The sequence below is a fragment of the Mycetomoellerius zeteki genome, unplaced genomic scaffold, assembly GCF_001594055.1.
Source record: "Mycetomoellerius zeteki isolate Tzet28-1 unplaced genomic scaffold, Tzet1.0 scaffold324, whole genome shotgun sequence".
NCBI lineage: Eukaryota > Metazoa > Arthropoda > Insecta > Hymenoptera > Formicidae > Mycetomoellerius > Mycetomoellerius zeteki.
This window is the reverse complement of record NW_017257310.1, coordinates 95,828-167,916: the sequence shown is the minus strand read 5'-3', so window position 1 is coordinate 167,916 and position 72,089 is coordinate 95,828. Positions and strand designations below refer to the sequence as shown.

Sequence of the window (72,089 nt, the reverse complement as noted above, 5' to 3'; positions counted from 1 at the left end):
AGGAAGCTTGTGATTATGAGGTAACTGAAAAGTAATGAATAATTTAACTGAAAACTAAGTTATAGTAGTCTTAACCGTAATGAATGTGTGCATAAATTTCATGCAAATCCACATAAAATTTTATACAAAATACATTAAATTTCATGTACAGAAATATACTTTTCAGTTACAAGTACATAAAATTTAATGTAATATAATTAAATTTAACATAATGTTATGAAATTAAATTCAACTTATGTAACTTATATTAAATTTCATGATACTTTGTGTACTGTTCACGGAATGCAGTTGCCTAATTGATTTATATTAAGAGTAACTGTTTTTTAAAATATGGATTTATTATTAAATGTTATTTTTCATGCATTTAATCAATTTAATTAATACGCTATTAAAAAAAAGAAATTTGTTTCCATTATATGCAATAGAATTAAATTTCAAGCCGATACATTAAGATTAAATTTAATGTTCACATGCATTAAATTTCATAAAATTTTATGAAAAATACATTAATTCCATGTACACGAACATACTTTTTAATTTATATAGATACATTAAATTTAATTTAATGTCGTGAATTTAATTTGTGTAACTAAATGTCATGACGTTTTTAACCCTTCATAGTCACACTGGATCAAAATGACCCGAGCATCGTCTTTCACCCTAAATTCTAATATATGTTTACGATTTTTTTTGTTAAAATTAAATTTTTCACAAAAACGCTACTGTTTCACTTTCTTAAAGGATGAACTTATATACTGTATTTTTTTCTAATCATTGCAACTAATACTGTCGATTTGGTAACACTTTAAAGATGAGTCATTTTAACCCTGAGTAACCATCGTGTGGCTTTTTAGAAGTGTGACCATGAAGGATTAACAGTGATGTAATATAATCATTATTAATCTATGAGCTCACACAATTGAATGAAATGTAAACCATCTTTAATAAATTATGGTAAATCTTAAGTACCGTAAATGTGGGTGCAGACTTGGGACGAGTATAGGTGATTTGGGACAGCATGTATTTTTGTTAAATTCTATCACGGAATCCATCCATGAGTCTCTAAAGAAAGTTTAAAACTTAAACTTAACTTAACTTCCTTTAAAGACTCATGGATAGATTCCATGATTGAATTTAACAAAAATACATGCTGTCCCAAGTCACCCACATTTACGATACTAATTGTAAGTAATATTCAGTAAGTGCTAATTGAGGAACATTTGCCATAAATTCTAAGAAAAGTATATGTCGCAGACCTAAAGCTCCAAAAGATAAAAGTTATTTAATCAATAAATCAACTTTCACAAATTAAGAGGAACAATAATTGAAGAGACAGTAAATTTTTTAAATAATTTTCATAATAATCGTGTTGAAGTAAACACATTTACTTATTCTCCATAAAATTTAATACAGACATTTTCTTTTAACTCATAAATGTTAACCAGCTGCTCTGTACTTTTGAAAAAGACTGTACGATATAAAACGAAACAACAGCATCGAGAGGAATGTCGAAGGACTAATCACATGTCGTGAAAAAAAAAAGTGAACAGAAAAGAGGCGAGAAAAGTCGTCTGACTGGGATTGCCCATTTGACTTTACAAAGAGCCGATCTCGGTTTGCGAGAGAGGCGCGTGCTCGGCATGAAGATTTTTCCAGGCATTTATTCTGCGCCTGGTGACCCTCCCCCTTCCCCAGTGCGTGAGTCCCGACAATTGCGAACGCAATTCGTCTGCGTTTATTTCTGTCACTTTGCTACCGCGTACATACTCCTAGATACCCGTGATTATTGAGAGAAATCTATGTCCTCTTTTCGAGATTATACCATAGCGCAGTTTTTACAACACATTCAAACCTGCTCTGTACGATCATTGAGTTCGCTGTTATATAAATTTCGTCCAAATAGTACTTTCGCGTTACGCCATCGGTCGAAAAATTTTTCTTTATCGTTAGATTTTGGAATAAAAGAGTGCCAAAATATTTCTTTAAGGAGACGGCTATTTCGCCAAATTAAAATGATTTTCCAATTGTGCTAACGAGCGAATAAATATGGCACCCATCTTCTACCGGTTAACGTATCGAATCTAATTTTCTCGACAATTCGTCTTGCCGCAAACGTTGTCTGTGATCAAATCAGAGTATTGCGACACTCAATTTTAACTATTTACGGCACAATGATCACGCGGTTAAAGGATGTCTTCAAATGTGTTTTTAGATTTCACATGTCACACTTTAAGAGTATCTTGACATAACGAAAACGTAATAATAATTTCATTGCATTGCATTGCTTTATACATATGGACGTTTACTGTTAAGTGTTCATAAACGCTTCAGCGTGAAAATTTGACATTCAGTAATCAGTTCTGTTGCGTCAATGGAGTCGTAAATATCCGAATAACACAATAGTCCGAGTATCCAAAATTGTCCTATTATTCAAATCCAGATATTTTGTAACTAAACGTTCGCAGTTAGAAGACACGGAGATCAATAATGTATGCATATTCCTTTTCATAATATCGTCCATGACCACCGGTTAGTGGAACGAGAAAGGGGCCGTCTCGGTGAGCGCAAGGCCGTCATAGGTAGTTGCTGCGATTTTTCTGTATAATAATATTGCTCTTTTTCCATGTATCCACCGCGTTCGCATTTTTGCTCTCGCGACCTGGGTGACGAGCGGACGTTTTATTTATACGCTCCAACGGTACATATTATGCTACCACATTCATTATAATGCATTGTTCGTGCATGACACAAGCGATTGTCTGAAAATTTACAAAGTATTTTAACGCGCAACGAGAGATAAGAACGCACGGCCTTCTTTTCAGCGAAATAGTTTCTCTATCATTGCACAAAACTAAACATTAATAGTTATATCTGTATTGGATCACAAATTGCTATTGCAAATTGCAAAGTTGGGTAGTGCTAAGTTAAAAAGATAAAAGTTAAGTTAAAAAGTTAATTAATTTTAACTTAACTTAGTTACATTTTAGAATCTTAACTTTTTTACTTAATTTAGTTACATTTTATCGGTAACTATTAACTTTTAATTTGATTTTTTTTAAGTCAATCCTCAGTCACAATGCGAGAGGATAATGAGTATATAATTTAGTAATTTTTTTTATATTGTATAATCGTTATTTGTGAACAAAAATAACCAGATTTTTTAATAAATATGCTGAGAAAGGAAAAATACGTAAAATTTTGTAAAATGGTCAAACTTTTTCTTTTTCTTTTTTTTTCTAGTTGTTCGTTCGAACCAAATTTAACTTTTAACTTTTCAATTATTTTTTTTATTAACTTAATTTTTAATTCAATTAATTTTATTATGGATTAACTTGTATTTTAATTAAATTAAATTTTCAAGGCTGTTAACTTTAACTTAACTTAGTTAAAAAAAAGTTAACTTACCCAACTCTAGCAAATTGGAATCTGTATCGAAATCGCGTGGCTCCAAACTTCCGTTTTATGTGAAAGGGATCGCAATTGTTTTTAATGCTTACGCGGAAGTTTAAAATCGCGTGCTCGCGTTCATACTTCGCCGCGATAAGATCATGTAAAAGAATTAATTGCAATCAATTAAGTATTATACGATGCCGAGTTCAGATATGAAACTAAAAACTAGCTATAATTTATCAATAAGAGTTAAAAGTATTTAATTGTAAATAATATAAATCCCAACCACAAAAATTAATTGATTACTTTTTTTCAGACGCGTAAATATAGTTATACGTATGAAAAAGAAAATTACTTTTTTTTAGACGCACAAATACGTGTGGAAAAGAAAATAATACGTGACTCGAATCCACCGTGAACTTATACGCCGTTTAAGTGCAATTACTGTCCTGCAATAAAAGAGATTTCAATGCTCGGCGAAAACGGATAAGTGGTGACTTCAACGGCAGGTTCATTACGGTACGCTCACGCTAAAATGCTTATTTAAGAATTCATTTTATTCTATATCGCGCAGATTGTTCTTTACGCTTCATATATATTTTACGACGGCGTATTATTCTCCCAATAACGCAAAAGATACGTCTATCGCAACATATGAATACTCAGACCTTCTTATAAATACCTCTAATTCTTAGAGCAATGATTTTTTTACCTATCTGTTTGCACCTTAATTTTTCCATTCGATTTTTATCGTATAATTATAACGAACTGGTATAATACGAAAAAGTAAATCGATCTGTTATACAAGTAATGCAATGAAAGCTCCATATGTTCCGTGCATTCTTATCATTTTATAAATTTTTACACGCATTATAAGCTGATTGTGAGATCATCTGTTTTAATGACTACTGTATAAAAAATGAATAAAATAATATGACTTTTTTCTATTGTTTGCCGAGATTGCAATTTCTCCAGTCAGCTCGGTCTTCATTTTAATGAATATCAACGAGAGAACGTTTTCTTCCTGGTGAGAAATAATTTCACTAAAGATTTCGATATAAATACAGTAATTATCTGGTAATGTGTTACGGGCAGTCGCCAACCTTATCATATAATAATTTCAGGTGTACGAGCTATAATTGTGCACATTTGAAGAATTACAGAAATTAAACGTTGCAATCAAAATCATTGTTATGATCGTTTTAATTGTAATTTCTCTCGCTAATAAGCACCGAGACCATTTTCCCGCATCTGCAGCATCGAGATCTAACAATAAGTTCACTTAAACTCTACCAATTATAATGACTGTATTCAATCAAATAATTCAATCCAAAGTAGTATATCGCGCGCTCTTTTAAGCTTTTAATAACAACATCTTTCTTTTATATGGAGACTCTATCTTATGAAGAATTATGAAGATTATTAATTGAGAGTCGCTTAGCTAAAGAACGTAACGAGCGATTTAATTACTCCCTACTCCCTTATTACCAGTTTTTACGCTACCTGACATTACCGCAACTCTTTGCTCATCTTCTGGATTAATTCGTGATCTCCTGCAATTATCGGCTCCGGTTACGATCCGAGCGAACGCACTGCAAGATGGTAAATTAATCGGATAACGAGCACAAGAGCAGAAAAAAAAGGACGTTAAATCAATCATAATATAATAAATCCTGTTCAGCACAATCGGATGACCTTGCAATGTCGTCTATGGGTGATCGTCGGAGAAAATGAAGCCCTGAAATGACGCGTTGATTCGACGAAATAGACGAGGATCTAAATATCTGCCTCGTGCCGAATCAATTAGACCATTCAGGTTCGCCACTGCTATATGCTAATTCTTCTGGTTTAACTGGAATTCGGTTAGATTCAACGTTTACGTAACCGTCGATGAGCTCGACCGTGTGCAAAACTTGTCAATGTTTCGTGTCAATATTTATTAAAATCGGAATATCAATTAAACCATGCTCGCTTCAACGACGCCTTCTCTTTCACGTCACTCTCATCACTTTCGTCGATTGAATATTCGAAGTGCAATTCTATTATTAGATAATTTTAAACGTTATTTGGATCAATAAAACAAAATCTAAATGATAAAATATTTCCAAAATTATCTCTTAAGTACAATCTTTGGGTGATACCGAAGTAAAATCAAGCTAAATAAATCTGGTAACGTGTTTGCAATGGCGTTTGCAACTGCAATTGCAACGGCAAATTTAAACTCAATTACGCCCGAGTTTTGAGCTTAGAGACTTGTCGTAATTGTCGTTTGCGGGCCAGACCGGTCTGAATAACCACGTCTTACCTGCACAGACAGGTACATGAACGAACGGTTACGTGGGTGTACGTATTGTCTCGCAAGGAATGTAGAAAGTAAAGTATCTTGAATAACATAGCCCCGACGGGAGCAAGAGTATAGGTTGCTCAGCAGCGAGGATGTGCCTCAGAGATTCCCAACACTATCATCATCATCTTCATCGTCATCATCACCATCCTGCTGCCGGCTACCTTCGTACTACAGAAAGGTCATTACAGACGACTGACTGCAACGCTATGAACTATTCGAGACAAAACGATATTTATTAATCGAATTTGAAAATTTTAGGCTGCCTATCCGCGGAAACTTTCACACTTTTCGTTCGTGCCAGTCGGTGAAGCATTTCATGAATTAATTAGATATATTTTTCACCTTGTTAGTCTTAAATTCCAAATCTCTACTTACTTAGTAAGTAGAAAGTTGTATCGAGTCGAAGAACAACGATGCGACTATGATATTTAATATCTGTAGGTAGATACCATATAGATGTAACCTCTGAAGTAAGGGAAGCACCTCAACGACATAAGGAGGCGATCGACGCGTATCCGCATCCAAACGTGCAGCAAACCTTTGACATTTCGAAGATTCCAGACATCGCGCGATTGCACAATGCCCGCATCCTCGCACAAATATATACACACATACACACACACAAATGGAGGTAGAATGGCACTTTATATCCCAAAGAGAGTGTAATCGATGCATTCGTTGGCATACTTTTTCGATATCGGATATTCGCTTTCGGAACGAGAGAGGAAACGATCTTTTAAAAGACTCCGGCACAATGGAACCGGACCATCATCCGTCGCTGCGGCGCGCACCGTGAAATTGACCAGTTACACTTGTAATTAAGCATACAATAGCCCGCAACTATACGTTCGCCGGCGTTCGGACGGTCGGCTTATCTTAGTTCGGCACTCGACCGATAAGCGTAATAACACGTTTACGGAAATTTTACACCTGCTGATATCCGCGAATAATCGGCGATATACGACGCTCACGCTCGCACACGGAGATGCACTCCATGATCTCTTTCTCTCTCTCTTTTTCTTTCTCTCGATGAAAGACTTCGTCACTTTCACCCTGCATTGCGAGCAATTTTATATAATCCTCTGGTAGCATTAAATCCCAACATTCCTTAATCATGGACACATTTTTCCTTAAATATCAGATCAAAGTATTGGTGTTATATTAATGTTTTCAAGATAATTTCCAATGAAACATACGTGATTGAAACGAAAAAAAAATTCGAGATATTAAATTTTATATTAAAAATCTATATATTTCTTTGTGCGTTAATATAAATCTTTCATGTGTATATAATAAATAAATATAGTATGTAATATGAAAACAAAACGTTATGAATACAACTTTCACATGTATCTAATTTGTTTAAAACGTAAATATTAACATATGTGTGTTTTTTGACTGGAGAATCTTTTTAAAGACTTTATCGTGAATATCGTGATACATATATATAAATATACAATATATATTTGCTTAATGTTCTAGTTAACAAGGACATTTAATTGCTCTACATTCCCTTTGCGTAATCACTCAATAAATCTGTTTCGAATATCTAAGACTGTAGATATCTCTCTTTGCTGGCCTAAGGACATTGGTAACATTCAACCGTTTCCGAAGGTCCGAGAGGCTACGAAGCGTGGGGAAAACAAGCAGAACTGGTCTCGCGTGCGTTGTATTAAACTACGCAGGATCCTTCGATCGGCTTGACTCGCAGTAATAATTCTCTGTTCTGGCGTGAACGATCTTTGCTTCGTTCATCGCAGGGGTTAAAGTTCTCGATAGGCTACCGACGTAAATTACTAACAGTCAAACTCCACGAAGAAAGAAATAGAGATTGCACGTAGAATCACTCTTGTCTCTCAGGTTGAATATTAAATTTAAAATGCTAAGATAAAATACGAAAGTACGACGTATAATAATGGATTGGTATACACTTTGAAAACAGACGCAGGAAAAGGTGGACATCTTCCTGTCGTGCTGCCCTCCTGTCGTGATTCCTACGGTCATTTTGCACCGTAATCCCTTTGTCCATTAATGTTAATACACAGGTTACCTTGGGTAATGCAATGCATTCAAGTAGTTTAGTTGCATTGAATACCCATGACGCAGAAGATTTTTTTTATTAGAAGAAAATAGAGATTTTAAATAGAATTTTATTTTCATAAGGGAGCTACTTCAATTTCCTATCGTATTCGATGTGTTATAAGTATATATGTTCGATGTAGTTTCCGATCTTGTGTAATTAGTACACATTTATACTTAAACGGATTGTGTTCTACAGTTTCATAGCAAGTACACGTTGCGTCATAGAGTAATTTGATTTTGACCGAATCGCGGGTGAGCATAGATAATGCTGAAAAGTTACGCAAGATTCCGTCGCGATTGCGATCAAGGTGAAAGTCTTCGGGCTCGGTAGAGCGAGACTTAGTGGTATCAGCAGGCGAGTCTCGTAAATTACAGGCAATGTCGTTGGAGAATGTCCTTTAACGACGAGCATCAAGGAGCCTTTTCTGCCTCGGGGATAATCGCGTGCTTCTCGGTGGACTCGCACGTTTTTCATTGTTTTTCATGGCACGGACCAGCAGCGATACGGATTCGTTCCTGGCGATTTCCTCGCCACGGTGTGTAGTTGTCTATCCCGCGAGCCTCCAGGACTTTTAATGTATGTACAATTATCTCGCGTTTATATCTGCGAGCGCAAATCGAGTCGCCTCGCATATGCACGCCTTCTAGACAGATTAAGTCTAGTGCGTCACGCTGAATTTCACGGCGAGCCAGAAATTTTTATCCTAACCGGAGAATATCACTTTTCATGCATGTATAAAGGATACTTTTACAAAGTGAGTGGTTGTCTATAACAAGTTCTATTTTAAGATACCATTACTTTAAATGCGTTTTAAAAAGTGTTGTTAAGAATTTGTAAAGATCTATAAATAACCCTCAACTATAACTATAAAAACTACACTTAAATTCTAAGTTCTGTTTGAATCACGCAAGAAAATATTTTACTGTTCCAACTAAAATTATAGCTGTTTTTTGTATCCGATAGAAAATTATGTATCATACGCATAGAATTTATAGCACAAATCTAAATTCTATCTCTGTCATCTATGTCAGATTAGGTGCAATATATATCCAATATCGCAGTATTTGTTAGAAATTTATCTATTTTAGCTATTTTTCGTACTTACAATTACATAATTTTCGCTATAACGGCAAAATTACTTTTTTGAGTGATTACAGAATGCAAGTGAATTTCCGCTTTGCAACGATCAATAAAGAGAGATTCAAATTTTTTTTTACCAATTTAGAACCTCATAACACACCAATCTTACAGATTATACAACCTAAAATTTTCAGTTCGAGTCCAAATCATTGCTGTAGTCGAAGATTAATCTAATATGAAACAATTTATAATTCGCGCTAAATTGTAAAATGAAATTTTGTTTTAAAAAAATGAGTAGAGGTATATTTTATTACGTTAAATCGCATGTCAGTGACATGATGTCACTTTGTCACTACTTCCTATATTTAATTATAAGTCTTCTCCTGAGAAACCAGAAATACTGAACGGCACTTCTGCGTCGTTCTGGCTGCACTTTTTTCGCGAACATAAGACGCTTTCACTGAAATGCGTAAGATTCGTTGAATACTTTTGTAGCAAAAACTTACGCGTATTATGAAATGAGAATGACAAATAGCGTGACAAAATGAATAGTTAACATTGTTCAAATGAAGAAGGAATTAATTCAACGAGAATTTAATTCATCATTTTCGAGATAATTGTATATACGTTGGGAATATTTTATGATGAGAGGAAGTTGATGGTAGAGATTGTGAATTTCGCTTGATTGTCACATTAAAAACGTCAATGTACTGACATTGAAATTTATTTATTTCAACACGTTTCTTAGTAAGAATTTGTTTTTTAAAATATATATTTGTAAAATTATAAAAAATAAAAATTTCCTGTTATATGACTTCAATGTTATTTTTTTCCTAATAAATACATAAGATAAAAAAATAAAATACAAAATGAATAAAAAAAGATTCTGCAGCAGTCAAGTTAATATTTATTGCTCGTTCAATAGCAGTATGACGCAAGGCGTCTTCTAAAGCGAGTTTTTATTAAGAGGAAGTTTCACGCTTGAAGTATTCGAGAGTGAATCTTCGCGGTTATACGGTTTCTCAGGTTAAAAAATGTTAATATGCCACTGTCTCCGTGGATTATGTCAGAAGAAGATCCTGCACAGAATCGACCCGGGTGAGCGCCGAGCTCCTTCCTCGGAAGGACTCCCCGCATTGGCTCCGGGGTGAATCAGTCCTTTGTGCCGGGCACTCTCAGGGTCAACCACTTTCGGTGCAGTATATACCTCCGACGGTTTGTATGTACACTCGCAAACACACTCGCCCGTCCCAAGCGTGCCTATAGGGTATCCTGAAAGTCGCCGCGTAGCCAACAGTCAAGTACCACTGAGCTAGCTAGGTATTTTCAGACTGATTCACTGCCTCTTTCGACTTGCTACATCCTCTCGAAAGTGTGAGATAAGATTTAATCCGTGCGACTAGAAATCATACTTTGTGCGGAATTAACTTTGAATACGTATACATTTTCGGAATATTTATTGCTATAACTACGAAAACGCAAAAGAATAAATCCAATATTATTTCTTTAGAAAAACATATCTAATGAATCATGCAAAATAAAACTAAGTGACTTTCAATATTTTCTCAATCCGATTAAAAAACCGGATAAATTAATTAAAAAACATGAAGTTCTTATATAGAAAAAAAAAAGATCTAGCGTTGCTAGACAATCTTGCTTGTTCTTTAGAATCGTTACTCGATGTCTATTTTATGTAAACAGATTAGAGAGACGCGATGTATTATATAACATTGCGATGCATGCATCCAATCGCATCCGTAACCGAATAATTCTGATGGAAAAAGCTTTCGTGCGCATCAAGCAGCAAAAAGACCAAGCAGCATTCTCTGCGCTAAGAGCTCGTTAGAGCACGCGCATTCAATCGTTTCTTAAATGTTCGAGGAGATTCATTTCGGTTGAAGTGGGTACTTCGAGAGAAACGACGACGTTTTCCATATTGTCGAGTCTGGCGGCAGTTAGAAGGGGTTGAACCCTGCTGTTCCTTTTTCTCTGGTGATCCTGAAGTTTATTGGCTCGACGCCGTTCAAAGTCGAAAAAATAAATCAAATAGACTGCTGTGCGAGGGACCGAGAGTGGCGGGAGATTCGCAGGAAACGCATGGAGAAGATGAGGACGAGAGAAAGAGAGACAAACAAAGAAAGAGAAAAAGAGAGAGAGAGAGAGAGAGAGAAGCTGAGCGAACTATGGCGAATTCGTCTTTGCCAGCGGCAGAGGATGTTTCTCACGAAATTTCTCATCGCGATTCGCGAGCCTTTAATTCGAGTCGCTGCTGATTCACTCGTGACGTCTTGCAACGCAAGCGAAACAATCGCGGGCGATGTGATCAGACCGCAAACATCTTCCTTTTCTTTTAACGATCCCTCACTGCGATTAAGTCAGCGTTAAGAGGTAATTGATTTTTGCGTTCAACGAACAGGTTCGATAAATCGTTTCGCAAGGATATCGATAGGATACACTGGCGAGACGTCTCTCTCACGCTTCTCGCATCTCCTTCGCCCATCTCGTGCGAGAAACTAACAAGTCAGCCTCTACCGCTGACGTCATTGGCATAGATCTACTTGAGTCTATGGTTGATGGACTATTTCACCCAAAAGATCTAGAATAGCTCTAAATAAAATTAAATTTAAATAAACTTGTTCAATCATTCGTAACTTGACTGCAACCTTGGCAAGAAGTGTAGAAAGAGATGAATAAATTTCGGTAAAAGAAATTGGCGAATCGAAAGTTAAATTAATTTTTTATACTGAGATGTAAGGCCGAATGTCGAAGTGTGATCGCTAAAAATAACGTGTTAACAAATTTACTGCGTTTTAACTTTTTGTTATCTACTTAATGTATATCTATTTAATGAAATGAGTAATCTAATAATAAAATTATAGCAAAACTATAAGTTTAATAATCGAAACAGTTTAACGACGAATTCGTGATACATAAATCTGGCGATTTGATTACAGAAACGAGACGCATGACAGACGGATACCAGGTGGGCGTTATCAGGTCCGCCGGCACGGATAATCCGGCATTCGCCAACGAAGACGAGTGCGTCAGCGGTTCCAAGTTGGAGAACGGCGGCCAGCAGCAAGCGGCCTTGAACCAGGATCGCAAGTCCTCGGCGGACAGTGCGCCGGTAGAAAATGGCCACCAGCGATCTTTTATCTCCCAGCACTACGTCGAACCCATTAAGCCGAGCTCGGAGCCATGTTATAAAACGGAAACGAGAATTGAGGTGCCGGCCGATAACACGGAGAAGAGCGTGCCAGAATCGAAGCTCAACGGCGTCCACGGGAATGGCAATAATAACGACGCGAGTTTCCTTAACAACAGTGCTACGAGCGTACAGATCAACGGTGAGTTCAAATAATATCACGTATACGATATTCCGGTACTACATGGACACACTGAGGCTTGAATACGTTATATGAATACCTATGAACTTAAAATATTATGAGTAAGGGCATTTGATAAGATTAGAATTAGAAGTAGTCGCGCGCGCTTCTAAAAGACCGAGTTAACTGTACATTTCTAGTCACGTAAATATAATGTACGAATAGAAGGAAAAATACCACAAAAGAAACCGCTATAGAAAAGCTTATCATCTTCCATTACCGTCACCCGTAGGACACGATTTCAGTAAGAGCGATTTCAGTAAGAGACTTTCAATCGTTAATTACCGGCATTGGCATTACTACCGGTTTGTCGAGAAAAAGTCGTTCATGGCCGATAAAATCCCAGGAAGTATCGTATCCGGGACTTTTCATGGTGGATCCGTTGACACACGTCACGATTATTAACATATCCTGATCATCTTTCTCAATCTTTTAAAGTAACAACAGTAATATTTCTTATCTAAATTAAATTAAACCATCAATCTCTTCCTTTCATTAATTATTTGTTTACGTACCTCTTATTAACATACAATATCCTTATATTTCGTGTGAATTTGCTTCCCTCGTTACGCTATGCATGCAGCAGGAAACTCGGCCCTGTTTAGTCACATTACTATTTCGCGGAATGCGGTTTCTCTGCTGTTTCGTGTGTGACCGGAAAATGAAAACCGGTTGCTCCATACGCGTGGATGTACCTCGATGGTAAACGGTTTCCCGTTTTCCCATAGACTCCGGAAAGAAGGAACAGATCGAGGCCGTAAATTTGGAACTGGTCTCAATGAGGCCATACACGGGCAACAATATTCAAACAAAGGGTCAGGAAGCCTGCGAGGTACCAGCTGATCCTTACGAGGAATACTTCGTGCCGGTTAACGAGCATCGAAAATACATCAGGTAACGAGTTTGTCAAAGCGAACGTGTCTCTGACGCTTACGCATTCTTTATTTCATTTCTAGTTCCGCCTTCTAACTCTTATTTAACTATTTTTCGTAATTACCAGCCGAATATGCGAAAATTCGTCCGAATTTTAAAAACAGGGAACAAATTCAGAAAAAAGAGAAAAACGTACGTCCTTATAGGATCTTCCAATTATATATATGTACGGAATATCATGATCGTTTTTAAACAAGACTTTCTGTTATTGCTGTCAGATTTACAATGGAAGACCATTTTTACAAATACAAAAAGCTATATTGCGCACGATAAAGGGTTAACTACGTTATGAAAAGCGAGAGTTTGCCATATAAATTAAACATACCAACACTATCAGATCCTGGCGCGCAATAATTACATACGTCTCAATATCCATTTTAGAATAACCATACTGCTAGCACTATGTATGTCATAGAATTACGGTGAAAACGTCTAGAGAAAACACGTGTGTAGGATAGAAGTATATTTCTTAGAAAGAAGCGTACAAGTATTCCATTGCCGAGGGAATTGTCAGGCGATAGAGATATCTTAGCACCGTTTTTAGCTCCAGCCAATAGCACATAGAGCTTGGACAAGCTGCTGATCGAAAAGCCTCACATAGAGAGTTAGACGGTGTTTTCTGTTGTCACGGTACTTAGCAGGGGTCCCGAGGCCGAGGTTGAAACAACCGTAGCTGGAGTGCGTTTTGATTTGGGCCCCGGCGTCGGCCGCGAGGGACTCAGCCTGAGAGATCCCGCCGCCGGATTGGTCGACTATTCCCACTGGCTGACAGCCCTCAGGTACTTGACGGATGTTTTCGAGGGAAAAAAAAACAAAGAATACAGCTGGGAACTGTCTTACAATTAGTGGAATATACTTTAGGTATCTCTTAGGGGCACGCGGTCGCGTACTAACACGCTTATGCTATCAGTCCTCTCCCGAGTCGAATCGAATACGAAAATTTCTTCATAAAAATTGCACGTCCAAGAATTTACCCTTTGTTTCGTGTCCTATCGATACCGAGACATGGCTTCTCCAAATAAGAGAATCGATAACAATATAGATCGCAAAGATCGACACACATATTACCACTATAAACGTAGGAATCACCGTTGATTAACTGATCAGCATTAATCCCGAAATGTAGTACCGTAAACCAATCAAAACGCAAACCAAATCTCGCGACAGGTTATTCTTGTTCTCAAAATCTAATCGGAGATACTTAAGCAAGAAATGCGCGCGGCAGGGGCACTACACATGGTATATGATCCAGAGATTAGGCATTAGACTGGGTGCGACCAAGGAAGCTTTTAATCCCATTGGCTGGACATTGACGAAGGTTGCTAGGAATCGCATTACATGCGCAACGCTGTATAAATTACGCTTTTTGGGTTTAGGACAAGAAAGACGTTACATGCGATAGATTCATGTCTCTATGTCATAACGAAATTGTGTTGCAGGGGCGAGAAACTTTACGTTACGAAGGACAAAAGGTCTAGAAATTCATACTGGAGAAGAATGGCCTGGGGATGCGCGCTGTTGGTCATAGTAATTGCCGTAATCATCGCTATTTTGGCCGCAAGTAAGACGGGTTATCATTCTTTTAACTTTATAAGTTTTATTTTTACAAAACGTATATTATCCATAGCATAAAAAAATATACTATTCATACAGCAATATAAAAAAATATTATACATATATAAAATAAATTAGACCCTTTATAAGTATACAATAAAATTATTCCAAAATACAAATGTTGTGTCTTTATTTTAGCTGGTGTATTTCCAATATCAGCTACAGAACCCTTGGAGAACGTGGAAGAAAATAACACACGCCAATTTAACGAAGTGCAGACGGCTGGAAGTCGAGAATATGTGAAGGATCCGCCATTAAGTCCACCACCTTTAACTTCGACTTTTCCACCGTGGCCTACAACTGACGAAACGCTATTCGATATTGTACCAGACGCTCTGGATGGAACTTTGAGACTAGACGATTTTAATTGGAATGACGATTTTAGTGATATCAAATCTCGAGTATACAGACAAGTAAGCTCCGAGATAGAGGAACATCTAGGGAACATTCTTCGGCAAGCGGGCAGCACGTCTATAATCAAAGTATACGACATCAATAAGGAAGGAGAAATAAGATTCAGAATAAGTCATCCACCTCGGAATGCACCTGAAGAGAGTCAGGAATACATCGAAGATGTATTACGAAAAAATGGTAATATGATCGGAGAATATCACTTGAACAGACTTCATGTAGGAAAGCTTATTGATCAATGTGAACATGGCAATCTCGAGTGTACCGGAAACTGTAAATACGATTACCCTTCTGGCATATTTGTATGTATCTGCAAATTAGGAGAAATATTACATCATGATGGCAAAACTTGCGTGGATGATAGCGATTTGAGTAATGTCGAAATGGATGATGTAATGCCACAATCCAGCACGGAACCAATTGATGATTTTCAAGGCAGAAGCAGAGATCCAGGCGCGATAGACTTCGAACCCAGACATCCCAATACTTGGAAAAATACGGATTTCAAAACAGGTTCGGCAGAAACAGACACATCGACGGCGAAGTCTAAAACAAAAGATGTTAATCCTGAGCAATCTGACATATCAATAGAACAGCAGATTGAATTCACACCAACAACGAAACATTTAATTTTCAAGAATGATGATTCTGATTGGAATCATGAATATGTACATCATTCGAAGGAAACCACCATTGAAGCAGAGCCTCCTATTAAAGCCTCCCAAAAGCCTTATGCTGAACCAGAACCTACCGCTGGACCAGAACCTACCGCTGAATCAGAACCCACTGCTAAGCCAGAACCCAGTAGTGAGTCAGAATCCAGTGCTGAGCCAGAGCCCAGTGCTGAGCCAGAGCCCAGTGCTGAACCAGAACCCAGTGCTGAACCAGAACCCAGTGCTGAACCAGAACCCAGTGCTGAGCCAGAACCCAGTGCTGAGCCAGAACCCAGTGCTGAGCCAGAACCCAGTGCTGAGCCAGAACCAAATGCTGAGCCAGAACCCAATGCTGAGCCAGAACCCAGTGCTGAGCCAAAACCCAGTGCTGAGCCAAAACCCAGTGCTGAGCCAAAACCCAGTGCTGAGCCAGAGCCTACTATTTTACCAGAAATTACTGTTCCACCAGAACTCACCGTTAAACCAGAACCAGAACCTACATTAGAATCTACTGTACCAAATCCTGCTTCTGAACCAGAGCCCACTGCAAAACCAGAAATTACTCCTGAAGTCGAATCTACTATTGAAGCAGAATCTATTACTGAAAGAGAATCTACTGCAAAATTAGTGCCTGTTACAGAATCAACAACAACTATCCATGAAACAAACAGTGGGGTAAAATCAAAAACAGAGTCGCAACATTTAACAACAGAACCGTATTTAAAATCAAAAACTGAAATATCTGATCAACCTGAATTCTCTGTTAAACCGATATCTCATGATGATACTTCTGAATCATCTACACAGACATTACTTTCAGACGATGCTGGTACAACTAATGTATTCAAATCTCTTATTGATTTAACAGATAAAAGCAATAATTCCAAAAACGATGAAACTCCTATCACAACTGTAAAGCCTAATGAAAATCTAACAGACAATGATACATCCTCACAAGTAATACCTTTAACATCTAAAGATATCAATGATAATATAGATACTAAAACAACGACAATACAATCTCATAGTAAGAATGATGAAATTACTGAAAGTACAATTATCGAGGCCGGTCTTACTACCTTAAATTATAGAGATTTAAAACAAAATGGTGATGTAAATGTTATATCAGCCAGACCTGAGAATCATGAGAAATCAGTTACAGAACAGTTTACACAAAATCCTAATCTTCAAGAAGATAAAGAAAGTGACTCTACTACAAAAACAAATTTTGATGCAAATTTAAATAATATCCAAAGTAGTTCTGCGACTAGTGAACACGATTTAATAACAATGCAAAAATCAGACACCGATTTAAATGTTTTTGAACAAGTCAGTTTAACTACTGCAGCAACTACTGTGCCAGTCACATCAGTAAAAGAAAAAACAGAATCAATTACTAAATTCATGAATGACGATAGGCATTCATCGACAGGACATATCCATACAATAGAAATAAATGGCGTAAATAATAGAAACCCAGAAACAAATAATTATACTAAAGTACACGAGACAACTGCGATACCAGAGACTACTCCAAATGACATATTTACTCAACCAATACTTGGATACCGAGAAGAACTTGTACCCGAACCCGCGTTGCAACCAAATACACCAGATTCGAACGAGAAAAATGTCATCGAACATATGCCAACAACAATCTTCCCTAAAGTACCGGAACATTTTGCCCACAATGTCGAGCCACTCAGGGAACCTATCGTGAAATCAGCGGACGACGAACATATCATGTTGATACCAAAATCCGAGCAACCGGTAGAGATACATGCGATAATTCCACAACTCATTCCAGAACAAGCCACAAACAAATCTCTGAAGGCAGAAAATTCGACAACAAAAGGGAATAAATCTGTAGAAGATACAACCTCGATCGACTCATCTACAATGCGTACTAGTGAAAATATCGTTCATGCGAGCAATAATAAGCATGCGACACGATCCGATGAAATTCAAGAACATTCAACGAGTCATCCCCTCCACCCGGCAGTATTTCCAGAAAATTCGGTAGATCATTTCACAGGGAAGCCAGACGATCGACCGGCTGAAGATATGTCACCATTCTTACCGGATGTTCATAAAGAAAAGGAAAGTCTAAAGAAGCCACGCTTAGATAAGGACGAGCAAGACGGTCCTAATCCTTTTGAAACCCATATCGATGATGTTATAACGCATCGGCCATTAATACGTAACAATGCAGACAGAGTAAATGAAACCGAAACCAAAGATTTATTGAATGACGTTAATTCCAAGAATAATGAAAAGAAGGTAGATATCATGAAGGAAACACAGAACCATGAAATAAATACAGATGATATAGGCAACAGCACAAATACTAACAATATAGAATCTAAGATTCTGAATGTATCACATCAAAATAATACAGCGAAATCAGTCGACAATGACGGAACAAAAGGCATTACAGATCAGGAAAACGGTGGTTTCTCCGAAGATAAAGAATTGAAAGTGATCCCATTAGCAGTAGAAGATAAATCGGTAGATTCAATTTCTCAAACTACACTGCAACCTATAGATAAGAAAACAGAATCTGAAGTAACTTCCGCTGGAAAGAAAGTACAAGAAGTTGAAGGTATCACTATAGAAAGCGGTGTGACAAGTTCAGAGAAACTAGAAGAAAACGCTGTCGAAGATCATTACAACGATATTACGGATGAGGCTTTGTCAAAAGGGTATCGACACGATAATACCGGCATTCCGATTAAAGTTATAGAATCGTCCAAAAAAGCAGGTTTAAAGGACATTGACCCTGTAAAAATTTCTTATAATGGTCCTTATTCGTCGTTAACTACATTCGATGTCATAAAGAAAAAGGACGGAACGAACGAGAAGATATCTTCTGATACGACACAAAGTCCGATGGTTACAAAAACCGATGGCGTTGTAAACAATCAAATGGAAGATGGTAGATTGACCACACAAGAACCTGTGTTGCCTATAGAAATTCAACAGGAAATGTCCACGACAACCGACAAAGTTGAAATCACCACTGTAATCGATGACGGAAAACGTGAAGAGAACAATACGGAACCGCCGAATGTTGGTCAATCCGACGAGAAAGAAGCTGTTACAGCACAATTGACAACAACTCAAGCCACACTGGAAACTAAGACTACAGCTCAGATCCCAATCTTACCCGAGGAGTTGCAAACGACAGAAAGCGATATATTATCAACAACATTGAGTGAAGAGATACCGAGTGAAGACAAGAAAATGGACAAAACCGTTTCAACAGATGATGCTAACAATGCAACGAGAAAAAACGAAACGGAGAAGGAGAGTGCTGTTACACCCAGTAACGTAATGGATACATCGGAAAGAAGTATGGCAGCGACAACAATGTACGAGAGTAACGTCAGCTTAGGAACTGGCCGGAAAATAGAATATGATAAAAATGGACAGGTAATTGAAAGTGCGACGGAAAGCACAAGAATTGAGACTACTCCTATGATGTCCGCGACAGGAAAAGATATTGCAAGTGGCATAGAAGAAACCTCGCCTATGCCTAACGATGTCACCACCACGGAAGATGTCAGACCGGTCACGGAAATGCTGGACGACACGGAACCCATGATAGATTATAGAATATTGTTCACCACGGTTCCATCAAGATCGATATTACTTGATCCGGAATTATCTGAAGAGGCGCTCAGGGTGATACCACTGGAAAAGAGTCAGGAAAGCAAGAAAAAACCAATTGACAATAAGAAGGGATTTGACAAATACAAATACAAAAAAGAAAAAGACCTGAGTCTGGAGGATCAGAATGAAGACAACGTTTTAACGGAAAGGTTCGATCAGACTATACTTTCCCAAACGGAACCATCAACGATTACGACTACCTATCACGAGGAACTACATGACAGTGTGGTAAGCTCGGACATAGACCCGAATGTACCCAGGTTCACCGTGGCTGACAAGGAAGGCAACATCGTGCCCATATCGAAATGGAAAGATACAACGGCTAGAAGCGAAAATAAAGATGTGGTTGCAGAGACGAAGCCCAAAAATTATCCTAGCTTTATACCCGTGTCGGAAGAGATAATAGAGTCGGTACCAGTCACAGAGCCCTATGTAATCATGCGAAATTATACTCGTCCCATCATCATAATGAACGATGCGGAAAAAACGGCTGCAAATGAGACGATAGTCGAAGGTCAAACTAATGCAAGAGCAAACGAAACGACTGAGCAAAACGCCACCTTTTTTTCGGATCAAGTATTCAGCGACCACGAAGAAGCGAAAGTAGATCACGTTACGGAAGAGTCGACTACGCAAACTTCAACATTGGAGGTGGAAATCGAGAATACCACCGCTAGCAGTCCTTCGGAATTTCCGTTTCCTGGAAATTTTTCGAAATGCTCCACAGGTCAATTTCAATGCGTTAATGGAACGTCTAGGAATGGTGCGTATTGCATACCACAGTCCGCCAAATGCGACTCCGAAAATGATTGTTCCGACGGCTCGGATGAGTGGAACTGCACAGCAGAAGGTTGTTCGAGTAACTTCCGCTGCGCTAATGGACATTGCCTGAAGAGACACCTTGTTTGCAACAAGATCATGGATTGCGACAACGGCAGCGACGAACATAACTGTGAAAATTGGCAGTGCCAGTCTGATGAATTTAAATGCCTAAGCGGTAAGTATTGAATACAGTTGATATGTAAAACGATATGCAAGAGTAGTAATAGAATGATCCCAGTGAACACGAAGTTACATATAACGTACCTGTTAGTTATAATTTTCTACTCAACAATATAACCGTGATATAACACGTGTGTTATGTTACAGTTATATTGTATTATTGAGTGGGAAATTACAACTAACAGATACGTTACATGTAACTTGTGTTCATTGGAATAATAGAAAGTAATAAAGTCTAAATTCTTGATTGTTTAATTGTTAAGACACTTTCAACAGCTGTTTAATTTTGAATGAAATATTAGTAGAATTTTATTACATATATATATATATATATATACGAAGAGATTTAATAAATCTTGAGCATATCGCTAACGAATAATAAAATTTAATTATATCACAATGATTGAGATATTTTAAATAATAATCCTTATCAGAATCACGATAGAATTATGAAATTTTACGATCGTAGGAAGATGCATTCCGGGATTATGGCGGTGCGATGGTCGGCCCGATTGCGAAGAACATCAGGACGAGTACAATTGCGCGGAAACTTGCGGGAACAATGAGTATCTGTGCCCAACGGAAAAATGGTGTATCCCACAAGCGTGGCATTGCAACGGAGTTGCCGATTGCATTAATGGGGAAGACGAAAAGTTATGCGACTGTGCCCTAGATCAATTCAAGTGTCAAACCGGTGGATGCATCCCCCGGAACAAAGTCTGCGACGGCATCGAGAACTGTCCGGATTATTCGGACGAATGGAGTTGCCTAATCGCCAATATTACTGGGGATCGAAATCTCACTAACGCGGAAACGGATAGCAACACGGCGAGCGAAGCGAATCGCGTGCCATTTTTGAAGATAAGGTATTTAGATCGTACCAAATAAATATAATAAATCAATTGTTTATCTTTCTGATTTCTGAATTATCGTTATCAATTCGAAACCACGAATCAATAACGTACTATTTTAGGCGATTTTTAGCGTGCTTCTAGTATAGCAACCAAAAGCAACCGCGGTTGGGGCTATCTTTGTCTTCTGATCCCTGAAAACGAAGCCTTAGTCGCGGTTGCTTTTGGTCGCTATACTAAAAGCATGCCAAAAATCACCTTTTATTAAAGAAAGAAAAAAAATAGTTCAATAAAATGTGCAAGCCTCTGCAGTTGTTGGTGCGTAAAGAAGTCAAATCAATAATTGAAACTTAAAATATTATCCAATATATTATATAAAAACGTACAAACGTTTCAATCTTGAATATGGATCCTCTTCAATATAACAGTCAAAAAAGTATAGTATTAAAAAGGTGAATAGGCTGTGATCTCTCTTCCTGACAGCCTCTCATTGTTGAAAGAGTCAAATAATAAGTCTGTTCGCGTTGCATTAAATCCCCAAATATTTTTGCACTTAAAATGAGATATGTAGATATATTTTTAGCCTTCAAAAGAAAGAAAGCGAAGATGCCGAGTGGCAAAAGTGAAAGCAACGCAAACAGACCTAATAAAACGACGATCAAAGTGAAAAAATAAAGCAAGAAGAGAGATTACGCCTTCCAAAGTGATGTAAAACCCCAAGTAGCACACAGCACCTACATGACGTTAAAAAAGTGTATATAAGCGCTTTTATAGCACTTTGCAGGCGCTGCTATGCTACTTGAGATGTAACAAGAAAAAATAGTTATAAATAGTCATTTTAAAAAATCTTAATACTTTTCACAAAATGAATTAATAAGTGTATTAATAAGTATAATTTTTTAAAATTATAAAGACGTATGCTTATACGAGCGTCGTTTGAAAAATTTTGAGTCTCAACATGAAGATGGCATTTATACTCGTCAAAACTATTCTGGTATACATGCTTTGAAAGATATCTGTGAAAATTGTAGCCATTACGCTCAGTTGTTGTTCTACAGTCATTTGTGCCTGTAGCCATTATGGACGCTCAGTTGTTGTTCTACAATCATTTGTGCTAGTCGATGTAAGCGATTTTGTAAAAATGGGAAAAATCGAATATACATTTTCAAGGCTCTGTTGGAGCGGTTTAAGCGAAACGAGTCGGATTTTTTGCGTCGATTAATAACTGTTGATAAAACTTGGATCTACTATTTCACTCCTGAGACGAAGGAACGGTCAAAACAATGGATTACATCCATAGAAGCCTATTTTGCAGAGCAAAACGCCAACTATTATTTGAATAAATTAAAGGGATGGGAGCATCGCTGGGAAAAGTGTATCGATTTAAAAGGAGATTATGTTGAAAAATAAAACTGAATTTGACCGAAAAAATACTTGTTTCTATGTTAGGCTCAAAACTTCAAACGACCGTCGCATAAATAAACAAAAGTTCTTTAAAATGTTGGAAAACAATGAAAATAAATATTCTAAAAATTAATAATAAGTATTCCATACTGCTTTGCAATATAAAAGAGATATAAAATTTCTATCCAGACAATATGACGGCGACTATCAACTAGTCTGCTCGGACGGGTGGAGCGAAGAATTTAGCGATTCCTATTGTCAAGCTTTGGGATTCGCCGGATCTGACGAGACACTCGAATCATTCGCGTGGGATAGAAGCCAGAAAATCCTAAGACTGAAGACAAATCCTAATTATCGCCTGCCGCTAGTCACGAACTTAGAGGAAGTGGGATTCTGCGTCTCAGACAAGGTCATGCAAGTGTCGTGTCAGGAATTCACTTGTGGTCTGCATTATGCAGAGGAATCGACCGCAAGATTGACAGATCCTCCTGAGCGATGGTCTAGTACGGCCTTGTTGAAGAAATCAGAAGAAGGGACCGTTTGTACAGCCAGTATAATCGGCCCTATGCACGCTCTAACTAGTTATTCCTGCATCTATAGGTAATTTTATACAGAAATGACTGTACGAATTTATTTACAAAGAGCAGATAAATCATAAAAGATTAAAAATGCGTAACGTTTTCTTAATCCTTGACGTAAAAAAATTTTTATAAAAAATACAGAAAAATTACATAGATTGACACAAGATATCTTGGAAATTCTTAATTTTTCGTAGATATTCGTAGTAAGACATAAATGAGATTTGTCTGTCTTAGGCCGGAATCAGATTACACATTGAAGATTGAGATTGAAGATTGAAACATTGAAATTTGACCAATCAAAACAATAAGAGTGAAAATTCCTTTGTCCTCATTGGTCAAATCTTCAATCTTCAATCTCAATCTTTAATGTGGTGTAGTCTGATTCTGACTTTAAAAATTCTTAGTTTTTCTTAGATATTCATAATTGGACGTAGAGTGGCGTTGTTTGAGGGCAGAGGATTTCTTGGTTTTTCAAACAAACGATGCCACTCTACGTCTCATTATGAATATATATACAATATAAAAAACTAAAAATTTGTGAGATATTGTCTCAATTTACGCAGTTTTTCGTACAAATTTTTCCGCCAGGAATCTTATCATTTTATTTCGATTTATAAAATAGAACATTTCATTTTTAACATAATATGTAACACATTATTGTTAATATAATTTTTTACACTTGATCCAGTAGACACAAGGAAAACAATGGATGGCAGCTTTTCACCAATGGAAATATGTTAAAAGAAAACGCCGTTAAAAATATCATCCCCTATCCTCGAGTGAAATATAATCAGTTCCTGTACAATAACGACATCGCTCTAATCGAATTAAGAGAGCCGTTGGTATTTTCCAGAAACGTTAGCGCCATATGTCTTCCTAGACAGCCTATCCAGGTATACTTTCGATTAAATTTTCTGATAAGGCTATGCATAGCTAATTGTTGTTTAATTAACACATTCCTGATCTCTATATAACGTGATGATTTTTCAGTCGGAACAGATTTGCGTAACGGTAGGATGGGCATTCCCTAGGAACGGGGAAATGAATTTACAACAATATCTCAAATTCATACCTCTTCCGTTTAATGATTCCGATAAGTGTAACGCCACGAGTCATTATGCAGGATTCATCACGAAATACGATATATGCATGGATAAAATCCCTTGTTACGTAAGTTTGGCAAAAAATGCAATATTCACATTTCTATAATTATTTTAAAGAAATAATAAAACTTTTAAGACACTTCTGCGAATATATTCATCTCTTTAAATAATTGTATTCAATTAATTTTCATTGTAATTATAAAATATGCACCATTATATATATATATATATCACATAAATCGTAAATAAGCAAAAAGTTTAACTTCAAAAATTAATTGAAAAATATATGCAATATTAACAAATTATTAAAAACGTAATATTAATGCATTGAGAAATTACATATTAATGATAAATCAATTTGTTTTTAGAATGACGAAGGAACGCCACTGATGTGTGCCAGTGAATCGCAGGGTGCTCCGGGAAGATGGGAAATCCAGGGATTACTAAGTCATCGTAAAGAATGCTTGGGAAGTCATCCAACAATTTACTCGAGTTTGGAACCAGCGCTCCCGTGGTTGCGCGAAACAGTGCCAGCTTTGCAGACGCAAAGCTAAATCATTGTCATAACAATTTATCGAAGATAAAGAAGCCGGTACTTCATCTTAGACAAGAGAATCACAGTTTTAATAAGAAAAAAATTGTAATTCTATATACAGTAAAACTATGACAGAAGAAAAATTCGAATAGATCCCTAATTTTCTTTGTGCTTAAAAGTCCGTATTCATTTACTTTCGCGTCTCTTCTCTTTTTCCAATTTTAATGTTCCTATTGATAGCACGAAAGGTATTTTAATAATTCTCGAATATCGCAACAGCGATGAGTTATCATAAGAAAAACTTAAGTGCCTTTATTGTTACACGACAGATCGCAGGGAGAGCGAAAAACTCTTCGAGAATTATGACATTCGTAATGTACGAGAATTATGACACTTGTAATGAAAATCAAAGACAAAATTATACCGACTTATAATTAAGGAATCATTATGTAAATATTGTATAAAGTAATTGTTTATTATGGATAATGTGGTATAAGAATTTATTAGTTTAACGGGTCTCTTAAAGATACTCTTTCTACATTCTTGCATTCAAAATTACTACTTATTGCTATTTACACAAAATTATTGCCCCACTTGAATTAAAAAATAATTTTTGTGATATATTTTGGATATTTCCAGTACACCTTATATACATCAATTAATAAGATATAAGGATACCTATCCAATTATTTAATATGAGAGACCGATACATATGCATGTCCGATTACATACGAATCAATAGTTTGTCTCAGAGATCCTAAATAAGGATTTCTGAAATGAACAATGGATACAATTAAGCAATAGATAGGATAAATGTATATAATATATAACTATTTTTTAAAATACATTGTTATAGATTAAACAACAAAGTATGTTTACATATATACGTAGTCATTGATGTGAATGCGTATTTTTATATATTTCGAGTAAAAATGATAAATAAATGTATTTTAAACAATCCTGATATTTTCTTTCATCACGGACCAATCGCTTTTAAAATCCTTCTCTATAATAAATAAGTTAAAAGATAAACGATAAAAATGATTTTGCACTATAAAAAAATCGAAGCAACAACTTGTATTAAAACATAATATAAATTAATCGATATTTAAATAAACCGAACAATTATCTCGTTAATCATCTGTCTGTTTCTTCGGCTTAGCTGCTACTTCTGCAGCTGTAATTGCATTATCTAAAATAATTAATGATTCCGATATACTATTTATAACTGCGTTATATTTAGACAGCAGATCATGTACATGAGCATCCAACTCTTTGGAATCTTCGTAAGCTTCGAGATACGACAGTGACAATTTGTTAAGTGTATTATTTAATTCAGGCGCATCTTTGATACGCTCTGATTCTAACACAGGCATGAGTTCCTGCACTTTGTTTATCATATTGTAGTTTTCCATAATCTCTGGCTCCATTGTCAACAACAGCTGTGCTTTGGCGCTCATGGGTATATCAACGTCTTCACAAGTAGGCTCCAAGTAGCCATTTAACTCCGGCAAACGTTTGATAAGCGCGTTCGGTTTTTCTCTGCCTGACAATGCCGAGCTGATTAATGAATTGACGTCTGTGAGTCGATCGATAATAGCGTTTGGTGGTGCAGGATCATCGATATTCATCATCTTGCCAAGTCCATACACTTGTTTCTCTAAATTAGCAATTCTGTCTTCTAGCAACTTGACAGATGACATTTCGAGAGCTAAAATACAAAAGCATGGACCCTTGTACAAATCACCATTAAAGATCTATAATTAGAGCTCTTTGCTTCCTGTTTCTTGTTTTTTATCACTTCTTATCTAATCTACAATGTACTCCTTGCTTCTTGTTTCTTGCTTTTTATTTCTTGCTCTTTTCTTCCTTTTTATGATTTTTTTACACTTCAATTTGATTTCTTGTCATATGTTTCTTGTCTCTTCAAAAATTCGTCAACTTTCATGTTTATCTCATGCAACAGAAAATGAAGAAATAGGATAATAAACAAAAAAAAACAAGAACTAAAAGGTGGTAAAAAGCAAGAGACAGGAAGTAAAAAGATTAAACATGGTAGATTAGACTTTCATACCTTGCCTCTTAAACTGTTTCTTTGTTTTTTGTTGCTTTGAAAGAAAACATTGAAAGAGATAAGAAACACGTGATAACACGATTGTGAATAAAATCAACAAACAAAGAAGAAAAAAAGCAAAAAACAGGAAGCAAAGAGCACATTATAGATTAGATGCTTCAAAATACTATAGACAAATGAGTCAGAAGATGCATGTACGAGTCAATTATTCCGATCTTTATTACCCTTAAAATTTATCTCTGCAATTTATGCAAACAATTAAAATAGCACTCCTTGTTAATTAATTAAATTTGTTTAAAAAACTAAATTGCATTAATGTGATCGTTCACTGATAGCATATATTTACACAGTTTTAATGTATACAGAGTAAAATCTTCCTCGGAGAGGATGTTTTGGAATGTAGCCTCAGCAAACAGCTATTTTCAATAAACGGTCAATCAGCAAAGAACATAAAAAATTTAACTTACGGAAAATTCCTATAAATTACACAATATGTAATACATATAATATTGTCGATAACTGAACCACTTACTTGTCGGCAAAAATCCAAGTAAAACAAAGCCAGAGTAAATTTGACAGAAGTCAACAAAGGTTGGAGGTTATTTTGACGCGTGGGTGGGGAAACTAGTAAGACATAGGGAAAAATATTGGAAAGAGTATTGGTAAGTCACTAGTCGGAGAAACGGCATTCTGGTGATATCGCCGTTTTTCCCACAGTGATCCCAGTTGCTCTCCTAACTTTCTCTCTGCTTCGGGCCGCTTCCGGGCTGCTCCGAGAGTTGGCTATCTATTTTCTCAGGTGATCCGTGCCGCCACGCCAGCCAATCGCGCTCGAAGAAACCGTTACGAGTTTCCGTTGTGTATGCGTGTTTGAACGATCTAGTGCACATTTGTCATCTGCGTGCTGTGAACCACTCCCGTGTGCGGTGTTACCCGTGTTTTCGCGATCCTCGGGGTAAGTTGTGCACGGAATTCGTGGCGAACTGCGCCCTTGCGAGGTACGCGACCGAAGGAGGCGGATCAACGAGCGGGCGACGACGGTGGCAGGTCGCACGAGGTCACCCGAGCGGCGATCGCGTGCACCGAAATCGCGAGAATAAAGAATGCCGAATATGTCGACCCCGACAGTTTCGTTAGCAAAAAAAAAAAAGCGAATGGAATGCCGTCCGTCCCGGGATCTCCTAGAGTTCGCTCGTATTATTCGAGATCCCGCCCGTTGACTTTATTTATATCGGACAACGCGCCGAATTGCAATTTGCATGCAATCGCGATTTTAACATTCCTCTAGGGACTGATAATAAATCGTGATAACCTGCTCCTATGTTCATTTCTATACCAGTGTAGATTAACTTTAATCTCGGTCTAACTTACCTTTTATCTCCTTTTAGTTTCAAGGAACAGGAAAAGATAAAAAAAATATAAGTGAAACCGAGATTAGAGTTAATCTACATTGGTAAAATGGACATCAGAACTTACGACTGATTATGGCTCGTTGCTATGCTAGCGTCTTGTTATTAAGTCGCTTGGGATTGCTAAAATATGCTAATACTTCAACACCTAATCTATTCTATTCCTTCCAGTTAAAGCAAACGGAGCAACATGGCTGTTAACGTGTACGCTACAAACATGACGTCGGACAATCTCAGTCGCCACGACATGCTGGCGTGGGTGAACGACTGTCTGCAATCTTCGTTTACCAAGATCGAAGAGCTCTGCACTGGAGCAGTCTATTGTCAGTTCATGGACATGCTCTTCCCAGGCAGTGTACCTTTGAAAAGGGTCAAGTTCAAGACCAATCTGGAACACGAGTATATACAGAATTTCAAAATTCTCCAAGGTGGCTTCAAAAAGATGAATGTGGATAAGGTAAGAAACTTTTGCTTTCTCTTCCCGTTAGCTCTGACAAAATTGCTTTAAAAACAGTAAATAGGTTTGTTCACGTTGCTTGTTCTTATTGTACTTAGCGTCTTCGCTTTCTCTCTCCTCAATGCCTTAACTTATATTTATCTCATTTTGAATACAAACATTTTGAGAGATTTTAAGCAACGCGAACAGACCTAATATGTGACAAGAGACTTATCCATAAGAATAATTTTTATCCATAAAATGATTAAAATCCATAAAGATGATTTTAGACAAATATATAAAAGGTAAGCCGTTGCGATACGCGCGATATAAACTGCGATGTTACTTCAAGATCGCATTGCCCCGCATGTAATAGCATAACTTTGTGCGAGGCTGGATGAAATCATAATGATACGACCATGGAAATGGTTCAGGTAATACCAGTGGACAAGCTGATAAAAGGACGCTTTCAAGATAACTTTGAGTTTCTACAGTGGTTCAAAAAGTTTTTTGACGCAAATTACGACGGACGTGAATATGACGCTTACGACGCGCGCGGCTGCATACCGCTAGGTTCTGGCGTGGACGGAACGCACACTTTATCGAATCCCCAGTTGGTACCTTTGCCACCACAATCGAAACAGCCGCAAATGCAACAAAGACATATACAGCAACGTACCATCGTCCCGCGGCAGCAACAGGGTATTGTTGCAGTCTCGATTTTACATGGCTGCTTCTTGCATGTGTTGTATGTTTAGATAATGATATTTTGCAAGAGCGACACTACACGTGTACAAGCACATGCACATGCAATTTATAGTGCAATATTATATCTCAATTTATTTGAGCCACGTTATTTTAAATCTGTGTGCATAAACATGTTACAAGCTATTTTTACAATGTTACATGCAAACACGCATACTTCACGTTACATGCACTCTTTAGTTTTACATGTCATTCAGATTTGAAAATCTAATGCAGAAATCAGTCTAGTCAATAGAAGCTGTATAGAGAAATATGTTACGTATATTTTAATGTATATATAAATTATCTATTGATGTATAATGTTAAAATAATTCTCATATATATATATACATATATATATATATATAAGGTAAATCTTAATAGTTATACTAACGTTTTATCATGAGAAATGAATATTTTACTCTCTTAGGTGTAGTCCTTTATGCTCTTTTCAGCTGCAGTCGGTAATTCATCTCCCATGGTAAAACGTTGGTACAGTTATTAATATTCACCCTATAGATTATAGCTGATATTCATTCAGGGCGGTATTCGTAGTCCGTTCTTATTTCGAGACTGTCCTAAGTAATGCCTCAAGACGCTAATACGATCCTCTGATTGGTTCGTGACTTCTTAAGGGCCTTAGCAGAAAGCTGACTTATAATCTTAAGACAGTGTCTTATGACTTAAGTCTTATGTCTATAGTAATGCACAAGAACTGTCTTATGACTTAGGTTTTAAAAGCACCTCGTATTTATACACCTTTTAAGACATAAGTCATAAGATAGTTCTTATGTCTTATAGATTATAAGTCAGCCTTTCTGCTACGGTCCTAAGACTGTACTTAAGATAATCTTGAATATAAGATCTGACTATGAATACCGGCCATAGTCTATTCTTATTGCAAGACTGTCTTAAGTAATGTCTTAAAACGGTTCTCTGGTTCATGACATCTTGAGACTGTACTTAAAACAGTCTTAAATATAAGAATCAATTATAAGAATACTAGTTTATGTATGATATATAGATAATAGATGTATACATAGATTAGGATGTTAATTGTTTCACGTTTTATCCTGATTTTGTACAGAGCGATAGGAAGAGTTCCAGTAGTGTTTATTTTAAATAATATCTTAAGGGAATTATTTTCTAATATTAAAATCGATTAATTTTAATATAGAACCGTGTTCATTTGAGATTCGTTTATATATAATTTTGTTTTATTTTCTTTTGTTGCACACGTCTTCCACTCCTCCTTTGCAGATTGTGCCAATAGATAGGCTGGTGAAAGGCAGGTTCCAAGACAACTTTGAGTTTTTGCAATGGTTCAAGAAATTCTTTGATGCAAACTACTCGGGAGCAGATCCGTATGATGCGCTTGCTATGCGAGGAGGAGAGCCTATGGGTAGTGGCGGAAGTAATGCACCACGTGGTGGTTCTAACGTGAAACGTACTTCTCCACGCGACACAATAAGTTCGACTAAACCGGCTCCTCGTACTACTGGTACATCATTTAATAACTTTACTCTTTGATGCAAAAAATTTTGAATTTTAACAATCATTAAAAAGAATGAAATCTCATAATATGAAGAGAGAATAGGTTTTTTTACAAATACAATTTGAAACTTGTACGTTAACACAGATTTTGTACTAATCAATAATTGATATTGACTTGATTGGTTGATTATCCTTTGATACATGAAAATCTGGCTGATCTTATATAGCAGGCAAGGTAAATATAGAATAAATACCAAGTCAGTAGGGGGATTAAACGATCTAACAAATCTATCCTGTAATTTTATAATAAGGGATCCATGATATCAATTGACATACTTCTCCTTGTTAAATATTTCAACAGGAGTTTCAATTATGGGTTATTGCATAATATCCCTCAATAACTTGAAATAAAATTTGCCTTTAGGTGAGGGACATCCATCTACCATGCGTGCAGATAGTACAAACTCTTTAGGTGAAATTTAATATCTCTTTTTGTTTTTAACTCTCGTTACTTGTATTTTGCTTCTCTAGCTCCGTATATGTTTTAATACTGAGGTATATGAGGAAAGTATAGAGTAAATTATGTGTGTGTAGTTTTTGTATTCATTGATCAAAATATTTGAATGAGTTTTATTAATACTGATTATCGCAGTTTATGAAAAAATGGTTATTAAGATAGGAAAATTTGGAAAGTGACACATAACTAAGAATGAGATGTGTAATTACAATATATTGTTCCCTCACTCTGATACAAGTACTATAATTTCCACTAATTTATAATAATCGTCTATGTCACTACTATTTTATAATGATTGTCACTATCAAAATTTACACTATATTATTATACAAGTTAATAAGAGAGGATCACATTTCTTAGCACTTGCCTTGCAATTTTCTTTTATTATAAGATATAAAGATTTTATTTCTATATACATATATTTCTGTAAAATTTATTTATTACGATTGTAAAATACACATATCGTGCATGATTTTGAACTGTATTTCTGCATGCCTTGTTTTGCTTGCACAAAATAGCTTGTATATTTTTATATATTTAAGTAGCTTTGGTAATTTTTAAACAAATCACAAAAAAATATTCTAATTTATGTTACAGAAATATAAATACTTACTTATGATTTTAAGGTAGTATTTTAAAATAATGTATTTTTATTCTTTATCTAGTAAATAAAGTTCAGCAGCCGTACCGTGCGCCTCCCAAAAACACAGTTGGCAATCGTGGTGATAACGGAAAAATTGAGGAACTTAGTGCGCAGGTATTGTATAATATCATATTTTATTCAATAGACATTTATAACAATAAATATTTTTTTATGTACCTTTCAACAAAAATTAATGAAATATGTACAAAACAATAAAGTTGGAGTCTTTAGTTCAACTAATTGTCATTGCTTTTATCGTTTAATGAAATATTTTAGTTGGTTGAACTGAAAATGTCAGTCGAAGGTCTGGAAAAGGAGAGAGATTTCTATTTTGGAAAATTACGTGACATAGAAGTCATGTGCCAAGACTGCGACAATGGCGGTGATCCTCCACCTATTGTACAGAAAATTTTAGAAGTCCTTTATGCAACAGAGGTAATTTATATAATTATTCTGCAATTCTAAGAATTCACTCGAATAAATGTTTTTATTTTCTATTCATCTTTTTTCAGGATGGTTTTGCACCACCTGAGGAATTGGAAGGTGACGGACTTGCGCCTGATGACGAGGAGGAATATTAACCTTTTTTATTTACGGATGTAATCGAAATGAACAACAGCAAATTATCCAAGTGCGTTTCAGTTTATCATGCCTGTGAGCCAGTATCATTACCCCTTGCATAATTATTACATAAGCTGTTTTACATGAGCAAATTCAACAGTTTTTGCGCGGATTGTGCATACATTTTGTTAATAAAGTTCACTGAAATCATTAAGATTCGCACAACATTAGAATAGACTTAAGTTGAGTAGTGCACTTGAATAACTTGTTCTTTATTGGCCGTTGCTAAAAGAGGGAAAGAAATGGAGAAAATTAGAGGAAGAAAATCAACTAGTAATCTATCACAAATTATTGCAATTCCTTATAGCGTTAAAATGGTAGAGTTCCGAAGATCAATGGCTCTCGAATTGCCTCAAAAATTTATGTAGATACCGATGCCTATTAATGTTATCTGCATCCGTACTGTTACGTAGCGACTTACGTTAACTACACATTTTTTTAATGCGTGAGTGTTTTGTTTGTAATTGTATTAAGTTTGATCGATAATGAATCACGAAGCCCCCATCAACAATTTTGCCTTTTGAAATCTATTTATAGTCATCTAAAATGTTAGTCCTATTGAGGAGTTCAAACAAAAGCTGCTCAATTTGTTCCAGTCGTTTTCTATGTGCAATATGGCCCATGCATTCAATAGTTTCGTGTGAAACAATAGATTTTCATCGTCAGCAAAATAATTTGGATATACATAATATTAATAATTAAAATTCAATTCTGCTTTGATATTCTATCTGCGTCTTATCAACATAGAAACTACTGCATAACATATTTGTAAGAACATAAACACCACGTGCATATAGTCCAGATATTTTGATTTCAATAAATTAAACAGTGTGCGCTTCGTGAAGGCAGATTGCGAGACAAAATGGTACGCTTATGCACTCGATTACTGACTTACAAAGATATGAAAAACTTAAAGTTAGAGCTGATATTGAAAGATTCATCTATTAATGTTTACCCCGTACAAATCGATTTTAGAAAAGAACCGATCATGTTTGCATCTCCATGACAGTCTCTCGAGATATAAAATGGCCTTAAAACGCGGTGAATTTGAGAGAGAGAGAGAGAGAGAAGTATACTCAGAATCGCACGAATAAACGCGAAATGTTTTTTTCAATTATATCGTACAGGCACCGTCAATTATGGCGCTGCTATCTCATTTTCGTAAAAAAAGTTTGTAAAATCTACGTTCCGAGAACGGACGAATGAGAGGGACAACGAGTGAAAGGGTTACGGCATGTAGACGTTTTGCGAACGCTTACGTGTTTTTGACATGTGTGTGTGTGCTTTCAATATTATATTGGTTTTGACAGTCGAGATCAACATTGGATTGTAAATGCGTCATAATCGAATTAATTTAAGCGAGAAGCGTCGATTATCGTGACATAATTGTCTAGAATGTAATTTGCATTACGTGCTACGTCTTTAATAAGTTCCAGCAAAGAAGAATACAGTTTAGCTTGCGCTCTGTTCATCGCTCTGTATGCGCGCATATGTGCTTCAAAATTTAAAATTTTAATGCCGATATAATAAACGTTTAATAAAATCGACTCGATTGTTTTCGAATCCTCGAATGTATTCGAATATTTCGATATACTTGGTGCGCAGTGAAAATAACCTATGTAATTATAATTTTTTAATTGAAATTCGCGCGAGAGAAGGTCATACGAGAAAGAAAGAGAGAAAAGCCTTGAATAATGCTAAATTACAATCGTGTAATTATCTAGTAGAATTAGAACCGTGTAAGAAACAAAGCTGTCTATCAGATAAATTATCCGTTGTAAAAAATTAATTTTGATGTAGACACATAATGTAATAAATGGGGCATAATTTTTTTTCATATATTATTGCAAGATGTATATTAGGGATATAAAGTATATATGTTAATAGCGATAAACAATTGTAAATCTCATAATTAGTCAAGGAAAAAAATTCATGAAGATGTGCTTCAAAGATTCACGAACAGTACTTGAAAAATTTTAAAATATTGCTAATAATAATAAGTATAAATATATTTTATTTGATAATTTTTCCGAATTAATCAGATGAAAAATTTATGATACTCTTCTGTCAGTAGATTTAAGATGAAGTATCATTTTCTTTTTCTAGCTGCGGCAGATGCATTTCTTCGTACTGTTTTGCTAAAAATGTGTGTTGCATTTTTACTAATTAGTTCGCGTGCAATCCGGCGAGGAGATGCATCATGTTGCAGGCTTGATTCTCTTCTCTGGAGTCTAAGTTCCAAAAATCACTATGGGCCCTTACATATAAGACGCCGCTCACATGCTCTTAATTGTTACGTTACTGTCCGTGAAACTTTTGCTTTCCCAGTTCGCGCTCAACATTTCATAGCATCTCGCAGTCACGAAAGTATCGGCTCCGTTCGCGCGTGCTTGAGTATTCATCAGAAGTACAGCTTCCACAACAATCGCACAGGACACCGTTCCTAAGACACGTGATTGCGACATAGATCACAATTAGCACCGGTAGCAACAATAGTTCTCTATTCAGTCTTTGTATTTGCAACAAGAGGTAATTAGAGTTAAAGTTTAAAGACAGACAGATTGCGAAAATCGTGCTTTGTATTCCCTGAAGAAACTTATCGGTAACTGGTGGAAAAGTTCTCTATTATTCTGTGCTTTAAACAGATTGTTATGCAATGTATTGAGAAAGATTATATGTACCAATTTTTATATAACTGAAAAAATCGATTATTTAATTAAGATTTTCCGTGATTTGATAAATAGCATTGAAATCAACTGGAGATTTATGTATTGACCGGTGTGTGATGCTATTTCAAAATCTGTCCTTCTGATCCAAACATTATAAACATTTGACCGAATTATCCAGTAGAATCAACGATATGTTAGATTTTAACAAATAATGCTTTGGAAACGAATTTCATCGAGTCGGTCAATTTATCAACGGAGAAGAAATAAATTTGCACCTACACGATTAATTTTTATCTTTACTACTTGTTTCTCTCTTAATTGTTGCGTTTGCAAGAAAATTCGTCACTGTTATCAATTAATCATCAAATAATATAAACTTTAATGCAATAAGAGAATGCCTTAAAAGATGTTTATAAATAATTTATTGTCGAATAATTTTTGCATAATTTTTTCTTCTAAAAATACGCTGTTTATAGGGTACACTTCGAAGAATAATAATCAATTTTATGCTGTTATACATAATTTATAACAATCGGGATAGCTCTGTCCAAAGCTCTATTGAAATAGCACAGCTTCACATTCTCTCCGATTACTCACGTATGTGCGGACACATTCACTCTTATGTATTGAACGAAAAAATATCACCTTTTTCCGTTATTTGTGTTGACGATAGGCTTTGACGGTCAAGAAGACTGCTACACAAATCAAACGAAAACACGATAAGTGTTGAAAGAGACAAACATTACGATAACGAAGTGACTCGTATAAATGAGTTAGTAAAACGGTAGTAATCGGATTAGATTTTTATTAGACAGTACACAGACAATTCTTAGTTATCTTTCGGCACATGTAATGTAAACTTACTGTTGCTTAAGATACTATTCAACCATACTCTTCTGTTTAAATTAAGGAGAATACAACCAAAGCAAATTTCATGAACACTAAAAAATGTTACATTACTAATAATGTTTCTAATTTTTAAATTTTGCCCTCTAATCTCTCAACATTAAAAATTAGCTTTAAATTAAGAAGCGCCATAACGGTCAGAACGTTAAGATGTTGAACTATTGTAAATTCATTTAAATGAATTAATTTCAGAAATTATAATTGCGTGCTGATATGGTTGTCGGACTTTCAACGCAATCAAATCTGAAAATATTAATAATCCCCCCAAATTTCCCAACTTAAAAACTGTAATAAACTTATTGCGAAAAATAATGCCTCGGCCGGGAGTTAAATTAAAAATTAGAGCGAAAATAACTTCGAAAAATTATAATTGCGTCTATTAATATTGACACTTCGCTAATCTAAAGTATTCTAAAGTTGAAATTATGTTACATCACATTAATTAATTTAAAAATTTAATTATCGGTCAATCAATTAAATTATTATATCCATTAATAAATCCATTTAATTATTTTATATCCATTAGTCAATCCACACACAATAAATTTTATATTATAAAGATTCGATACAGAATTCAGAACAAATTGAAATTACGCAATTAAATACATCAACACGTTTGTTTTAACGCACACATAACTTCCTAAATGCTTTCACCATGTGTCGCGACAAATTATTCTATAATAATCTATTAATATCGCGATGAGTCCATTTAACATTCATTTGACATGCGAGAGGAAAACAATTAAATTGTTATTATCTGTTAAATTATAAAGTTTTGTATTCGGGAAAATTTTCTTTGATAAAACTCAGTAATTTTGTATTTGTACATCATGTATCATTACGATGACCATATTTTCTTAAAGAAAATAAAGGACAAATCTGAAAATTTTAGGGCTTTGTCCCTACATATTTTTAAACCAGTTCTTTAATTGTCAAAAATTTGTGCATTATAACATTTTATTGCACAGTATAATTAAATAGAGATTTAAATAGAGACAGTTTTCTGATAGTTTGAAACTGGTTCGACTGTATTGGAACAAACCTTTGATTTGAAATAATAAAAGGTTCGAAATAATAAAAAATGAAAACAACTCTAGTTTAAATAAATTTAATTTAAAAAATTAAATTAGCGAAATCAGATGGTATTTATTGATGTAATATATTTCTCGAAATCTTCAACAACCAAAGGTTGACTCCTATAGCCTTTTTACGAATTTTTGTCTTTGTTGTGTGATATTAAAAAATTAAGAAATATAATATTTTCCGTAAAAATTTGCTCATTAATATAATATTATAGACTAGTCAGAAAAGAATTTCTCAAATTAATGTCAAAATAAAGGACAGTAAAGGACAATATTGGAAAATAAAGGACAAAATTGAATTTTGAAGAAACAAATCTTACAGACTTGTCCCTTCTGTTGTCCAGAAGAATTATAAACTGGTTCATCTAGTTCACGTAAAAGATTCGTTCATTTTACCCGTTCGTTCGCGAACTACCCATCTCAATTCGCGACACTATTTTCTCCGTAGCTCCGTCGAATGAACGGGTCGACGTTTTCGATTGTGGCATTACAAAGTCGCTCGTTTGTAGAATTACAAAGTCGCTCGTTTGTAGAAGCCTTAATAGCCATTCTGCGATGTGTTCTTTGTTTCTTGTTTCTTGCTGTTTGTCTCTTGCCTTTTGGTTAAAGGCAAGAGACAAACAGCAAGAAACAGGAAACAAAGAGCACATTGTAGAACAACCATTAAGTGAACCGTTTATCATTATCCTTTTGGATCGGTTCGAGGTTGCCGGTGCATTGCATTCCGATTTTACGATTTATCCAATTTGAAAGACCATCGGTGGCCTAGTACCAACCAGGTTGCAGAGCTAATAATTAAAAAGAAAGAAGAAGAAGAAGTCTTTCTAGGCATTGATTTAATTCCTATATGGCCACGGCAAGTTCATCAAACAAAGTAAGCATTTCAAAATTATATCGGTTAAGAAATACATCCGGATAAACGTCCGATTGATCGAGTAAATTATTGTTCACTCGTGTCGTTAGGCAGTCGACGAGACGCCGCAAGAGGATTGTATTTGGATAGAATTCAGATTGTTGCAATCAATTATGTTGCGAAGCAAATTGGGTCAGACAATGCTGAAACTTACGGATTATTTTCTATGGATCCTAGAGAAATGTACGGAATGGAGTTTGCCTAGACAGAATATCGAAGGTACGATTTACGAATCAATATTTTTATCATCGTTTTACCAATAAAACGATGAAAAAATATGTACTTTTCTCGACGACTGAATTGGATCGATATTTCAGATGAGAAAGACTCAGAAAAAACGGAACTCGTGAGACCATTGCCATGGCTTTTATTCTTACCGAGCTTAATGATATTGCGCATAATCAGATTGATAGTAAATATAGGTGCTTCCTTGTTGAATTATCCTATGATCACGCCAAGTAAAATGGTACGTCCATCTTTACAGTTTAATATTAATATTGCTTAATAAAAACTGTGTTAGTTACAAAAGGAAATAATCAACAAAAACACACCGTAAAAAGTGCAGTGTTTAAGTTGTTTTTTTGCAAAACAAACGTTTAATAATAAAAGATATTTCAATTTTAAACGTTTGAAGTATTTTAAATTAAAACACATAGTGTTTTGTTTATTAAAAAAGTTTAATAACTCAAACATCTTTAAGTGTTAAAAAAATAAAGACAATAGTAAAACATTTTAATATCTTAAAATTAAACACTTCTTTTATAAGTGGAAACTTTATAATTAACACATTGATTTTTCCGTTATAAGATGAACATTTTCTCGTAAAAAGTTATTTAACATCGTCTGTTTTATTTCATTCGCGTTCAATTATTTTTTCTTTATTATTCAACTTATTATTATTTATTAAACACTTTTTCGGCAGATAAGGCTCGTGCAAAAAAGTCGTAGATATCTGCATGATGCAATGAAGAAAGACAAGAAAGAGAGGTGTGAGCTCAAGGTAAGATGCGCATTTTTTGCTAGTGAAACGTAGCGAATACACAACTGTAAAGATAATAAAACTAACACAATAATAGTCTCGGTGGTGCGTGTAGGACAAGAGATCGTCAATGTACAAGGGCAAGAAGGCCCTGATCAGATCCATTCGTCTGACTTTATCAAGCTTATCCTGCCTGGATACACCCAAACCCTCTCCGTCACCACCGCCTACTAAAATTTGTATTAGTGTCAACCTCGATCCCGATTCAGTAAGTAAAATGGTATCTTATCCTGTGTAAACATAAATCACCTGTGTTCAATTGTATAATTACTTGAAGATACTACCCAAGCAGAACAACAAGTCATTATGATGTCAAAATGACTCCAAAATGATCATTAAAAGTCATTTTTCGATCGTTTCCGATTCATTTTAATGTCATTTTGACGTTATCGTGACACGTTGTTCTGTTTGGGTATGACCCATCCTTTCTCCGAGTATTTCATTCAAGTGTTTTTTTTACTGATATATCTTTTGTAAATGTCTTTTTCTCTAAATTTCTTGGAGTGAAATTACTCACTTCAGAAGAGTTAAGATACTGCCATTATTGAAAAAGAATGAATACATTTGCTCTCTTGAATAAGAGCGGCAAATTGTTACCCTTTTATTTTTAAGTGAGATTTCACACTTTTGGAATGAGATTCGCTCCAAAAAAGAAGTGAGAATTCTTTTTTTCGGAATGAATCTCGCTCCGAAAGAGTGAAAATTTGCCACTCCTATTCAAGAGTGCAAATATTTTCGCTCTTTTTTAATAGAGGCAGTATTTTCACTCTTTTGAAGTGAGATTTCACTCCAAGAAATTTAGAGAGTTTCTATTTATTGATATCTTTTGACGGATTCTGAGATTAGTTGCTTTCTATTTACACCGATTCTCAGATAATTCTCACTTGTGATATCATAACTCAGTTGAATGAACGTTCCTTTTGCATTCTGACAAGTGAGATACAACTGAAAATTTAAAAGTGAGATTATGAACCCGTGTTGTCATGATAACTTTTTACCAAGGTAAGTGAGTAATGACGTCATTAATCTGAGTATGAAATACTCAGTTCACTTCAGACTCAATTTCACTTGTGTGTAAATGGAAAGCAGCTATTATCGTAAATATGAAATGTGTTCATGATTACTTTATCGTTTTAAGAATTATTCTAGCTACATTAAAATATATAAAAAAATATTCGTTCAAACAACAAAAAATTTCTTTAAGGTAACAACGACATCGGAAGAAAAGTTGAAAGAAAAGTCGGAAGAAAAGTCAGTAACAGAATCAATGGATTCTACATCAACATCAGAACACTCAACGAGCGAATCGGAGAAGCATGAGAAGGAAGAGAAAGAGAAAGAACAGAAGGAGACTCTGAAAGAGAAGATTGATCGACTCGCTTTGGAAAATAGCGAAGACGATGAAAGTTTTAAGGTAAGTTTTATATTTTTATTTTGTTTAATATTCTTTTTATCATTCTGGACAATATCGATATTATCAAATTCATAATCCATTCAAATGACATTTTATGTTCACAATCAATTTACGGATTCGAAGAAAACTCGATGACTTGACCCTTCTTCAATAGATAGCTCGCAGCTTCGACGATATACACTGCTTGTTTTATTTATATTTTTAGTGTTGCACATGTATGTGCTTTTACACGATAGGAAAGATTTATCTGGTCATGTTTTTACTATCGACTTTTCAGCCGGACGAATACTCGTCGAGTGACGTGGACAGTATCGATGATGAGAGCAGCGACGGTAACGTGTCCCCGAATGAGATTCGCGACATCGTTGAAGCGAAGAACACTGTAGCGTTCAAGAAAAAGGTAACCATGGAGCAGTTTTTGGAAGTCGAGCGAACTTCCACGTCGGTGTCTGAACAGAAATCCATCGAGTCGACTTGCGAAAAGGTAAACACCTTCGAATAAGCTTCTTTGGATTGTCTTTATGATCGAAGGTTGAGGAATAAAAGAAGTCGGTTTCCCGATATATGGCTGCCTCGTGTTTACACGGGATTACAGTCTAAACGAGAGAAAGCGCATACACAAGCGAAGTAGGCGCGCAATACCTTTGCGTTTCTTTAATAAATTCTGCCGTATTGTATTTTTTAGCTGTTCCGTCAAACAGAACAAAATACAAACAGCAAAATTTTATATCCGTATATACGAAATTCGCTCTACGCGATTTTTCGCGCGGTATAAGCGAAACGGAATCGAAAGAACGTTGATGACACTTTAGAAATGGAATTCTTCATAATGTGTAAATGTTCAACGAGCTTGTTCAACGTATTTAGAGATCGTCGGCCAAGGAGAGCCGCGATAAGGTAGAAGAGCACTTCGCGACTTCGCAGCGTATCGATTCGTCAGAGTGTTGTACGTCCGACAGATCCAGTCAGGAAGGCGATCTGACCTTCTATTCACCGATCAGCTCTGATTCGGATAGTGACGCGCCGAAGGAACCATCGGTGTCGACCGTCCAACGTAAGTGATTCTCCACGCGACTGCATCTCCTGTGGCTGCGATCTCTCGACTAGCTCCAGAGCTGGCTTTTCGCCTTACTTACGTTCCTTCTACATATGCTTGTGCCTTCACCGCATGTGCATTCGCTTTCGTTCATACATCGCTTTCAAGTAACATTTGAGCTATTGCTTCATTTAAACACATATAATGAGTATGTGCATTAAATTGTTGCATCGATAGATTGTTACTTAATAATTAATATGTGTGTGTGTGTGTGTGATCATTATTGACGATTAAATCGTAAAATATGGAATAAACATCTACACTCTACGAGGCTGCTTATTTTACATGTATTATTAGGGTGCGTCCAGATTGTCGAGCTGAAACTCGAGCCGTGAGGTTCACTTCGGTAAACATTATTGTTACGCGATTCGGCAAGAAACAATTGAAGTTCGGATCAAGTTTCGGCTCGATAGTCTGACCACAGATAACCACCCTTCTGTTTACGATACACGTGTTATATATATTATATGCGATAAATAATTCTCTATTTTATTCTAATTTATTGTGAATTATATTTTATATTTTATGTGCGATTACATGTGATATTAATTTTCGACATACTGAGAGGGACACGTTTTCATTTTTAAAAACGATGTGGTTATTGTTGTTACATTATTTAAATTATTTTATCCGTTTCCTCAACATTAACGATCGTAAAGTATAACACACTTAAGTCGTTTATGTTGAAGGTTAATTTTGTAATACGACTTTAGAAAGTAATACTATTTTCCGGCACCATTCGAAATGTTTATGTGAAAAAAAATTGTTTTGTACATTGGTTGTGTTTATCTAATCAACTGTTTTCTGCAAATTACTTAAAGAAACTTAAATAACTATACAAATAAAATAGATTTAATTATAATTGCACAACCGATTTGATACTTAGAGAACTTTGTATAAAATACATATATGATTAGCACCAACAGAAACATTGTAATTACATTTTTGGAAACATTTCGTAATAGTTTTTAGCGTCTTTGCACGTCTTAATACAACTGGACTTTCTAATTATTTATAATTGTTGCTAATCCTTCCATGAAAGGAATTATACTCCTCTTTATATTATATTGTTTGCGTTTAAACGTTTAAAATATTGGTAATTATTTAAGATATTTCCAGGAGAAGTAATCCGTTAGAATTAAATCTCGCGATTTTGTTATCCACTTAATTGGACACAAATCGAATTCATTAATTTCAATACGTTCATTTACGTTTTAGATTCCATTGCGACTTGTTGAACAAGTAAAATATGATATGTAAATAAAAACCAATAAACAAAATTTTTTCTTTTATTTTGTAATATTCCTATGCAAAATTGAATTCATTTGAAGTAATCTAATTATCATTAAACGTTACGCCTTGCTAAAGTGATGTGCGTAATTCCACGTTCGCGCGCAATATTTGATATATTATTTAGTAAAAGTTATTTTTTATATGTAATAGCATCATTAAGCTTTGTAGTAAATCGAAGAAGAACTATCGTCGCGACGAATAATATCGCATATAATCGCAATATATTAAATAAAGTCAATTATATTCAAATTATTAATTATTTAGAATGTGTCTCAAGACAAATATTAAAGACAAAAGAGTTTATCAATGGCGAAGCACGATTCTTCTCAGCATCAACGATTTCAGGTATAATGGGCCTTCTACAATAAGCCATTAGTCATAAATCAGAAGTCAGAAGCTAAAAATTGACGACTGTAATAGGTCAATTTCCAGCTTCTAACTTCTGATTTATAACTAATGGCTTATTGTAGAATACCTATAACATTATAGTTATGCACTTTGTATAAGTTGGTTCACAACTATATTATCAAATTTATTATAAATTTATTAATCCTAGCTATATTTTTTTTCTACCCTTGATATACTCGAATCCTTGGAACTCCATCCATATTTGTTACCGTAACTTCCGTAGAAATGGACATATCTCAATTAATTTTTTTTCAATCGATGGAGAATTGATAAAGGAACAAGTTCATAATATGTAAAAGTCGATAGAATTAAAGAGCTTCGAGATATAGGTTCAAAGAAAAAGAAACGTTCGGAAACACGAAAAAATCTCGATTTAGCAAATTGTATTGGAGTTTCTGGGAGCCCAATGCATGTGTATAGCTAAGGTTAATTATGAATCTACTTATTTCAAAGAATCGACATATTTTTTAAACAGACTCAAAATCGTCCAGGCAGACTAACACCGACGCAGTAGTGGAGAAGCGCAGTACAAACATGAGTAAAAGTCACAAAGGTAAGCGCACGAGTCGTGGCAATCGCAAGAAAAAATAATCGATTAACAAAAGCAAAACAAAAAAAAGAGATAAAGAGAGAAGAGGGAGGAAAAGAACGAAAGCTTTCCTCCGAGATAAAGGACGAAATCCATAGACATTGCTCAAGATTCGAGATGATCTTAAGCTAGTGCATGAACCAATCAGAGAGCCGTATTAGCATCTTAAAACATTGCTTGAGATTAAGAACGGACTATGGATTCCGGCTAAAAAATCACTATTGTGATACACAATATCGTGTCGTATCAAACGTCATTGACAGTTACGCAATTGTTGAAGATTAAACATGATTTCGAATAATAGATAACTGTTTGTCATCAAGATATAACAAAGAGATATCAGGTAATCAAAACGTTTATCCGAATGAAAGTCGAGTTTGTGCAGATCTTCGAATCATGATGGCAGTCGCTCGTCAATTATTACTCTTAAAAATTGTTTAACGAATTAAGGTGCTTTCAGATATTTCGTCTTTTAAACGCTTGCATTTCTCTTGAAAATTTCATGTAAATTGTAATTGTCCAAAGTATAACTGGTTCAAAATACATCATCATTATCGCGCTCATTTGAGCTTGATCATTTTCTATAATAATGCAATTATAGTTTGCACAATGTGAGAGGAAAAAATAATGTTCACTAATCCTAAATCGCTTTAAATTCGCACTTTCGTTACTTGAAACCACACTTAAATGGCGAAAGATTAATTGGACAATCGTTTTTTGATTCGTAACTCCGAAATGTACATGTATTTTGAACGGTTGATTTTTTTTCGAATCTGATTGAGTGATAAGCTTTACGAAATTACGGAAACTTTATAGATAAGCGAATGTAACTGCATCTAAATCGCGGCAGTATATTCAAAGTACGTAAGTATTATCGTACACTGAAAGAAAAAATTGGCTGCTGCAGTAATTTAAATAGTAAAATATGGCACAGCATTTTTGATTGGTTGCAGTAACCATTTTCAGTTGCGTTAGCAAATAGACGTTAGCCTGTAGAAATCATATATTGACATTGCCAATCAAAAATGCTATTATGCTATGCTATATTTTATCATCTAAATTGCTACAGCAACCAATTTTTTTCTTTCAGTGTATTTAGACAAAACATCGTGTCTGTCTATTACGTAATTGCGATCATAAATTGAATGTTGTTTCTATACAATACGTTAGTGCAAAACATAACGCTTGCGAAAATATGGTTAAAGTTTTACGTGTTATCTCCAAAACGCTGTTGAATTGATTCTCTTTTTAGATATATTCGCTTATTTATAAAATAAATGTTATAATAAGAAATCAGCAAAAGTTCATTTTTATCAATGCACATATTTGTATAACGCAAACTTTTAATTTTTTCTTTATACTGTAAAAAAAGACTATACATTAAGATAGACGTATACAAAACGCTTCATAAGTCAACTCTTTCTAAGTCTATTTTGAATCTCAAAGCGAAATAAAAATGTCATAGTAATTTCATACGCTAGTTAAAGCACTGTCGTCTAACTTTCTCAATTTAACATTTTATTTAAGTTCTAATTATGTGTGTTATTCTTTTTAGCAATATAATAAAAATATTTAACGTCCACATTGAAAGAAAAAATTGGCTGAATATGGCATAGCATTTTTAATTGGCTGCTACAGCCAATCAAAAATGCTATGCCATATTTTATCATCTAAATTGCTGCAGCAACCAATCTTTTCTTTCAGTACATATTCCTTTTTAAAACGATCGCATTTCTTAGTCAATGATGATCGTATATGAAATAATTATTATTACAGATACTTATCATTTATTTGTATCTGATCTATAATATTTTGATTATTTTTTTATTTAATAGAATCCCCTTAAGATAATTGTAATGAATTATTATCTTCCCTTTTGTAAATGTATATTTAACAGAGATTATTTTATATTAAATGTAGACACTATTGATCTTACGATAATAAATTATTTAACTGTACAAACATGTTTTTTGCTAATTATTTAACGATTAATGCATTATTATATCAACTAGAGTCACAATATGCATCATCAATATATAACTGATGATAAAATAGTCTAAATCAATATCAGGCAAAATGATTGATTGCTCGTTATGACCCCCTTATCTTTCAAGGCATAAATTTTGTGTTGCTCAAAATTATATCAATCTTATACACACTACGATTACAACGCTCGCAATTTCTTTATCCCACCTTTTCGTAAAATTATTAGAGATACCGCGAGCGCGTCCATTTTTGCGACGCAACAACTTGCTCTTATCGCTTTAACCGCGATAAGCAAAGATTAGACCCATATGTCATAGATGTGCTGGATGAACAGATAAATGGTGCCACGTGGCGTTCTGGAAATTTAATGAAAAAATTATACATACGACGACGATATCCGACATCCTGCGATTAAATTGCATCGTGGACTGCATTATTAAATAATTTTTCCACAAATAGTAGTTTTCATCATCTAATGTCATTGATTTTTATGATAACGCCTAACGTGATTTTTCTTACGCAAGATGGTGCCTCCCGCAATAATTACAGTTATTAATATTACGTTACGCGAAGATTGGCTTATCTATGCGAACCACTGCATAAATAAATACAGATAGTGAGGGAAACGATGTTACTTTATCAAGTGCACTCATAACGGGCTTCGTTCGGTAGCACTTGTGGGTAAGCCTTGGATACTTCATCTCGAGGGTCTCTTGTCATTAACAAATTGTATAATGGTACAACTGACTGTCAAGTAGTCAAGAACAATTGGCCGATTACTAGAGCCTCTTTAGAGTTACTGTTCTCAATTGGAATTCGCAACATTGTTATATGAATTTTTTTTATCTCTATGATTTTATGCTGAAATATACTCCAAAGGATAATTTTTGCAGCGATTGACTGTGTATACTGTATTAGTACTGAATCGCTCAACTTGAGAATGAAACTTGGTGATTGTACAAAATATAAATAACATAACAAAGTAACATAATGACAAAATAATATATCGATGATAATAATAATAAAAATAAAAGCGCGCTTGTGTTTGCTGAAGTTACGCTGTGTCAGCATAGCCTAGTAGAAAATCCTAACCTAGCAATGCACGATAAAATCATTTTACACGTGATAGAGATACGGCAATCTACAATTTTCTTCTTTTTTCTTTTTTACAGTTACAAAGTCACAAATGACAGATAAAGACTTTTTGTTTTTTAATCTTAACGTAATTGCACGTACACTGAAAGAAAAGATTGACTGAATAGCATTTTTAATTGATTGCAGCAGCCAATTTTTGATTACGTTAGCCTATCGAAATCGTATATTGCAGATAAGCTAACGCAACCAAAAATTAGCTGCTACAATCAAAAATTGGCTGCTGCAGCCAATTAAAATGCTATGCCATATTTTATCAATTAATTTGCAGACAATCTTTTCTTTCAGTGTACACATAATAATGCAACGCATTTTGGATATATGCAATCTACATTATGTCTATTTATCTATATATCTTTCATATTTATATGCACAATGTGTATAACGTGAGAGAATAGTGTTTTTAACTTGTACTTGATATTATAAAATTACAATTATTATAATATTAATTATATTCGTAAAGCTATTATGCTTTTCAATTTATGAACTCACGATAATAACAAATTAATTATATATAAGAAAAAAAAGTTGTTTTTTTTGAAAATGTATTTAAACATATAAAGCAGGGAGAAATAATTATGCAAATGCATCATCAGAGATCGAGAAAATTTGATAATATTTTGGCCGTTATGATTTCGCAGTAGTCAAACTAATCTATGTAGGATGTTATCACACCGATAAGGTTGCCGGAGTTCCTATCAGGTAGCCATATTTTTGATACAATATATAGGTGATCGATATATTGCCACATAGTTCTCAGTAAAGTTATCACGAGTTGGACGAGTTATAATCTCGGTGTTATTTTCCACGATAATTTTCATTAAATTCCTCTTTCGAGTGTCGAAACGCTTCTTCAATAAATATTTAATAGATAATGCGTAAAGACGTTGGGGAAAAAAGTGAAAATTTTGAACTCACTATATCAAGAAGAACTTTTCTATATCCCGACAAATGGTGGTCACGTTATTACTAATTCGTTACATCTATTTTAACATCGATGAATGCTCGTAAAATCAGTTTTTCCAGAAATTCTTAAAGCTATGTAAGTTAATCCACATTGTATCAAGACTTCCCTTGCGCTTTGTTTAAATTCACCGTAAAATAGGATTTGTGTCACAGTCATTGCAGGAAGATATGCAATGATCCTTCGCGCGAAACACACATCAGAATTTAGAGGAACGTGAGCATGAAATGCGGGGATCTATCCGAAAAAAGATTTACTTATTGAAGCAATAGTCGAAGTCAAAGAATTCTTTTGGCTGTCTTTTCGATGAATCAACCGGCGGAGGTACGTTTTTGACCGGAAAAGCCGCGGGATATTTTTCAACTTTTTGTGTCGTCTACAGAAACGAGCACGTTCGTTGATCGATTTAGTGAAAAAAAAACAAGAAAAATGGCAGCCGGATACGACGATTGTTACGACGCTTCTTGGCATTTGATACCGCCCGATTATGTCAGCAACGAGGAGGATTACAGGTAAAAAATAGCGCGCGCGCGAAAAAGATTTTAGAGATATGTTCTGTATGGAAAATAATAGTTGAGAATAACAGAGTTTAGCTGATTTTTAACTTTTAGTGATTAAAACGGAATTTTAAACGATAACTTTAATTTCTAACTATAAGATACGTGATAAATTAATTTTAAAATTGTTACCGCATGTTACTTTAAATTTAAAATTTAAAAATCTTACAATGGTAAATTTAACGTTATCTATAAATAAATCAGACATCTTAATATAAATCTATCAGATATTTAATCTATCGAGGTAGAGAGATAAGAAGCAAGCTCTGTGAAATCTCAACACACATTTAATGTATTATTTTATGAAAACGAAAACGTCTTCACCATTGATCTCGAAATATTAAAAGGATTACTCGATCTCCGCGTATTTGCGCGGGCAATTAACATATCTGATTAAGCCGATAATACCGGAAACCGGAAGCGAACGTTTAAGAGCAGTCACGCATATCGGTTAGGCGAATCCTTCGGCGTAGAGTGGTACGCCTTGTTACACACTGGGACACACACGAGGAGCGAAAGGGCCGTGTGGTATGCCGACACCTGTTGGTTTCCATCATAAATTTCGGATTAATCGTATTCAGCTACGATATATGGTTCTCCTACTTCCCCGTTCGTTCGTTGCACCTGCGAGATCGCGAGATCGTCGAATCAAAGCACCACCGAATAGACAATTATTTAATTTAATATCGCCATCTAATTCTTGTTTTTATACATGATCTATTCCTACGATCATCTAATTGTTTTCATTACATCTGGATATACCAGTGAAAATCGTGTAGCTAATAAAAACGGAGAATGCGTTTTTTACTATAATATATGTATATACTATTATAAAGTAATGGAAATCACAATGTATGAATAAATGAGTTACTCAATTTTGTTCAAAGAGTTTCACGAGATTAATTTAGATAATTAACGTGAATAAAGTTTTAATTAAAATTAAAGTCAATTCAGATCCTTGATTTTTAACACTGTTTATTTTTCCTAGTTTTTACCTCTTTTAATTTTCTATTATATAGTATAACAATTTCTTCAACTTATCCGATTAGAATATAATCTTTCACGCACTTTACAAATGCGTTTGAAGGGAAATCAAAACTTTCAAGAGTGCAGTTAGCATTTCACACAAAAACACTTTCACTACCTGTGAAAACTGTAAAAAAGAAAAATCATCGTTCTACTATACTTACAATAACATCTTAAGCGGTTCTTAAACGACGTCGGTGGCTAGTGGCTTTAACGAGCCATGCTGAGCCTAAGTCGTGTCTAACAACAACATGCGACTCGAACGAGGGGCTTATTTTGTGGAAAAGAAATCTTCTTCTCAACAGGCCTCTTGAATAAGAAAGAAGTGTCCCTGAAGTGACCCTGGGGATCTACCGTCGTCCGACCAAAGCTAAGTTAAATATTACGTTCATTCATGCTGCTGCAGGGCCCATCACCCTCTTTGTGGCAACTTCATGAATGAACGTAAGATATTCTTCGATCGGTTTCCGCCAAATTCCGCCGGCTTTTCTTTCAGTCAATCTCAATGAGAGAACTATTTCGGCATAAAGAGCACAGTTTTTTTTATTAACTACATTAAATATTTTAAAATTATTATCTTTATTTCATGATTAATAACCATAAGACAAGTCATTCAAGAAGGAAAAATTTCAGTTTAATGGAAATTGTTATGTAATATGAACTAAAGTAGAGAATATATTTCATTCTTTTATCAGCCACTTGTTAAAAATATTTAAAAAAAACATAAAATATTCAAATATTAATAATATGAAACACAATGAATAACTGAATATACATATTAGAAAGTAATTGATTTTTATGTCACTTTTACATTTTTGAAGATCATTATTTGCAAGGATGCAAAATAACATGTTACTTCTCATCCTTACAAATAATGATCCTTATAAAATAATGATCCTTATAAAAAATGTAATAATGACATAAAAAATCGATTACTTTTTAATATTGTATATTAATTCGTTTAATATTATTTCGTATTTAATTCGTTTAACATTACTTAATATTTAATTTGTTTAATATTATTTAATTCGTTTAATATTTTTATTATTACTATCATAAAAAAATCATGACATTTTTATCAAATCGTTATTACAAAGAGGCGAGTAACAATAGCGGCATTACAAGTAACGCGTTACTTCCCATCCCTAATTAATTATTTATTACACTATGTAGTCAGACTTTGTGAAGATATGGAAGTTATTCAACGAAATAATAGATTTTAAGAACTAGAGAATTGTTTGAAATATTGCTCATAAAGAAGTTTTTGGGCGTAAAATATACACAATGATATTTATTGTTATTTTTTACAATAAGTCATATATAGTCCTTTTATCTCGAGGTGAGAAAAAAGATTTGAAAAAAGAAAAGAGACCTTTTCGGTTTTTCTCAAAACCGTTCACAAGTTTATCCAAATTTATTACGCTCTTTAACAGCCACTTGAAGTGATATCCTACAGAGAGACAGAGAGAGACAGAGAGAGAGAGAACAAAAATGTAGAGCATTTTGATAACCTAAGATTAAATAATAATACTCGAATACTAATTTTCAAACCTAACATAGCACACTTTATCTGAGAAACATCCTGAAAACATTCTTAGGACGTTTATTGGACATAGAGTCATTCTTTAGATGCTTTGGACGTCCATAGGGCGTCTTTGTATGAGTGACCACACGCATATTTGTAAGAAATTATCTGCGTTGTAAATGCAATATCATACCTCGAGCAAAAAAGTTTGGTTCCGAGATGGTCAGGGTTACTCGAAAAACTTAACGGAAATTCTTCTTCACGTACCAGCAATAAAATACAAGGATCGTCGGCACGATCTCAGGTGTTTTTCTTTCTGACTGCTGCATCAAAGCAGGTACCGATATTGTGATGTTAATGGTGAGATATCCGGCAAAATGGGTGAATGGCATTCATTCAACGTGGCACGTTTTCCGATTTCCGGGACACCCGAATTCTAAAAATGACAAGATCCGAAGTGTCAAGTGGCTACTCGGCCAACAAGTATTTTCACAAAACTGAGCTTCGACCCTACGTCTCCCTTCAGTTCTAACCATTTGAGGTGAAAAGAATACCTGCTAACATTATAAAATAATATTCTTTTTTTCAAATATTTTATTTTTTATTATATACTCAATATTTGCTAAAAATTAGCACTAAAATATTACATATGAATGTAAACAAAATTATAAATTATTCGAACAGAATTTTTTTAATTCTAATTGAATAATTATTAAACATTGTTAAAAATACAAAGAAAACTTCTTATTAATTAATCCATATTAATAAATCCAATTGTTGTCCCGAAAATTTTGTTTGATATATCTGCGAGTTACTATCCGTAAATTTCATATATATACAATAGTCAGAGTACAAATTTATTGCTTTAGAAAAATTTGCAAAATGTATTTGAATGAATCTATTGTTTAATTACTTAAATTAAAGGTGCGGTCCACTTGACATTACAAATACTTCGAAGCTTTCGTAGCATCAAGTGGGACCGTAGCCATAAGAATAAAATACTGATTATTGTATAGTGTTTAAAAGTGAACACAAAAAATGAATAGTCTAGCAGGATGACCATCCGAGTTAATCTGTTGTTTGAAAAAACAACCCTCTTCTTGATTAAGATCTTCCGATGATTTTCTATTGGTCGTAGACATGAATTTATTTGTCGGATTTTCACAGCATTTCCATTTCGGAAGTACTTTCGCGATTTTTAAAAGAATGTAAAATGGTCGAAGCAGCAGCCGATCACTTCAAATAGAAAGGAAAAGAAAAAGAACAAAAGGATGAACGAGAAAGAAGGGTCTTGGTTTGGCCACCTGGTTAATTTGAACCGCTAGTTAGTGGCAGTAAAATTCTGTGTATTGCAACAATAAGCGATAAACTGTTAACTGCTACATTTTACTAAGGGTTCGAATCACGAGTACTAATACGGAGACAGTGACGATCCCTACAACGTAAAAATGAGGGTTGAGTCAGCGATGAAATCAATTAGTCATAGAAAAAAATTTAAAGTATGTGCCTTTAATAAAATAATGAGCATTAAGATTTTACTTTAAAAAATATTAAATTTCAATAATATAATATTTAATATTTTCAATATTATAACACTTAACACTTTATCACTCAATTTTAACGTAACGTGAATAAATAATATAGTAACTAAAATTTTTATTGATTTCTGGCTGAAATATGATTTATATCTTCCCCCATTAAAATTTCTTATCTATCCCGATGAGAAATAATAATGGAATCGACATCGAATCGACGTTGATTCGACATCGATTCCATTGTCATTTCTCACTGGGATATGAATATATTATTGCAGATAAATTAATACTAAACAGTATTTTCAAATATTGAGTTAAATCCCCGTCATATTGTTTGCACTCGCGCAAGTTTTTGCGTTCAAAAATGTTATTAAAACTAGAAAGCTCGGGAAGACTCCACTCGATCATTGGAGGGTTGCAATAATTCGCGGGCACGACTGCACCGGTGAAGCGACTACTATCCACGGCGGGGGACGGGAGAGAACAGTAAAACAATGAGACGCAGACAAATTGGGTTGCGTGCTCGAAACAAGTTGGCACAGCTATCGCCAAACAGTCGTGGGAGCCCGGCAAATGTTGCTCGATTGCCCCGAGAGCTCAAGACTTCTCCATTTTTTCCCGCCAATGCTCGGAACTTCCTGGACGAGGAGCGGATCGAGGGGAAAGGAGAAATCCGAGAAAAACGACGGATGTCTCGCGGGTCTCTTTCTCGTGTTGAACACGATTCTAACCGAGTTAGACGATGCAATGCACAACGAACCAATGCACGTATCATTTGAGCTCTTAAACTGCCATCCTAAGGTTTTATAAACTATAAGAATCTTATAGCGTAACAATATTTTTCTATAAGGTTGTGGTCTATGAATAGTTTTAATAATTATCTATCAATGTTACACAAAACTGTTATAATATCAATTACATATCACAATCAATTTTATAGAATGTACTCTTTAATCCCTTGTTTATTAAATATTTATGTAACATCATTACTGAAAATAATAGCTAGCTTCTTTTATTCCAAGTACTTTGTAAATCTTTAAATACAAATCAATCTATAACGAATTACATTTTCTATTTAAGTTACTCATATATCAGAATTTTTCATGTAAAAAGTAATTATTGTCATTAATATCATATATATTTTCATTATTACAAATTCATATTATAAATATATTATAATGGTAACAAATAATCACGCACATTTGTAGTATATAATCGTCGCGTTAGTAACTCAACCATAAAATAACTAAACGTCAGCATCTTGACCACTACGGAATACAAGTGTTTTCCTGCTTTCCGGTAGCCGTTAGATTTTATTTCCAGATTATAAATTTGACCAAGACGCGGCTATGAGAAAGCAGAAAAGTCGGGTCCACCCTCTTCCGCACTTTTTGACTTTCTGTATGGTGGAGCCGCGCGATTGTATGACGACCGGTCTGAATAAACCGGAAACTCGCCCCATCGTCGCTCCTGTCCTTTTACCTGTTCCACGTTTCTAAATCGCGCTTTTCGAAACCCCATTTTCCAGCGTGCTACCGTCGGTACGCGCGTGCATTTATTGTGAGTGCCCGCATTCAGGTGCGCATCTCTCTTCTTGCGATTGGATACAACCTGCGATTCCATTCAACGACATCGACGAGTCCGACGAATCATCAATTTCGAAGAGTCGGCTGAACCGGAAGATCAAAAGTGTGATCCCCTGCTTAAAATGAAGCACCCAATATTTCTTAAAATTTAACCATGTTGAGAAATGTTTAAGATAAATTAGGGACTTCAAAGAACGCGGATTGCGAAATTCGTCTCCTTTGAAAGATATTTTCCCACCATAAAAATCTTATTCCTCTTATATTTTTTATATCGTCTTTACACTTATATTTTCTCTTTAGAATTATAAAATACATGGAAAGAACACCTTTACTGGATACAGACTTAAAAATCTAATTTTGTTGGATCATCAAAATCTTTATGTGGAAAGTCAAACGTAATGAGCAACGCAGCAAAAAGTTTTAACATTCTAGTAATCAGCTTGAGCGTCCTACAAAATTATTTTGATGGTTTAATAAAATTTATTTTCAGATTTATATATATATATATATATCTGGCTAAATTTTTAGATCCTTCAGCAAAATCGTTCTCTCCGTGTGATATATGCGATGTATTACGCGAAAAATATTACAAAATATTTTGCAACGCACGATATCTTGACATCTTTGGTAATCAATAATACTGTACGATCCTGACATGTAATATGGCTTCGGTATTACCGCGATAATATTTTATCTGCGATCAAAATGTCGTGAAAAAAGGTCGAAGCGAATTCGATTAAATCGCAGGGTCTGCGAAATTATTTTTATGCGACGGATGATGATACGTGTTGTGCCGAATGATAATCGCAAAATGACCGACTTTATCTACCGCGTCAACATAATAAATGCGTGTCCGCGAATAATAAGTGAGTGGGTGGATATAAAAAAGAAATCAGGTCAGAGTCTTGTCGTTGCGCACCGACATGTCTTTTTTTTCACGCGCGCGAGCATCATGATTATCAGGGAAAAAAAGAGACCTGATCGTCACGGAACGCGCACGTAACAAATGTCTCACTATAAAATTAGCCGTCACACTCTTCGTCTGAATTATGCTGACAGTCTGATTTATTTAACTGTCGCAACAAATTTGACTTTTTATCTGACTACTCCGTCCATTTACTTCTTCGATTTAGAGATTCAGATTGGCATCTTCAATTTGATTTCGCATTTTTTATTGAATTTTTTCTAAGCAATTCTTGAAAGAATTACAATCAATTGAATGAATAAAATTCGTTCAGTATGATTATTAAACTTAGTAAGTACATATGCGGCAAAGAAAGATGATTTCCATACAGCACAGATTATTCCAGCGATATTACAGTAACATTGCAAACGTTGCAGCAATGTTACTGTAAGTTCTGTGCTGTATGGAACTGTAGAATTTATAGAAAGTTTAATTTCAGAGAATTTATAAGATTTATAATATTAATTATCGTATTATTAAATTAATATGTATACGATATTTTATTGCTGGACTATCTCGGTTTTCATAAAATTAAGCATATATCTCCCTTAGTTTCTTGTCCCTTCAATTATACTCGAATTGGCACCCTTCAGTTTTTTGCTCAGGCAAACAAGCCTGAAAGAGGACAGTGAGCCGATTGATCATACGTGTATCTCATTCGCATTTGTGTAACACTCGCCCGTAAGTCGCGACCACGCTTCTAACCCAGTTTTACGTATCAATAGGCAGCGATCTGAGTGCCACGAGGGACGGAGAGGAAAGGGAGAAAATAGGGCGGGGGCAGAGGGAAGGGGCGCGAGTGAAAAATCGAAATGACACAGTAAAAGCACCGCTAATGCTCTTTCACATTAACACTCGACGTAAAGTATGCTCTCGGTGTAAAAAGCCCCCTGATCGATGAAGCCCAGCGATTGGCTCGCTCGCCGAGCTGGATTGAAATCAACCCCCGGGCTGTCGGGCGAGGGTTTCCCGACACGCGACTACCCCATTGGTTGGCCGACGGTTCCACCCCTCGGCAACTTGCCCCGATAACATTACCAGTCGCACAGAGTCTCCCGAGCAAGGGATATCCTTCCCTAAGATCGCTAAAAGTGGCAAAACTTTGCTAAAACACCACAAGTGTGAAACTTTAACACATATGTAAAAAATAACATGGCACGTTTGCCATGAAAAAAATATAGCGATAAATATTTTTAGAATTTTTAGAATTGGTAAATTCTATTCGATTTGCTTATCGAATATCAAGTTATATTTTGGACAAAAAGATTATATCAAATTGTTGCTATTTAAAAAAGTTAGATTTTCTCATATGTGAGGAACTCTTAGTTACTGATATATCTGTAAATGGTCGCAATAAAATCAGTTCATCTCTTGAAAAATTTACAAACACTTTTTGCTTTTCTAGTAATTGTCAAAACTAAATTATTTTACATATTTAAAAATATCAGTTGAACTTTAATAAATTACTTGCTGTTTAAATAAGATAAAACAATTGAACTTTTCATCAGAAATATATTTTCATCATTGTATTTATTTTTTAAATGAGACTTCTAAAGACGATAACAACAATAAAAAAGAAACATTCTCCTATTCGGCGCTTCTCCCGTGGAAAAGCTTCCCTAAGTTACAGCTGGGTGTCGATGGCAGGGAGGGATACACGACGAGGAGAACGAGCTGGAGGGATGAACGAGAAATCCCCGCCTCCACGTAGAACCCGCCCTGCGCTTTGAGGGTGCTTGACAAGCGAAACTGCTCGAGGTAGGGAACACTAGCCGTCAAGTGCTCGTCGAGGACACTCAAAAACTACAAGGAGAGTCCTTCAGCAGCTCCGAAAAGGAATCGGTAGCCTGCCTTTTCGTGCCATTCGAGCAGAGTCGCCTTTCGCGTAATCTGTTAATAGTCATTTGTGATAGTGACCGATAATTGACGAGTGTCTCGAAAAAACGGCATAGGAATCGGTGATTGGATTAATCGGACTAATTATTCGGATATGTGCTAGACTTTCGTTGCACGTATCCGAACTGTCATTGTGTGAAAAATCAGTTATTTATGGTAAAATAGAGATGACAGTGTTGTGTGACAAAAATAGAAGAAAGTGAAGAAGAAAAGAACGAAAATATCATGGGCAGCGGCAATCGTGGAAAAATAGAAGAGACCAGACAGATTTTTATAGAAGAAATTCTACAAATAAAAGTTACTCAAGCCGATCGAAATAAAGAAATATACTATAGAAAAGATATAGTACACATGCATCGTTAATTTTCTTGAAGTAAGAACAGGTAAATTATAAACTAAAAATCTATACACGTGGAAGATAGAAGACAAAAATTTCAATTTTCATCTGTAAAATGCAACGAGTGAAGGTGAAAGAAGAAAAATGTTGTAAAGGAGAAGAAAAAAAGATAGAAAAAAGAAATCTTCGAAATTATTAAACGGAGAGAACTTAATTTCACACAATTTCTGATTATTGAGCAGTTAAAAGAGGAAAGAAAGCAAGGGTTAGAAAACAAATACGTGATGAATTAGAAGAGATTTTTTAAACCTTGATATGTGCCGTCGTTAAAGGGTGTAATATGTGTCGACACTAATAAAAATAAAAATAATAAATTTTAAAATCTCAAAATGGCAGATAAGAATAAGCTTTTACCCTGGCCGTTACTACCGTATTCGGCTAGTCTTTTGAATCACGTCTGGTACAGTCAGCTCGCATTAAACACTAGGTAAATAGAATAAATATAAGATTGATGTGTTTAGTTCTTTTCACTTTATTAATTTTTTCTAAAATTATTTAATTTAAAACAATAATAAAAGAATCGTTGTACGTATTAGATATATTACATCATTATGAATAATAATTTCTTTATATAATTGATTATAAGAACACGCTATATAATTATTGAATAATAATATATAAGAAATAATCAAGTTTCTAATAGATAAATTGAAAAAATTTAGATTTGTCGATCGCGTAATGTAATTTTTTAAATGTCTTTATGCGACGGATTTTTACGACCCTCGAGTACTTACACGTGACTTTATTGCCTTCATTAAGATATATCGCTTATTATCGTGCGATATCGTTGAATATCCGATTGGCTCTTAATGTCCTTGATACTTACTAGAACACTTATTGATTAAACATACACTCAACACCAAAAAATCACCACTAAGTACTCTATGTTTACATGACAAGACGTATATTAAGCTCTCGGTGATGCAACGATTATATAAGATAATATATAATTCAATTGCATTTAATTCATTTCATTATAGCCTAAATATTTTAATTTATATAATATATTACATAATATAATATAGACGCACACAGTATATGAGAAAGAAAGAGAGAATTAGAATTATTTTATTTGATCTAAATATATACTTTGAACTATAAATCTTGACAAATAAAAGTATTTTTTCCAATACTTTTAACATGTATTAAAATAGTTCTGCTTTAAGTTTTGAAGTCTATTATTTTATAGTTCTTTCATTACTATATATTTGTAAATTCAATTCTCGATTTGTCTTTTGTTCAAATGATATTTAACAATGGCTATTATCATTAAGATTATCCGAATACAATCTAAGAAACGAAAATAAACTCACATTTATGTCAATTTGCCCAAGCACATTATGTTCAGACTTTACATATCTATGGACTTTATTAATAATTCTAACATTAGTAATTTGGAATCTATAAACGTATAGAAGTTAATTTATAATTTTTATCTTGTTATCTTCATAAATATCGTACAATAAACAAGATATCACACAATATAAGATATCATGTACAAACTTCACATATTCTTTTTTTTGTAGTTGTCTGATTATTTGGAGCAATCATTTATTCGAATTATCTCTCTAATTCGAATAACTGAAATTCTATTGTAAAGAGAAGTTATTTAGTGACAAAAATCATAATGATTTTCTGATGATAAAATTTAAATAATGTAAAAAATATTATAATTAAAAGAGATTGAAATCGCGGGCGATTTCAACGCTGGTACTTCCGAATAATTATCGGCTCTTTATATTATAAGAAGCTCAATTTATCGGCATCATCTTTCTGATATTTTAATTTGATTTTTGCATAATTAAGTCAAGACGGCATATTAAAATGAATAAGTCAGACTTATGAAGTATTTCTATATGCATTATAAAACTCTGTTAAATAAAAACCGTGTAGTTAACATTCGTCAAAATCACATTCGTAACTGAAAATTAAAACGAGTTAAAACGTAACAAAAAATTGTATTAAATAATTATCATATCAACCCGTCGCAAACTTCTTGTGTCAGAATTTTCAAATAGCAGTCTGTAAAAGAATATGTGATTCCAAAAAAGGTTACTCAAAACATCCGCACTTCGTATCGGGGATGTATTGGAACGCCTGACCGAACGTGACGCGATAATGGCTCGTATGGCTTAGCAAGCCGGCCCAAAAATTTACTTCTATACATAGGTCCGAAGACAGGTTGAATGTGATCAAACGCGCTCAGGTATTGTACCCTTAAAGACATTTCTGTAATCGGGTCCTGAAAAGGTTCCAGAAAACCCGATGGGTTTTTAACGTCACACAGCTTCCGAAACTAGTGACTATCTCGAAAATTAAATCTTACCGTCAAGAAGCGATCTTTGTATGACTCTAGCAGAATCCTCGCAAAATCCGTCCGCAAACACACCTACCTTTGACTTTCATTTAAACTTGCTGCGAATATATGGTATATGTGTTAAAATTAAATATAAAATTAAAATTATGTAATATATTAATTAAACGCTGATAAGTATAATATAATACCAAAAATATATCAATCTATTCATCGCTGTATCTCGAGAGATTAGGAAGAACTAATAGTGATATCAGTATCTGATTTAATAAGCACGTATTGTCATGTGAACAAACTCTAAGATTGCATTAACAACCTTATGAATCGAAAGATGTACATAAATTCGTGATGTATAAAATCATGTTATCTTTATACACCAATTTATTTTTTATGAAAATTCTACAATATGTAACACACACAAAAATCAAAATTGTTTCTTTAACACCATTTATATATACAGTATTTGTTCAAGGCTAAAATTATAGCAATTATATAATTTTTTGTTACAGGCTACTGGAAAGTATGAAAATGCCAGCTAGAACTTCTGGTTTTGCCATCAGCGACATTTTGGAATTAAACGATGCCAAACCGTCGCAAGAAGAATCAGATGTGCAAGGTAATATCAAGTTTATTAGATTACTAAATTAATTAAATTAGATTAACTAGTAATAAGGAAGAACATTTGCTATCTTTATTTTATATTAATTAAACATAATTAAAAAAATATATCTGATATTAATTTGTTGCAAGTTAAAACTAATAAAATTCACAAAATAGTACAGTTTTTATTATTTTAAAATATGAATATATTAATTTTAGTAAAAAAATTCACCTTAATTTAAGTAATGTGATTTTAAAATCAGGAAAACTTCAAAATTTTAGAAATTTCTTTACTATGCACATTTCTACTTGAGTGTAAAAGAAAAAAATTAATAAATTTACTATAATTTTGTGTTCTAGGTACCACAACGGTTTTACCAACGGCTACCGACATGCCGTCGGCTTACCAGCAGTTTCTGGAGCACACAACCGCCATGTTGCAACCTATGCACGCTAATCTGAACAGGGGTGCACTACCACCGCCTCCACCTGGATTATTAGGATGGCCAACTGGACCGACATTATCAACAACGTTACCTCAACCCTTGGAGGAAGTGAATGGTGAGCGAACAAATACAATTATTCTTTATTTAATTGTTTACAAACCGGGGACATACGCGGCAGAAAAATTATTAAAATCCATCGCGTAATTTCGAAAGTGTATTTAATTGTACTAAAAAATAATTATTCTTCCTAAATTTCTTGAAGTGACATCTCACTTCAACACTGAGAAAAAAGATATAGTAGTAAATGGTAACAAAAGAGAAAATTATTCACAAATGGCCGATTATCATTGGATTATTTTGTTAAAATAGCAAAATATAATATTTTTTGTTAGATGAACAAAATTTTTTTATTTAACAGTACAAATTCATTTGGTTACTTACGTTTTGTAAATAACAATGTAAAGTTTAGTTGCCGTTACAAAATAAGTATTCTTTTAGTAATTTCAACAAAATAATTCACTATGGTATAGCGAGGAGCGTTTCGCAGAATTATCAGAAGAGATGGCGTGTCTTCTCGTAAGAGAAATTCGACGTCTACCTGGATAAATTCGGGACGATTAGAGACTAATTTCATGCACTTTTCGATTCTCGCCACATCATGGCCAACCATTTTTTCAGAGCGATTAGTAATCAATTGCTTTAAATCTATTACGTATATACCTTTGCTAAACTAAGGAAGTTAAAAAACGCCAAACATAATTTTACTCTGTAGAAAGTGAGAGATATATATTATTTTTATGTTTTGTTCCGGTAATAAAATGTTCTATTTGTAACTATAAAAGATCTATAAACATTATACAAAACAGTTTTGTATCATTAAATTATTAGTTCATTTAGTAAATTCAACAAATTAATATCGTCTTAGTAACCAACGGTTTGATTGATCATACATCAACAAATAGATTTTGTATCAATAACAAAATTTCGATTATCCATACAAAACGTTTCTCTCAGTGAAAATAGTCACTATTGAAAAAGAGTGAAAATATTTGCACCCTTGAATAAGAATGGCAAATTTTCACTCCTTCTTTTTAGGATGAAATTTCATTCTTTTAGAGTGAGATTCATTTCAAAGAAAAGAAATCTTATTCATTTCTTTTTTAACTAAATCTTACTCCAAAAGATTAAAATCTCATTCCAAAAAAAGAATGAAAATCTGTCACTTTTATTTAAGAGTATAAATATTTTCACTCTTTTTCAATAGTGCAATATTTTCATTCTTTTGGAGTGAGATTTCACTCCAAGAAATTTAGAGAGTTAATCTTTTAAAGAAAATGCGCGTAATAAATAAATTATTTTAATTGCATTATTCAAATCACTTGCACCCTAAGGAATGAGATCTGATCGGCTTCGATCGCTGCAGTTACTATCGTTTAAGACGCAAGTTTTCTCACCCCATTCCTCACTGGTGCGCAGCAGAAAGAACATACACGCGCTTTTGCGGGCGGACGGGGAAGGGGGTGTGAGATGGAAACCCTTATTTATTTAGCACCCTACAATTGGTCCGTGAGGGTTAAGCAGGATCTAATGGTTCTGTAAAAGGTCCTCGTGGGTACCGCACAGCGATTGGTCCACGAAAGAGGACAGATGTTGAATCGGGGACAGATGCGAGAGAGGGGTCCCGTGTCCCCGACCCCCCAAATGAATCGGTATCGTCACGCCCAAAAAATTCGTCGACGACCTATCCCGCGTTGTCGTCTTCTTTTTCCGCAGCCACGGTTTGCACGAGCGAAAAATTCAGGCAACGTGTCAAACCGTTGAGAAACGCATCACGCGCGAATAATTGCGGTCCTGTAGCAGATAAAGAGGGGAGAAGCACGATTGAGTGGATCTCTTTTATATCAGACGTTTACATTGTTCAGTGGATAGCGTATTACACTGAATTCTCTCGAAGCTGATTTATAAAAAGTTTAGACAGAATCAAATACGGCCTGATCAATTTTGAAAAATTGTACGCGCTATAGACCCATGATAGATTCTTTCATCGTCCGTCACATATGTTATAATTAGAATTTCAAACAGAGTTATGTAAAGTTTCTTTTATCCCGATTTTCATATTAAGAAAGAGATTAAATTAAATCAAATTAATCTACTCTTCTCACTAAATTTCTCAATAAACAAGTTCAAGTCCAAATAATATGTTGTACATTTTATAGATTTGTTTTTGTTTCTGCACGAGGATTGCACTAAAACTGAACTGAACTAGTGCAATTCAGAAGTGTAAGCGTGCAAGGCAAGGAATAACAAACGTTCTAGTGCAAAATAAAAATGGCGTCTCATTTGTTTACATGCAAGTATTAAATTCGTGTGATGAAGATGAAAGTATTAATGCAATTCCACCATTAAAAAAATTCTTAATTAAAGATAATGGTGGAAAACTGGCTGCACTAGGTCTGGAGACAGTTCAATGAACTCATGCACTGAGTTCTGTTGTACTAGAATAAAAACAGCGTTGCTGACGCCATTTTAGGAACAGAAAACGCTTTACACTTTAGTATACAACTTTAGTATACACTTTTTGAACTAGCAATCATTGAAGGAACAGAAAACAAACTTAATATTAATAAACAATATGAAAAAGGAGTATAAACCACAACGCAGGTAGTTATTAGCTGTATGTCATATATTAAACTTCACAAATATTCATAAACTATAAAAACATATACGTTTCGGCCAGTATCTGGCCATCTTCAGTATATCATATTAAATAAAAGTAATAAATAATAAATAAAATTCACGCAAAGTATATGATGGAATTTGTCTAATAACTGTAGTCAAAGTGATTTTAAAACTCCGACGAATTTCTGAGTTCGATACGACGCTCGATTTCTTGTCAGTAGATCTTCACGGATCTCAACGCTGATAAGAAATCAAGCGTCGTATCGAATTTACAAGAAAAGTTTCACAACTGTCCAGAAACGATTTGATTCTCCATGAAATATATTGTTAAACACGAAAATCTAAGAGACACGTATTTTTTTAAACGTGCCCTAACTCATGTTTAAAGGATGAAACACCCCTTTGAAAAAGAACGGTATTTTTCTTTCGAGGCGTATATCGTCGGAAGTATAAAAGATAGAATAAAGTTTTTTAAACAAAAGTTGTACAGTTTCAAGAGTACTTTAATGCTGTAAAGAAAAAAAATGTTTTTAATTTTTTTGTTAACAATTGTTAAACATTAAAAAAAATTTTCTATCTTTTATACTTCCGACAATATTCGCTTCGAAATAAAAATACCATTTTTTTTCAAAGGGGTGTTTCACCCCTTAAACATGGGTTAGGGCACGTATAAAAAAATACGTGTCTCTCTTAGATTTTCGTGTTTAACAACATATTTCATGAGAATCAAATCGGTTCCGAACAGTTGTGAAACTTCTCTTGTTAGAAATTCGTCAGAATTTTAAAACTGCAGTCACTTTGACTACAGTTATTAGACAAGTTCCATCATGTACTTTGCGTGAAAAAAAAATTTCATTTATTATTTATTATTTTTATTTAATATGACATACTGAAAATGGCCAGATACTGGCCGAAACGTATGTTTTTATAGTTATGAATATTTGTGAATTTTAGGTCCGTACTCAGAATACGCTTACAACAATGTTAGCGCGCTAACATGCTATAATTTACGTCACGCATATTATAGAATTTCAGAGATAAAAGCACGTTCAATACGGGCCTTAATATATGACATACCTGCATTGTGGTTTTATGCTTCCTTTTCATATTGTTTATTAATATAAACCACGTTAATTATTTATTTTTAAACCTAATATTTGTTTGAATATGAAATGTATACACAATTGTGTATACAAGCACGAGGATAAAGTCAGGAAAGGCTCATTTTTTATAAATAAAGTAAAGAGAACGCGTCATTCCTTCCTTCGTCGCCATCGTGTAGCTTCCTTTGGAGACATTAGTCGGCGGCGAGTATTTAATTGAAATCACAGTACGACTGCGAGCACGATCTAATCTCCCATGAAAATGATATGGTTGATCCCATGGGGTCCAGAGGTATCAAATAGGCTTTATATTGGTTCACACCCTCCCCAAGCGGGTTTCAGGGGTCGCTCACAAAAGCATATTGTACTACGACGAAAGCCAGTATCCCGACGTTGTACATGAAATTAGCCGGTATCTCGGCCAGGTCGTAACATTTACCCACACTTCGCTAAATAAAGTTATTGTATATGTATTTCTCGTAGCATAATTACCGCGTCGAAATGACATTTGCTTCATCATCGTTTCATATTTTACGTATTGTTTAAATTTAATCCTTCATTATGTCGCATTAAATTGCAAATTATATAATAACAATTCGTATATTCAATCGTTTCTATTTTCATGACTAATTAAATAAATTCTTTCATTATTTAGCGTCATGAAACAAAAGTTTAGGTATTGAAATAAAGACATATTATAGAGAGAAAAATTTATATCTGAAAAAGAGGGATGGAAAGAAAAATTTATATCCGAAAAAGACTTCCATGTAAAGTTTAATTTAGGATAAACAGATTACGAGAGTTAACTGTCTAATTGTGATTAGAATAAAGTGTGATTAGAAAAACTATTAAAAAATCAATGCAAGCTAGCATCTGCCGGTAATCAACGTTAAGAGCAATCGATGGTGTTGGCTGAATCGAAATGCAGCTGCAGTTCGTTAACGTCAATCAAGTAATTGAGTCGGTTGATTACTAAACACGATACTTCTGCTTCACTCTATCTAACTATGTATTTTGATGACTACATCAACGATCTACATAAATATAATTCACGAAAAAGTGCATAACAAGGTTAATTTAATTAATCACAAGAGAAAACAAATTTCTTTTTTAATAATATTTTACATTATGTTAAAAATGTAACTTTTCTACAAATAATACTACAAGAAGATTGATGTCAATTACAAAAGAATGCGACAAAACAAGAACCTTTCAAAGATTCCTACAAGAAAATGTCATCTTAATTTCTTTTTTTCCTTTACTTTTCCAGTTCTTCAACAACCGGACTCGACAAGCCCGGCGATCTCGGACATGTCGTTCCCGTCACAACAGGAGAACAGTCACGAGTCATCGAAAGACGAAGAGTCGCAGGACTTTGAGGACGAGCAACAGACTGGTAACGAGACGTCGCAACCCCACGAGACCGAGCATAAGAAACGCAAGCGACGCGTGCTCTTCTCCAAGGCGCAGACTTACGAGCTAGAGAGACGTTTCCGTCAGCAGCGTTATTTGAGCGCGCCCGAACGAGAGCACTTGGCTTCTATCATTCGCCTTACGCCGACCCAGGTGAAGATCTGGTTCCAGAATCACAGGTACAAGACGAAGAGGGCGGCAAGTGAGCGTGTCGAAGCCGGCGGCAGCGGCTGCTCGCCCAGAAGAGTCGCCGTGCCAGTGTTAGTGAGAGATGGCAAACCCTGTCAATCCAAGCTGATGGAACCTACTGCATATCCCGGAAGCGGCCAGGTCCCTATGGCGCCATATATACCACAGAAATATTGGTGGTAAAGTAGTTAACTGAACTGACTAGGATAAAACAACCCAGAGCAATCTGTGGCGATTCACGCTGATCGATAATTATTGCGAAACGATAACAATTCCCGATTAAAATATTGCCGTGAACAAGAAGTCGTAAAGATACGAAGAAGAATGAACAAAGATGAAGAAGAAATTCAAGATGGAAGGTATGAATAATCTTATAGCAGTGATGTTAAAGTGTTAGAAGGTTCGTGATAATGCGATAGTAATAATAAATATGAATTCGATATCATCGACGACATCGTCGATATTATCGTCAACGAACAAATTATAAATAAACTGATTAACAAGTATTAATTGGAAATAATTGACGGAACAAATTTTGGAACATTGGTTCTTAGGTTTAACTTCTCGTGCATATCTCCTCTTGAACGTAATTACAGACATAGACATGTATAATGAAATGAAAAGCTGAATGTTTCTAAGTTTGACAACGTGTTTAACCATCAGGTGTATTTCGAGAAACGTATACAATCGGACTTCTCAAAGTAAAATTGCTTGACGTATGATGTTTTACGGAACAAGTTTTACGAGAGTGTTTAACACGCGCGTCCAACGAACCCGAAGCTAAACTAAAATCAGTCACTACATTCCTAGAAAGATATTTCAAAATTGAATGAATTCGAAATTTTTCTTATAGATATAAGTTTTTTTTTAACTTTTCCTTTCAATATATCTTTCATCCATGTCTTTCAACTTTTTTCGTGACGCTAAAAAATGAAAATTAGAAAATATTTTACGATAGCAATAGATATTTGTTTAAATTGATATATTTTCGGTAAATATTTTATTATTTTTATAAATATGCCCAAAGGAATTTAGCGCATAAACAGTTATAGATGAATAGATCTCGCACATAAAATATAGCAAAGAAACTATAACGAGTTATAATTGTTCTATATACAAGTATATTCTGAAAAAATATTAAAATGGAATTTTTAATGTTCCTCAAGACGAGCGAAGTTCGCGATATATTAATTATACTCTACGACATAATACGTAGCTTTAATACGCAGCTTTAATACGCATACATGATTGTGTACAATTTGAAGTAAACGTTTATCATTAAAGGTACAAGCAAACGCGAAAGATTTAATGTCGCGTCGAAAAGTAGTTCAACGAAGTTAAAGATAATTAAAAAACGCATCTCATAATTCCGCAAGCTTATTAATTTCTTCAACAGAAGATAATTAAAATCTAGGACTGTGACCACTTGAAACTTTTTACAAGTGTTGATATTTATAAACGAATTAAAGACAGTAACGAATATTGTCAGAAACCAAAGATCACTTTCACGTTTAATTAGTTTGACGTGAATAGGTAAATAATTATAAATAAATAGTTATAAATAATTATAAATGTAAGAAAACGCGTAGAGAAATTTTAGACGATACCGATGTTGCGTTCTTACGAAATAAAATATTTGTACAAAACTGTTACCCTTTGCAATGACTCACGTATGTAGATTTTAAATTAGTCCTTAAAGCGTGTGTCGCACGAGAAAGAATATCTTGTAAGTGCAAGGAATTCCAATTTAATCATAAAATGTATAACGTCGTCTAACTTGATACCGCATAACTAAGCATTCACGTGCATTTAATGACTATTTCGAAACAATAGTAAATTACACGAAGATGGATTACTGCCACAACGGATCGATTCGTGGCTCAATTGTGATCCGTTAATTCGATCGTCGAAAAATTTTTACAATGTAGACATTTCTTCACGATTTACACATATAGCTAATGTAAACTATGCACGGTTTTTCTTCATATCATCAAAAAATTCGCATATATGACATTTCTCAAGATTTTCCAGATAAAATTCTATACCTGTAAGATAGCTGTATAATTTTATCATTCTATACTTTCCGATATTTTCCATTTTTCATAGTAGATTTTCATAAAAAAAAAAAGGAAACAGAAGCCAATTTGGGAATAGACCTACAAAATGTACGGAATTTTTGTACAGCTAAATATCTCTGTCGAAATAAATTCAGCTTTGTTAATAATTTCGTTATATACATACGCACTTAAAAAGTATTAAAAGTTTGAGTAAAACGAAAAGAACTTTGCTATGAGAACAACATTTTGTCGATATTAGAATGAACCTTGTAAATCGTTATTTTAAATTTAAAATATTTGAATTTTAAAATAATATGCCTGTACTATATTGATATAGTAATGTTTCATGATATAGTAATGTTTACTATAATACTACAGTAATCAGAGAATTATATGCGAGGTCCTAACATTGCGAGTAATTGCAAGAATATCCAATGTTTCGTCCTTAATTAATTAGTTATAGGTTACTTGTATATATGTAAATTGTGTATAATATATAATAAACTAATATATCAGAAGCATATTTAATAAATCTGGATCTTAAGATATCAAATTTTCACTGTTCGTTTTTTTTATCAATTTTATCACCAGAAAAATAATCCATGTCTCCCCCCCTCTCTCTCTCTCTCTCTCTCTTTAAAAGAAGAAAACGTATTTAAAAAAGAGAATCAAAGAGAGATTTGAGATTCATATTTTGCCATTTATTAAAAAACTGTTTTTTAATAAATAATTTCTCTCTCTCTCTCTCTCTCTCTCTCTCTCTCTCTCTCTCAATACGAGATTCTTAATATCAAAGTATGTATAAGAATTACTTAGTTTTTGTTTCAATATTAATAATATGTTACATAAATTCTATTACAAAATTCTAAACAGTAAAAATAATTTTCTTTTGCACATCATTTACAAATATAATTAATATAAAAAACATGGCAGAAGATTTAAAGATTTCATTCTAATATCGTGTTGTTTCTTTTAATAAAGAATATAATGAAACAATACATTTGAAACAATATCATTCTTTTCTCTTTCTCTCTCTTCCTCCCTTTCCTCGATCGTTCTAGAACCGCTTCCCTTTTTTCAGGACACGCCGGAAGTCCACATAGCTTGAGTGACAAGCTTCCGGTTTCCGTTTCCGAGCAGCCATCTTGTTACCGGTTTAGATTTCCTGAGGGCGCCCCATCGAGTCTCGATGGGGATCACGTTTGACTTCTGCGACCCCCAGAAAAACTATTCATTATTTGCATTATGACGCCACATACGTGCACTCGATCGACAAGAAATTGATAGAGAATTTAAATTTCTTATCTTATAATTTCCTTTCGCGATTAAAATAATCGATCCCCAATCACGATATCTTATCCGATTCCAGTCGTAAAACGCGATTGATATCTTCGGGGAATTTTATTAATCAGTTGAGTTTCGCAAAAAAATGATAATATGTCAAAACAATTTTATTGCCTATATCTATACGAATTATCAAGCGATAATCTGTCATGAAAATTTTTATCTCCTGCAACTTAAATTATATTTAAGAAAATCTATTATTAAATATAAATAAATTATATTTAACTATCTATTTATAGATGTATATGTTCTACCTTTTTTATAATTTAAAATTAGAATATTAAATATCATAGAGAAAGTTGAAAATTAATCACAAGCTCAATTTTAATAGCCAGATTCTTTTATTAATTTGAGAGATCAATTTTTTTCTTAGCAAAAATGTTGTGCGGGAATTATTACTTATCACAATTATGTCTGTGTGTATGAGATAATTTTTAATATTAAATTAAAATGTTACCAATAAAAATTTACTAAAAATTATGAAATATTGTTTTCTGATCGATTTGGTCCTGATCGACTTGGTATAAAATATAAAGTGCAGAAAGGCGTTTTTTCACGCTTAACATGATAATTATTAGTGTCTCAATTTCTGATAGGACAAAATTTTTAATTCGATTCTAAATTCAAAGAACCTCATTAACACGAAGATCGCAGGTCATATATTATATTGCAAGTTGTTCGTATATTATATTGCAAGTACATGAACCGTGTGAGACATAAATTAGGATGCACTTAGGAATATCTATCGCTGTTCCACTTCTATCCGAACAGGACGATACAAAGGATTTCTCTCCGCGTCCCTTATCTCTCCGTCCCGCATCACGGCGGATGATGTAGCGAGGTAAATGGAGTGGACAGCGGGCAGCATATGCTTTGTGGCGATTTCTCCTGCTACTATGTACAAAACGAAACTGTCCCCACACATGTAGAATATTCCGAGCGCGAACGGCGATGTGCGCGAAATGTCGGCGGTGCGCCGAACCGGAAGCGGGAGATAACATTCAACCCGCTACCGAGCCCGAATCCATGATTTATATGACCAGCCGTAATCTATAGATTTGGACATAGTCCACCGACTTTTACTTTACGTACCTACCGCGGTTGGCAAGGAACATGTTTTACTACACGCTTAGTGCACGAAATCAAGATTTGACCTAATAAACTTTTAGTCAAATTCTATCTTTAGAAATATTTGTTATTTATTCTACAGATTTTAGCTCTTATATACTTTTAGTAGATATTCTTTACAGTTCAACGAAAATTATTGTAGAATTATTTATACGACAGCACACACACACACACACATTGCACAGAACGGTTCGTTTAAATTATCGAATATCAAACTACATCGCGAAGCGCGAGCATCATAAAGATGCATACGAGAAGATAAAAATTTCGCAGGGTCAGTGTATCACGCCGAAGCCATGCCAATCAATAGACGAAAATAAATTGATAGTTTGTCGAGCGATGGGACGTCCCCTAATATTTCCGAATGTAATCGAGGGGGTGTGCGCGCTCTTCGAGAACCCAGGAAAAAAAAGGAAAAATACAGAACGACAAAGGAGGTGGAGGAGAACGAAGAGGGGGTGGTGGAGGAGAACGAATGAAGAAAGAGAACGAGGATGAACGTCGCCGAGGAGAAAAAAAACGGAAAAAAACTGACAATGCAGTTATAGGCACACGAAGAGAGGGAGAACGAGTGGACGACGTGTTCCGGGGGTGTTTTATTGGCTGGTTTCCGTGGGGTGGAAATTTCGTATAATGTACGAGATGTTTGCGTGGACTCTTTTAACCCTCTACCCTTCGCGGAGGCTATCGCAAGCCTCTCTTAGTCGGTCCATCGATACGTAAAACTACGACCAGTGAATTGCGCAAACGAGATATCCGTAAAGTTCAATTAATCTGGATTTTATATATTTTCTTTTTTTATAGTTTATGATATATCACTGGTTAATTAATTTTTA

At 34.6% G+C, this 72,089-nt stretch overlaps 5 protein-coding genes across 13 annotated transcripts; 4 read left to right on the top strand and 1 right to left on the bottom strand.

The window, feature by feature from the left end:
* Positions 1-11,901: 11,901 nt before the first annotated feature.
* On the top strand, positions 11,902-25,140 carry LOC108725067 (uncharacterized; the record flags this gene model as incomplete). Its single annotated transcript, XM_018451848.1, has 10 exons — positions 11,902-12,247; positions 13,015-13,180; positions 13,858-13,998; positions 14,659-14,780; positions 14,972-20,566; positions 21,041-21,437; positions 23,016-23,426; positions 24,096-24,300; positions 24,398-24,577; positions 24,879-25,140. Coding segments are annotated over 10 exons (7,749 nt in total), but the record flags the coding sequence as incomplete, so codon positions are not given.
* Positions 25,141-26,113: 973 nt separating this feature from the next.
* LOC108725090 (dynactin subunit 3) lies at positions 26,114-27,817 on the bottom strand. The gene is made up of 2 exons (XM_018451876.1): positions 27,652-27,817; positions 26,114-26,756 (listed from the first exon to the last, which is right to left on the bottom strand). Exon 2 carries the CDS (start codon positions 26,746-26,748, stop codon positions 26,179-26,181), a length of 570 nt encoding a protein of 189 aa, XP_018307378.1. The 5' UTR covers positions 26,749-26,756; positions 27,652-27,817; the 3' UTR covers positions 26,114-26,178.
* A 111-nt stretch (positions 27,818-27,928) lies between these two features.
* Positions 27,929-33,676, top strand: Eb1 (microtubule-associated protein RP/EB family member 1). Of its 7 annotated transcripts, XM_018451874.1 has the most exons (8): positions 27,929-28,072; positions 28,700-28,985; positions 29,399-29,647; positions 30,969-31,209; positions 31,627-31,674; positions 32,385-32,476; positions 32,639-32,797; positions 32,875-33,676. In XM_018451874.1, exons 2-8 carry the CDS (start codon positions 28,719-28,721, stop codon positions 32,941-32,943), a joined length of 1,125 nt encoding a protein of 374 aa, XP_018307376.1. In that variant the 5' UTR covers positions 27,929-28,072; positions 28,700-28,718; the 3' UTR covers positions 32,944-33,676. The 7 variants fall into 7 exon arrangements, with proteins under 7 accessions (XP_018307376.1, XP_018307370.1, XP_018307375.1 ...); XM_018451868.1 differs by lacking the exon at positions 29,399-29,647; XM_018451870.1 differs by lacking the exons at positions 27,929-28,072; positions 29,399-29,647 and adding an exon at positions 28,099-28,117.
* Positions 33,677-38,350: 4,674 nt separating this feature from the next.
* LOC108725085 (myb-like protein X) lies at positions 38,351-44,541 on the top strand. Its single transcript, XM_018451863.1, has 10 exons — positions 38,351-38,514; positions 38,604-38,772; positions 38,871-39,019; positions 39,476-39,553; positions 39,648-39,800; positions 40,797-41,006; positions 41,284-41,490; positions 41,874-42,060; positions 43,660-43,740; positions 44,279-44,541. The coding sequence occupies exons 1-10, from the start codon at positions 38,488-38,490 to the stop codon at positions 44,392-44,394; spliced, it is 1,377 nt and encodes a 458-aa protein (XP_018307365.1). The 5' UTR covers positions 38,351-38,487; the 3' UTR covers positions 44,395-44,541.
* A 3,722-nt stretch (positions 44,542-48,263) lies between these two features.
* On the top strand, positions 48,264-67,499 carry LOC108725086 (homeobox protein Nkx-2.2a). Of its 3 annotated transcripts, XM_018451866.1 has the most exons (6): positions 48,264-48,572; positions 48,650-48,818; positions 48,877-49,006; positions 60,804-60,910; positions 61,255-61,455; positions 66,393-67,499. In XM_018451866.1, the coding sequence occupies exons 3-6, from the start codon at positions 48,924-48,926 to the stop codon at positions 66,905-66,907; spliced, it is 906 nt and encodes a 301-aa protein (XP_018307368.1). In that variant the 5' UTR covers positions 48,264-48,572; positions 48,650-48,818; positions 48,877-48,923; the 3' UTR covers positions 66,908-67,499. The 3 variants fall into 3 exon arrangements, with proteins under 3 accessions (XP_018307368.1, XP_018307369.1, XP_018307366.1); XM_018451867.1 differs by having other exon boundaries at positions 48,659-49,006; XM_018451864.1 differs by lacking the exons at positions 48,264-48,572; positions 48,650-48,818; positions 48,877-49,006 and adding an exon at positions 58,310-58,407.
* Positions 67,500-72,089: the final 4,590 nt, after the last annotated feature.

Coding starts and splice junctions, on each gene's coding strand:
- LOC108725090 (XM_018451876.1), bottom strand. CDS start 26,748: ATGTCATCTGTCAAGTTGCTAGAAGACAGAATTGCTAATTTAGAGAAA.
- Eb1 (XM_018451874.1), top strand. CDS start 28,719: ATGGCTGTTAACGTGTACGCTACAAACATGACGTCGGACAATCTCAGT. Junction 29,648..30,968: donor ATATACAGCAACGTACCATC/GTCCCGCGGCAG, acceptor CCTCCTTTGCAG/ATTGTGCCAATAGATAGGCT. Junction 31,675..32,384: donor AGATAGTACAAACTCTTTAG/GTGAAATTTAAT, acceptor TTCTTTATCTAG/TAAATAAAGTTCAGCAGCCG.
- LOC108725085 (XM_018451863.1), top strand. CDS start 38,488: ATGGCCACGGCAAGTTCATCAAACAAA. Junction 38,515..38,603: donor CGGCAAGTTCATCAAACAAA/GTAAGCATTTCA, acceptor TCGTGTCGTTAG/GCAGTCGACGAGACGCCGCA. Junction 42,061..43,659: donor ATCGGTGTCGACCGTCCAAC/GTAAGTGATTCT, acceptor TTAATTATTTAG/AATGTGTCTCAAGACAAATA.
- LOC108725086 (XM_018451864.1), top strand. CDS start 58,310: ATGGCAGATAAGAATAAGCTTTTACCCTGGCCGTTACTACCGTATTCG. Junction 58,408..60,803: donor CAGCTCGCATTAAACACTAG/GTAAATAGAATA, acceptor TTTTTGTTACAG/GCTACTGGAAAGTATGAAAA. Junction 61,456..66,392: donor ACCCTTGGAGGAAGTGAATG/GTGAGCGAACAA, acceptor TTACTTTTCCAG/TTCTTCAACAACCGGACTCG.